We start from the raw sequence: 72,089 nt of genomic DNA, 5'->3' as shown, positions 1-72,089 counted from the left end.
TTAGTGTGGACGTATACAAATTCAACATTTGTAAAAGGAGGGTTTTATCCCATTAATTTTATTATATTGTCAACCTAACTTTTTGAAAAATAAAATTAATAGTTGGTATCTTTTGGTCACACAAATAATAGCAGTGACTCCGATGGGGAGGATACTATTAGATGTGTTTAAGTGTATACCATTACTTGACACTAAGTTCATTAATAAGATTATGCCCCTTCCGTTGGGGAAGATCACACGCTCTTAATTAACTTCCTATAGTCATCCAAAAATGGAAGTCTGTTCTAGTGATCCACAAACAAGCTCATCCGTTATGGAGGAAGGCACTCAAAGTCAACGCGCAAGCTTGTTTGCATCACTTACAAACCAGTAATGGAGACCATGGGATTTATTTAAAAATCCCTCTCCCACTTAGTTATTTATAAATGAGGAATTTTAACTATGCTAGCCTACTAAAACTTGTAAACTAACATGCACACACAGTATTATATAAAAGCAATAAATAGAAAATTTAATTTTCAACTATTATGGCTTTTATCTCTAATTGTCCTCCGTGTGTTGTCATCCCAAGCTGCTGCCATATTTGGCCACCGCCACCGGGTCTAGCTGTCGCATCTCTGCTGCGCCTCTGGTCCTTAGAAGGTTCCACGCTTTGCAAGAATCGATCCGCGACATAAATAGAATTTTACATTTTGATCCTATATTCCATAAAAGGAATGTACATGTATCTAGATCAAAAAATAAAATCCTAATAAAACTAAATATAGCTCCTGCTGTATTTTAATACAATCATGCACACAAATAAATGCCCTTGACATGTCCAAGGGTCCAATCACACACATAATAACTAAAAGCCATAATAGTTGGATCCTGCATCCACAAAGTTAGCACATCCTACTATTATCCTGCCTAAATTATGTATGACATGTGCATAATTAAACTAAATACCAAATACACAGAGGCAAAACCCTAGCTCTGATACTAATTGTTGGTTGCTACTCGGAAAACCTAGAGGTTCCACTGTACAAAAATTTTGTACAAAGGTCTGAACCTTTTCCTAGCTACCATGTGTTCTTTTAAATTAAATTTCGGATCGCCTGCGGAACTTAACACTTTTGATCCAAAACTTAATCTATATGTTCTTTTAGGTTTAGACTTGGATCTCCTGTGAAACTTAACACGTTCGACCCAAATCACCTTAAGTTATTAATTCCATTAAATATTAATTTTCATAATTGGTTCCCAGTACTGACGTGGCGAGGCACACGGCCTTCTTGGATATGGGAGCAACCACCACCGACTAGACAAAACCTTTTATAGAAATATAATATTTAATTTCCTAAAATAACTTTAGGTTAACCGAAAAGAACAATCAAATCACAAGGAAAAGAAAAATCAAAAGAACACAACATCGAAAAACATATTCGAAATTCTAGAACGTAAGCCTCTTGTATTTGGTATTATTTCCATAAATAACTAGTATGATGCGGAAAGGAAAAAATTACTAGTTATACCTTGTAGAAAAACCTCTTGATCTTCTACCGTATTCCTCTTCTAACCTCGGACGTTGTGTGGGCAACGATCTACCGAGATGAGAAACCACCAACCACCTTCTTCTCCTCCAAGCAAGGTTTGGCCACAAAGGAAAACTTCACCAAGGAGAAAAACCAAAATACTAACCAAGCTCCAAGAGATGCTAGCTTTCTCTCCTTCTTCTTCTTCTTCTCCGAGTAGTATCCGGCCACCACAAGAGCTCCAATGGAAAGAGAGGGGTTCGGCCACCACAAGAAGAAGAGAGGGAAAGGATGGCCGGCCACACCAAGGAACAAAAGAGGGAGAGAAAATAATAGAGGTTGTATCTCATGAAGGCACCCCTACCCCTTCTTTTATATTCCTTGGCCTAGGCAAATTAGGAAATTTATTTACAATAAAACTTCCTTAATTTCCTTGACATGATTTATTTGAGAAAAATAAAATAAAATTTCCCAAATAAACTCTAATGGCCGGCCAAATCAATGAAGGAAAAAATTAGACAAGTTTTAATCAACAATTAAAACTTCCTAATTTATTTCCGGAAATTTTAAAAATAAAATTTCTCTTTAAAAATCTCTTCATGGTTGATAAAAGGAAATTTCTATAATTTTAATTTTATCAACATGTGGATAATTTTTAAAGAGAAAATAAAATAACTCACCAATCTACAAATAAGGAAAGAGATCTAATCTCTTTCTTTAATCTTTTGTAGATCTTTTACAAGAGAGATATTTTAATTTTAATTCTCTTTAATAAATTATTTATTCCACATAATAAAAACTAAAATTAAAATCCCTTTTTAATTTAATTTGGCCGGCCCTACTAGCTTGGGTTCAAGCTAGGGCCGACCACCCAATCTTATACCTAGGCCGGCCCCTATTGGGTGGGTATAGAAGGTGGGTATAGGTGGGTATAGAACTCTATAAATAAGAGGCTACGATAGGGACCGAGAGGAGGAATTGGTTTTGGTCTCCCGATAAAATTAAGCATCCCGTGTTCGCCCTGAACACACAACTTATTTTTATCAATGATAATTCATTCCACTAGAGAACTATCATTGAACTACCGCACCAATCCCAAATTACATTTTTGGGCTCCTTCTTATTATGAGTGTGTTAGTCTCCCTGTGTTTAAGATATCGAATGTCCACTAATTAAGTGAGTTACTAACAACTCATTTAATTAATATCTTAGTCCAAGAGTAGTACCACTCAACCTTATCGTCATGTCGGACTAAGTCCACCTGCAGGGTTTAACATGACAATCCTTATGAGCTCCTCTTGAGGACATTATCAACCTAGTATCTCTAGGACACAGTTTCCTTCTATAATCAACAACACACACTATAAGTGATATCATTTCCTAATTTATCGGGCTTATTGATTTATCGAACTAAATCTCACCCATTGATAAATTAAAGAAATAAATATCAAATATATGTGCTTGTTATTATATTAGGATTAAGAGCGCACACTTCCATAATAACCGAGGTCTTTGTTTCTTTATAAAGTCAGTATAAAAGAAACGACCTCAAATGGTCCTACTCAATATACTCTGAGTGTACTAGTGTAATTATACAGTCTAGATAAACTGATACCTAATTACACTACGACCTTCTAATGGTTTGTTCCTTTCCATTTTGATCGCGAGCTACTGTTTATAATTTATAAGGTACTGATAACATTATCTTCTGCATGTGACACCACATACTATGTTATCTACAATATAAATTAATTGAACAACTACAACTAAATGTAGACAATTTAACCAAATGTGATTCTTTATTCATAATGAATGTTTACAAAGCTTAGGCTTTCAGTATACACTCCAACAGTCTGGGTGATCAATAATGATAGTCCGAGGAATCTTTTTTCTATCCACAGATGTACCTCTTTTGTTTCTTATGTCTTAGGCCTTTGATGAGGTTGTTGAGATATACTGTTGTAATGGGTCAATTAGTGAGGAAATTCCCAAGGAATATTCTCCGACAACTTTGACAACCTATCACAATGTTGTCTGCTGCTTGTCTGCTAAATGTATCTAGGTCGGTCCTTAAGTCGACCACTTAACTGGAATGTCTTTCATTAAATCTATTTTAGGCTGATCTTTCATTTAGTCGGCCCTATGAAATGAAGCACCTTTAACCTGTATTGGTATCAATCCACTCTATCGTGTGCTAAATATTGCAAAGTTCTGTTCAGAGACTAGTATGATGCTTATAGTATGCCAAAGATCTATTCAAGGAACCATATGATAAATTATATATGTTAGAGTCTTTATTTTGGGGACAATATAACATCAAGTAACTTAAACCCGATCGACCTTTGCCCGGTTGACCGTATATGTAGAGTTTCTTAAAGATAAGTGTCTTTAAACTCACTCGGTCTTTGCCTGGTCGGGCGTACACATAGAGCCTTCTGTTCGACCAACCTTTATCCAGCCGATCAAGTATACAGAGATTTATGAGGCTAAGTGTCTTTAAGCCCGCCCGATCTTTACCAAGCCGGGCATACACATAGAGCCTTTTGTTCACCAGCCTTTATCAGGCCGATTGTATATTAAGGTCTTTGTGAAGCTGTGTCTTTGGACCCGGCTAGACTTTACCCGGTCAGGCGTACACACAAAGTGCCTTATGTTCGATCGGCATTTATCCAACTGATCGTATATTAAGATCTTTGTGAGGCTAAGTGTCTTTGAGCCCAGTTAGACTTTGCCCGGCCGAGCATACACAGAAAGCCTTATGTTCGACCGACCCTTATCCGGCTAATCGTATTTTAGGATCTTTGTGAGGCTTACTCGGTCGGGTATATACAAAGAGTCTTATGTTCAACTGACCCTTATCCGGCTGATCGTATATTAAGATCTTTGTGAGGCTAAGTGTCTTTGAGCCCGGTTGGACTTTGCTCAATCGGGCGTACACAGAGAGCCTTATGTTCGATCAACCCTTATCTGACTGATCGTACATTAAGATCTTTATGAGGCAAAGTATCTTTGAGCCCCGCCGAACGTTGCCCGACCGGGTGTACACAGAGAGCCTTATATTCGACTAGCCTTTATCCTGCCGATCGTATATTAAGATCTTTGTAAGACTAAGTGTCTTTGAGCCCGACCTAACTTTACCCGGTCGGGCGTACACAGAGAGCCTTATGTTCGACCAGCCTTTATCTAACCGATTGTATATTAAGAACTTCATAAGACTCAAGTACCCAGAGTCCGGACGACCTTTCATCCGGCTGGGCTCCTTTGAACCTGGCCAGCTATTTACTGACCGAGCGTATTATTTGTTTAGTTTAAGAGTAAAATCCTAGAGTCCTTATACTTGACTGGATGTGTACCCGACCAGCCTTATCTGAACACCATGCTTTAGAGTCACGCGGGCAGGAGCCGAGAATTTTGAGGCTAGGTGATCAACAGGACCAAGTGTGAAATGTTCCTCTATCATAACTTTGACCATCACATCACCTTGACTTTGACTATTATGTCATCTTCTGAATTCGCTCGCTATAACCCGTATCACACACACTGTAGACTTAAAACCCACTGTTGGACCTAGCCTACTGGAATTTCTATACTATTTCATAATTCGTAGCAAGTTTATAGTTTATAAAAGGTAGAGATGGTCTCAAGTTTTAGATATGGGGATCAAAAACCTAGAAGTGATCGGTTAAATGTATTTTGATCAAAATCCACTGATGACCCTAGGGTACTTGGATTTCTTTAAATTCACATCCCCTATGAAGGGTTGAGAAAGGAGAATCTATATATGGTGTCAAATCTTATTTATAACCACTGCAAATGAATTTCTTACTCCGTGCCAGCTGACACGGGACATGTGAACCTTATGGATCTTAATGAACAACTTTAAATTTACAACAACAACAACCACCTCCAAGTTATTTTTAAGTCACAACTTAGTTAGAGATTAAAGCTATATTACAATACTATTAGAAATTTCCAATCACACGTTGTAGGCTTAAAACCCATAGTTTAAGCCATCAAGGAAAGACATCAAATCTTTTCTTAATCTTTTGTAAAAATTATAAAAGGAAAGATTTAATTTTAAAACTCTCTTTTAAAATCATGAGGATGGTTTCATAAAAGGAAAGTTTTATCAAAAATTAAAATCTTCCTTTTAACTACAAATAAGGAAAGATATCAAACCTTTCACTTAATCTTTTGTAGAAAGTTATAAAAGGAAAGATTTATAATTTTTAAAACTCTCTTTTAAAACCATGAGAATGGTTACAAAAAAGTAAAGTTTTCTCAAAAATTAAAATCTTCTTTTTATCTACAAATAAGGAAAGATATCAAACCTTTCACTTAATCTCTTGTAGAAAACTATAAAAGGAAAGATTTAATTTTAAACTCTCTTTTAAAATCATGGCTTCCACATATGGAAAGATTTTAATAAAATCCCTTTTATTCTTTACATGGCCGGCCACACCAAGCTTGGACTCCAAGCTAAGGCCGACCACCTTGACTTGGCTCAACCTTTGGCTTGGCTGGCCAAAGCTTGGACTCCAAGCTTGCTTGGCCGACCACCTAAGGTTGGGTAGGAAAGTGGGTATAGGTGGGTATCACATTTTATAAATAAGCGGCTACGATAGGGACCGAGAGGAGGAATTAGTTTTGGTCTCCCGATGAAATTAAACTTCCTGTGTTCGCCCCAAACACCCAACTTAATTTCATCAATAATAATTCATTCCACTAAAGAATTATTATTGAACTACCGCACCAATCTCAAATTACATTTTAAGCTCCTTCTTATCATGAGTGTGTTAATCTCCCTGTGTTTAAGATATCGAATGTCCACTAATTAATTGAATTACTGACAACTCATTTTAATTAATATCTTAGTCCAAGAATAGTACCACTCAACCTTATTGTCGTGTCGGACTAAGTTCACCTGCAAGATTTAACATGACAATCCTTATAAGCTCCTCTTGGGGATATTATCAACCTACATTACTAGGACACAGTTTCCTTCTATAATCAACAACACACACTATAAGTAATATCATTTCCCAACTTATCGGGCCTATTGATTTATCGAGCTAAATCTCACCCTTTGATAAGTCAAAGAAATAAATACTAAATATATGTGCTTGTTATTATATTAGGATTAAGAGCACACACTTCCATAATAACTAAGGGCTTGTTCTTTTATTAAGTCAGTATAAAAAGAACTTACCTTAAATGGTCCTGTTCAATACACTCAGAGTGTACTAGTGTAATTTATCAGTCAAGATAAACTAATACCTAATTACACTATGACTATTCCAATGGTTTGTTCCTTTCCATCTCAATCGCGAGCCACTGTTTATAATTTATAAGGAATTGATAACATTATCTTCTGTGTGCGACGCCATACACTATGTTATCTACAATATAAATTAATTGAACAACTACATTTAGCTTATAAATGTAGATATTTGACCAATATGATTCTTATTTCTAAGTAAATATTTATACAAAAAGCTAGGCTTTTAGTATACATTCCAACATCACCCGGGCCCATTTTTCAGCCTTCCCCTCAGAACATCGTGCACGTCATTCTCGTCCACCGGTGTACTCTTCTACAGCACCTCGTCTCTCGGATGCATCGAGCCCATCGGCTCCCTTCCTGTGTCATCTTTCTCGCTAGCAGCGTTTTCCGCTCAACTTCTTGTGTTCCTAAGCTCCTGAACATTTAGACACAAGGGTCAAACACAACAGGACCTAACTTAACCTAGTTCATCACATCAAAACTACCACGTGGTTCCAATACCAACCTATTAGGTCAACGTTGGATCTGATATATTATCATATTAGGCCTGATAGTGTTCCATATCAGGCCTACAATAAGGCTGAGATTTTTCGTAACGTTCGATCACCTCTAGAGAGATTTAAATGAGTAATGAATAATATCGTTGGAGTCCTTGGAATACTTTAAACTCACAAAACTTGAAATGACCACATTCAGAGATGTCTAGGTTCATCAATGGATTTTAACCAAAATTCACTGATGGCCCTATGGTACTTGGATTTCTTTAAATTCACGTTCCCTATAAAGTGTTGAGAGAGGAGAAGCTATATATGATGTCAAAACTTAGTTATAACCACTATAAATAAATTTCTTGCTCTGTGTCAGTTGACACAGGACATGTGAACCTTATGGATTTTAATGAACAATATTAAATTTACAACAACAAAAACCACCACCAATTTATTTGTAAGTCACAACTTAGTTAGAAATTAAAGTTATATTACAATACTATTAGAAATTTCAATCACACACTATAGGCTTAAAACCTACTATTGGACCTTGCTTATTAGAATTTCTATACTATTTCATAATCTATAGCAAGTTTATAATTTATAGAAGGGAGAGATTGTCTCAAGTTTTCTATATGGGGATCAAAAACTTGGAAGTGATCGGTTGAATAAAGCGGCCAATGTCCCAACCTATCAGACCAACGTTGGGCCTGATATGTTACCATATCAGATCCACGTTGGGTCTAATAGTGTTCTATATCAAGCCCACAATAAGGCTGAGATTTTTTGTAATGTTTGATCACCTCTAGAGAGCTTTAAATGAGTAATGGATAGTACCGTTGGAGTCTTTGGAATACTAGAAACTCATAAGACTTGAAATGTATGCAATCAGATATGTCTAGGTTTATCAGTGGATTTTGATCAAAACCTATGATAGCCCTACGGTACTTGGATTTCTTTAAATTTACGTTCCCTATGAAGGGTTACGTTGAGAGAGGAGAAGCTATATATGGTGTCAAAAGTTAGTTATAACTACTACAAATGAATTTCTTACTCCATGTTAGTTGGCATGGGACATGTGCACTTGATTTGTATTCAATAACCAACAACCGCTATCCTATTTTATTTTTCAAGCACAACAACACTCATTTTGTTTAATTCATAACTTAGTTAGAGTTGAAAATAAATTTACAAGACTTTGAAATTTCCAACCCTAACCTTTGAGTTGAAATACACAGTTGGATTGAGCCTATTATATTTCTGAATATTCACAACTGCTAGCAAGTTTTTATCTTACAAAATGGAGATATAGTGTGAAGTATTAGTTCTACCTTGCTGGATTGGTTTATAATTCTCATATCATAGATAACACTATATTGAAAAACAAATACTACATACAAAGATATAATAGTAACATCACTTTGCACAACTATTTTTCTTACAACACTATGGATGTTCTACATACAAAATATAAGGATCCATTTCACCTACTTACAAACTATATAAATCAAGCATAATATTGTTGTATACATATACAAATAAGTCAAGAATCAGGGGCTAGCGGCATTCTACAAGTCCTTCATTTATGGCCCAGTTGTTTGCACTGGCTACATTTGATTTTTACCTTCCCATTATATTTCAACTCGATTTGTGCCTTCTTTCGCCTACCTAGTTGCACAAGGCTATGGGAATATAGAACTATAATATTGTTTACGCCCCTAGGCCAAAATTCCTTACTTCGACAAGGGTAAATACAATCCATGCATGTTACATTCCAATTCTATGAATGAAAATAATTCTCACAATATGGGAGTGTATCCATATTCTGGTGAATGATGACGGCAATAGCATGTGAGTAAGGCAGTCCTGAAAATTGAAACTCCCCACAATTACAAAAAAAAAAATTCATATCAACAATAAATGAAGCACCCCATGACTCACTTCTATTTCAGATTGAGAGTGGGGGTGGACTTTATATTGTCTATCTTTCTCTAGATCTCCTTAAATCCATTTCTTTGGTAGCATGAGATGTCAAAGAAACATACCATTTTGAGACTTCCTCCCTACAATTAAAGAACCATTGAGCTACCTTTTTCTGGTATTATCAATTAACCTATTTATAGGAAGTTCATGTGTATGCTTGAACAATGCATTTGAACTCTCTACACAATTGGTAGTTAGCATTGCGTACCTTCTCCCACTAAAGTATGCATTACTATATTATGAGATCATATTGGAGTGTTGTGTTTGCTCGTGCTGCTGCCCAAAACAAGCCTAAAGATGACCTACTGTAGTATCTGTTACCATATTGCAAGACATGTGATGGCAATAAAAAGCATGATAGGCGGTTGAGTAGACTTTTCTAACTGCTGATATAATGTTGTGATGTATATCTGATACTATGCTCATTGATTGTGCATCAACAGCAAAGAATCTCTTCGTATGATCTAAAAATCACTCCCAGGTAGACCCACATTCAACTTTAGCGATCTCAAAGGCTACTAGGAGGGCATTGTCATTAACATCAATTGTTGTAGGCATCAACAACACACCCGAATACTTCCCTCTTAGATGTATGACATCAATTCTGATCAATTTATGAAGATAAGACTTGAATACTCTTCGACAAGCTCCAAAATCCCAAACATACCGCTGGAACTTATTATCACCATTCCTTTATAGTGTCACATAGGTTTCAGGATCCCTGACTTTTAATTCATGCAGATATAGTGGAGATCTCTATAAGCTTGGTCATAATCTCCAACTACCTTTTTTTATCACTTTCTCTCAAGCTATGTATGTTTTTTTGTATGATATGGTCATTCCAAACCTTGCTTTTATATCTGATATAATCATACTTGGTTTATACAGTTTATTAGCAACAAATTGCTCTTCAACAAAAGACGTTATGAAGGAGAAAGAGCATGTTTGATGATCAACACTTTCCCTAATGGTGCCACATTGGTGTTCCTTTACATATTTCATAATAGTGAACTCTACATCCCCCAAGCAACTACTCTCCATATACATGGTTGATTGAAGCAGATAGCTTTTACTTTATTTTTCCAAGTGTCAACTAGGTTATATCTCATATGTTTAATCATGGCATGTTTCACAAGTGCATTCTTGAACTCTTATTAAGACGGAAAAATCTATCCAACACAAAATTCATGCTCATCTGTCGCCTCTTCAATTAGTCTTTAGAGCAATCGAGGGTTTAGAATATATGGATCATCAGCTATTGGGAACTCCTCCTCTAAGTCACTATACTGTTCTGGGGAAATTTCATATTGTTCAATCTACATATCATCAGTTAAAAATTCTTATACATCTGTATTGCATTGTAATTCCTCTCCAATTCGGATATAATGCCCACCTCCTCACTCCAAGTAGGCTCAAAGTAATCACCAAGTGTTGTATAAGGATTCAGAACCTCATCTTCTAGAATACTTGCTTCTTCATTTAGATCAAATGTCAAATTGCTGCTTATATTTCTATTTGTGTTCTGCACCCCACTATACTGAGAAGATAATGGAATATTTGTTCTGGATAATTCTCCTACATTAGCTCCATGTCCCATGCAAGAATTTGTATCAAGCGTATTCCATATCTTAAAGAGAATGTCTTCAGTAATATGATTGTCCCTGATAAATAAATTATAAACTAATTTAGTAAACTTATAACTATATAGTCAAGTGTTGTTGTACATACTAATTTAGCAAAGACCAAGTAATGAAATATATGGTGTGTATATTAGATTTTTATAATTTATCAGCGGTTGTGACACAATCCGACAGATATGGACCTAGGGTTTTTATAATTTCTATAATTTCAACTACTAGGAAGGGTTAAGCGAGAAAAAGGTATATATAGTGTAAAAGCAAAGTTTTAACCAAAGATCACGTTGGACCTGATATGATCCCCTATCAGACCTGCATTGAAGCAGAAACTTCTCATAACGTTAGACCACCACTGAGAGCCCTAAATAAGCAATGGATAGCACAATTTACCTCTTTACAATATTAGAAATTAACAACACATTAATTGGGTGTAATCAAACAAGCTTAGGTCCATAAGTGAGTTTTGTTCAAAACATATTGATGGACCTAGGATAATTAGATTTATGCAAACTCCCACTTATGGACCACCTTGCAAACCGATTGAGCAATATGTTTGAGCAAGGTCTAGCTGAAACATAGCATCACAATGGAACACCTTACAAATCGATTAAGTATTAGAGTACATCATATTGCAAGTATTGTTGAATATTTATTCCCCACACATCCAATGAAACTATAAACACGATTTTTGTCATCACCCTTTGCTACCAAACTGTAATTTTTTTTACATGAAAATCTTATTTTACAGTAGTAAATTTATACCTACATCATTAAATCTTTAACCATCTTCTTCTACTAATTTCACTCTTGCTAGAAATTTATCCTTCAAAGCTGAGGTTCTTAACCACTGTTATCCTTTGAACTCTTCTCTTGAAACTCTTACATCAATATCAGGAAACCCTAAATCATCTTTTACAATCTCGCCAACAGCACGAGAAGGTATGACAAACGAAGGAGGTTCATGATCATTTCCTGTTTATAAAACCAAGAAGAGAGATGGAGGGAGAGAGAGGGTGGAAGGGCATACATCCAAATCATAAATTAATTTTCAATTAAAAATATGATTTGGATGTTTGAAAAATGATAATTGAAAAAAGAAGATTGACAAATTAGCATGAGAAGTAAAAAAAAATTTTTCCTTTTACGCCATTTAATATAAACTAAACTACCATACTGTCTTTTAATAAATACCATATTTGGAATACACCTTCTGATAAAAAGCCGTAATTTTTTAAACCCTGCCTAACATAGTTTTTTCAACCCTTATCTCTGAAAGATTCTTTAAAAAAATCTAATAAACTTTATATATCTAAATAAATTTATTTTCTTAATAATTATGAATTATATTATTACTATTTTAAAATAAAATATTAAATTAAATTATACACTAAAATCTCCAAACAAATAACATTACCTAAAATTAATCAAACATTAAATTTTATTTTATTTTCCACAACCTTCAACCAAGGTTATGCATAATAACCTTAAACCAAACACATTAATTCTATAAAATTCTCACAGAAGCAGTAAACATGTCAGTAGACGAACATTTGTTACAATGCGACACAATTAAACAACAAATCTCAAGCTAAACAACAACCTACCGAATCCATACACTGATCAAACTGAGTTCACTAGATTTGTTTGGGGATTAAAGCCAATCGTGAAGTAACAATACAATAAGTTTCAGAGCTGAAAATGCCGAAGGTGAGGGCAGAGGGTGCTTTATCGATGTGGATGGATCTAAATACTCAATACTGATTAGGAAAATTAGTCATATTAATATATAGTCCTCTTTAATGAGTTGAATTAGAAAGCCCAAATCCAACCCATTATACCTTAACCAAAAATTAGCCCATTAACCCTTTGGTTTGATTTACAACTAAATTAAGTTGGTTCATGGCTAAACCAAATTGGTTCATGACTAAACTAAATAGGGACCAACTCTTTCATAAGAGATGTGATACATCCACACTTCCGTTCTGACAAATATTTCTATATTTTTCTTATGTATGGTCTAACCAAACATTTATCTCTTGATCTAAGAATCCTATTCTCTAACTTATTTTACGTCTTTTAGAGACTCATAGTACATATAACCCAATAGGTTCCCAGTTTATCTTGACCTTCCATAAATAACTACTTAATTATGGAATGATCATGAGTGGTACCTAGTAGTACATTATAATCCCCAATTAACCAAAAAATCACAGTTGATTTCAGAACTAATTCTGAACCTTTCAGCAGCTACAGTAAGTCATGTATTATTCCTTTCACTCATCTTATACCCACTTGGTTCAGAACATGATTTATGTATTTGCCCCCACTAGGCTGACTACGTCACACCTAGTCTAAGTAATATTTTCTCATTCTGCGGCACTACAACAAAATCCCTCATAGACATCAGTGGAACAACAACGGTTTTAGGCTAAAACCGATGTCTTTGAGTATTTTACACCTATTTTTCTAAAAATCGGTGTCTATGAGCGCAGATTTTAGCTCATAGACATCGATTTTTTATGCGATGTCTATGAGCGCTCTTTTTTCGTTAATAAACACCGATTTTAACATCGATTTTTAAAATCCGATGTTAATGAACCAAAATAAAATATTTTAATTTCCCCACAAGCCAAAATCTGCACACTGTGAAGTTCCCTCCAAACCTAAATCTTTATCCCGCCCCTTCCTCCGCGCGACCATCTCTCTCGCGTAAACCTAAACCGAGACATCTCTGTCTTCCTAAACCTAAACCTCCGACCATCCGACCATCTCTCTCAGCCTAAACCTAAACCTCCGACCATCTCTCTCAACCTCATCTCCCTCTTCCCCCTTCCTAGATCCTCTCCTGATCAGGATCAAGACACGACGAACTTGCTTCTCCGTCCAACCACACCGCATCTCCTCCAACTCCTCCATTTGATTGAGAAGAGGAGGCCTTCTTCGCATTCCGGTAGTCCATACTTAATCTTTTCCTTTCTACTTCCTCCTGTTTTTGTGTTCGGTTCTGCTCCCTTCCCATGAGGCTGCTTTCCTCTCGGAGTTGCCCAACCTCGCCACCATCTCCTTTGAGGAAGGCTACACCCAACTGTTCGGAGACTCCAACCTCATGCTTCACAGCGACGGCCGGACTGTCCACCTCTCCCTCGACCAGCGAATAGGTTCTGTTAAAAGATTTTTTTTAAAAAAAAAGAAAGGGACATCTTTGAACCTACCTTGTTTTGTGATCAGGTGCTGCATTTGCGTCGCAAGATCTCTTCCTCCATGGATTCTTTAGTGCCTCCATTAAACTGCCCTCCGATTACGTGGCTGGAGTGGTGGTTGCTTTCTATGTATGCTTCTTTACTCTTTTGCAGCACTTTTCTTTACCTGTTTGAAAGAATAAGAAGAAGAAGAAGAAGGAGGAGGAGGAAAAAACAAAAACAGTCTCTCCTCCGCCGCGATGGGCTCTGCAACGGTCCTCGCATCACTCTGCAATGGGGGTGCCGCAAGCGCCTCCGCCGCATCAAGGTCAGGGACAAAGGATCCGCCGCAAAATCTGGCGTCCGGAGGGGAATCACGTCTCGGAATGTCCGCCGCATCGCAGATCAAGAGTCCCCCCTGCACCCGCCTCTTTATCCCCTCAGGTAATAGATCGGAGGTTGATCCGGAAAAGTTAGGGTTTGATCTAGTTTGAGGTGTCGCAGGTGAGATATGGAAGTAACCACTGCTCGAATTTATCCACAGGAGGTCGGAATCGACCGGGAGCGAGAACCATAACTCCCGATTTGTCTCGTCGTCGCCGGATAAGGATGACCGTCGCTACACGACCAGGGGATCGGCGGCGTTGGTATGCGAGGGTGAGAACGCCGACGAAAGAGCCTCGGCAGCCTCTCTACCTCGATTCTTCATTTCGCTGTCGAACAAGGAGAAGGAGGAGGACTTCATGGTGATGAAGGGGTGCAAGCTGCCGTAGCGACCCAAGAAGAGATCCAAATTCGTCCAAAAATGCATACTCGTACGCTTCCATTCCCTCCAAAAATCTGATTTTTAAGATCAAACAGTCAAAAAAACTGATTTTTTCCACTAATTTCTTTGACAAACTCGATCTAGTTGGTGAGTCCTGGAGCATGGCTGTCAGATCTCTCACAGGAGAGGTATGTAGTCAGGGAGAAGAAGGGATCAAGAAAGGTAGAAATTCTCTCTACCTTCGACCAATTTGCTCATCTCGTTCCTGCATGCCATTCACATCTCATGTTCTTTTGTTTCCTGTTCCATAATTCGCAGAGGAGAAGAGGATTAAAGGCCTTGTCCATGGAGAGTGATTCAGAATGAAGCAAAAGGGAGAGGTAATACTAATTGCTATCATTGATTATGATCGAATTGGAATTTTTCAGACTGAAATTTAATGGTTTGACTTCCTGTTCTTACTTCAATCTCATGTAGATGCCCGAGTTGGGAAGCTTTTAGAACAAGTGAAATGAGTTCAGGCTTGTATCAATCAGACTTTGAATAATATTTTGTGGATAACTTTCTTGTTGTTGCAAGGATTGCACTCAATCTATATCTAGCATTGAGATAGATAAGGTATTCTAGAGCACCTCAAAATTAATTTTCTTGAAGATAACAATTCTTGATTTATTCATTAATTTTCTAACTAAAAGAGTTTAGTCAATCTTATCCCGATTTAATCCGTCAATTAATAACTAACTGTTGCTGGATGTTTTTTAATTTGATTAAATCAAGATGATAAATAATATCACGGGCCCCATACTTGAGTCGCCAGTATTCTTCAGTGAACAGGCAGGTATCTGTGTGGGTTTTCTGGAGCGTGTGTGAATAATGTGATTTCGGCGGAAATCAACGTTGATTCATCTGGAAAATCAACGAGCTTCCACGGATGTCTAATCTACTTGGAAAATATGTATGATGTTCTTTTACTTGTTTGGCAAAGAAAAACGTGAAATGCTTTTCCCCTAGTGCTTGCTATGATTTTTTTGATACAAACCGGATGCTATGCTTTTGTTACAATGATTTTTTTGATACAAACCGGATGCTATGCTTTTGTTACAAACCAGATACTAGTTGGAGACTAAATGATTGCCTAAGAAGAAAGGAATTAGAGATTAGGAGTTGCAGTGAGTAGAGTGGCTGGATAAGCTATCTTAAATGGTAACCTTAGGATTAAAGGATTGATTACATTTTTTGAACCTGCTCAACTTCCTCTAAATCTAACACATTGATACTCGAATTTAACTTAACCTATTAAGATAAATGGGTAATCAAACCTAAAGGGTACCCATTACCATATTTAACTATACCAATGAATTTCAAGTTCAACTAGAAGTAAGAGTGAGTGTCAATATGCCTGTGGGAATTTACTAGAATCTACTCCTACATGAAGCAAATGAATAAAAACCACAAGTAAAGTTTACCTACCCTGTTACTACAAGTAAAGATTGCATAGTATGGCTTTGGGTTACTTCTATGATCAGGTTCGGCTCTATATATTTATCATGTATGGCTTTGGGTTCCTTCCTCCTCATGTTATAACATTTGAGCAATAACATCAACATTTTAGTGAGTCATGATCCTGTGTATCTTGGGCATGTTCAATTATGTAGCGATTTTATTATTACATGTATTTCTGCACATAACTATTTTTTTGCTTTACGTTTCATCTCACTTATTTTAACAACTAAATTGTGTACAACTTTGTTGGACCAGCATGTACCTTCTGCGTTAGAAGTTTCATGATTTAAATCTATTCCTCATATGCTAGTCTTCCTAATCATTTGTGTTTTGGTGAACTTCTTGATGCTAATTATGAAGCCATTTCTGTTGGACTAACTACAATTTAACAACTTTCATTATGCACTTAGTATGTGTATGATATGAGTTACTTATGAAGTATACAATAATCTTTTGTAGAGTATTTTGTTCTTCTTGAAAAATTTTAAGATACTGTAAAGTGCAATTGAATGTCTTTTCTGCATAATGTAGCAAGTTTTCTATAGTAAATCCAACATATATGAAAAGCTAATTAACTTATTTTAACCTTCCCGATCAACTTGTTTCAATTAGACATAATAGGGTTTAGTCTATAATGTTTCTAAACTATTGAAAAGTTATAACTGTTTTCAAAATTTTTATGCCTTGTGACTTTCTAGGATACTCTCTAGCTACCATTCCTTTGATGTTGAATTCTGAATGCTATATTCTCAACACACTTCATTTTGGCGAAGTTGAATTTGTAGACAAGCCTAGTACCTGGACTGATTTTGTTTCTTCTACTTAATACAATGTTAAATCCGATTGGATGATTATCTGCCCCATGAGCTTAAGTTGTCAGTAAATCACTTGATTTATGCTATTTTATGCAGTATAATAAGTCATTCCCCCCCCCCCCTAATTTATATCGTTTAACTTGTGTGCCTGCAAACAATTGTGAATTTTCCTCCTTTATAGAGAATTATATATCTGCTTGCAGGAAAAGAATGATGTTAAGCTTGAGAAAGTTCTAAAGGAAGCAGCTATGGAAAATAAAACAGTAATATTAACAACTTTGAATGCTGCCTGGGCTTCTCCTGGTTCTATTATATATTTGTTTTTTCAAAGTTTTCGGACAAGAGATGGAACACGCAGACTCCTGGACCATTTGGTAATCATTGCCTTGGACAAGAAAGCGTACATAAGGTGCATATCCTTGCATACTCACTGTTTTGCTCTTTATACTGAGGGAATGGATTTCTCAGATGAGAAGATTTACATGACTGCTGGATATTTGTCAATGATGTGGAGAAGGATAGAATTTCTGTGTGTTATTCTCGAAATGGGATACAACTTTATTTTCTCGGTAAAATTCTCCTTCCTATGATTGGCCTTTGTAATATTCTGTTTGTTAAAGTACTGATGTGTGAAAGTGACCATACCTTCTGGATCTTCTTGTTCTCTAAGTATCTATTTCTATGTAGACTATCTTGCCTTTTTTTTGTTCATAGCCAAGTTTGCAGGCAATGCTCTATTGTTAAACTTTGTTCCTTGTTTCTTGTTTGTGCAACATATTTTGTTACCCCTTCTTTCATCTGCTGCAAACGCATATAAGATAGAATCATATATATCTACAAATTTATGCATGGAATGCATGCCTAGGATAATAGTTTGCTCGAGTGTATGAAAGTTTATCCAATGGGATAGGCATTAAGTTGTCCATATAAGCATCAGTATGTGACAGACTCATTGTTATCCATGCTCTTACTGCCTAATATTCTTTATATAGCTTTGCATATAATTCTGTTAGCAGGAACTGCTAACATCTTGTACTACTGATACTCTGCATGCTGTATCCTTTTTAGTCTTGGTTTACTAATATATTATTTATGTGTTTTTACAGTTTACAAATCTCAAGAACTCCAGAGTTGAAATTGATGAAGTGCAGTTCGAGTGGGCTGAATGCATGCTAGATTACATTTGAAGTGCGGTTCTACCTTGATGTGTTAAAAGAATGTTCTACCTTGATTTTGATATTTATTAGCTAGCTTTTGATGTAAAAAGAATGTTTGGTAATTTTATGGATATTGTTGTAAGAAGATTATTTATATAATTTGTGAATATTTGTGTATTTTATGGATATTATTGAATGAAGAATATTTGTATAATTTATGAATATTTGTGTATTTTTTTTATTGTTGGTTTTTCATTGTTTCGGAAATCAAATTTGTGCTGTTAAAAAATATACATATTACATCGGTTTTCCACCGCTGCAAAACCGGTGTTATTAACTAATATTACATCGGTTATTTACCGCTGCCAAAACTGGTGTTATTAACATACAATATTACATCGGTTTTACACCGTTGATGAAACGGTGTCGTTAAGTGATACTACACCGGTTAATAACCGATTCGAAAATCGGTGTCGTTAAGTGATACTACACCGGTTTTAACCCGATGTCTAAAATGACAGACTTTTAACATCGGCTTCATAGACATCGGTCGAAAATGAAATAGACACCGGTGGAAAACCGATGTCTATGAAGGTTTTTGTTGTAGTGCGGATTCAAATTACTCGTACATGTGTACATGAGTCCTATATTCTTAATATGTGATGCTTTGGCCAAAGACTTTGAGTAATAATCCTAACGAGTGGCCATAGGGTATATGTCTCCTCCCAAAAAGTGATGAATCCTTATAGGCTATCCTAACGCATTCAGGCACTCCGACTTATACCCAATCATCTCGAGTCCACACCTCCAAGAGATGTTTGCTTAAGATGTCAAAGTATAAGTCTCCATGATCAAGATGATTTGTATACCTCAAGTCAAAGGAAACTTGCACTCGAACTGCAATAAAAACTTCACAGATATATCCATATATGTAGAAAACCATATGAAGTCTTACAGCAAGTCACTCCAATGAACTAGTTATCATAACTAGCATCCATGTTTAACTCTCAACACCCCAATGTCTCCAGCTAGTGAGAAATAGCTGCTTGGCTGAATCAAGGAGTATAACCCATGCTAGTTTTACAGAATTGATGATGTCCAAATGCACCAATTCGACGACTAAAAAAATTTCAATACATTCATAATTGTACATGTAGAGATAATCACAAGTTGTGATATAATCAAAAATTCTCTCATGCTATGAATTATATTGTGGACATTTAGTATATGAGTTTAAGACTATTCAAACATATAATATGCACTCAATTAGTGAATCTATATTTATCAAATAAATAGTAAAACTAATCGCCTTAAGACATCCTTCAAAATCTAACATGAGATGCATAGGGTCTTGTCTGGACTTTAGATCCTTATATCTGTGCATGCATCAATATAAGTTTATGCAAAAAAATATCATAACACATTGATCAACTTAAGTAATCTTTCTTAATAAATAATTAGGTCGATAATTTTACTTAACTTGACTAACCTAGTGGACATTACTATATCTTTTAGTAGTTAGTTAGTAGCTAAAGAGTAGATATTTAAGGACGAATTCTTAGATATTTATTTTTAAAGTAATATAAGGTTAAGGGTGAGAATATGTTTTAAAAATTAAAAAAAAATCGTTAATATATTTTAAAAAATCTTTTGAACAATACTTTGTAAAAATTTTTAAAGATACTTTGAAAATACTCTTTGAAAATCCTTTCAAGAATTAGTTTTTGCAATATTTGAAACTATGAAAACTCGTTTGAAAAATCTTATAAAACTCTTTGAAAACTTACTTGGAAAATTACTTTGATTTTTTTAAGATATTACTTTGCAAATTTTTGAAAAATGTTTAAAATCTTTATTTGAGAATCTTTGAAACAACTACTTTGAAAATTTTTGAAACATTACTTTGAAATTTTTTGAAAATGTTTCCAAATCTACTGCAATATTTTTTGAAAAATATTTCACAAATAACTTTGAAAATATCTTGAAAAAATATTTTCTTTGAAAATTTTCAAGAAAATACTTTTGAAAATAGGCACAATTTTTTTTATGCCTTAAAAATTACTTGTGAAATATTATTTAGATAGTGTCTTTGAAAATGCATTATTTAAAAGCATCTTGAAAAAAGTCTTAGGAAAAATTTCTTGAAAATCTTTGAAAAATAATTGAACTATCTTGCAAAATTTTCATGGAAAATTCTTTTCAAATATGATAATTTTATTCATTGACAACTCTCTTTTGACAAAATTTTGTGCATAATGCATTAAAATACTTTAAATACTACTATTTTGAAATATTGAGTCAAGTATTTTAAAATTCTCCCAAAAATAGACTTGGCACCCTAAACCTGTTCACTATTTCGGTGCTATAAATGCCTATTATTTGCTTGTATATTTTTGATGAATGACAAAGTGAAAAGATAGTAAGGGTAAAACTTTGAAATTATTAAAATCCAAATATTAAGAGAATGAACATCATTACTATTAATCTTTCTGTTAATTATACTATTATTGTTTTGTTATGCCGGGTAGCTTCTGGAGTATGCAAACTGATCGTCGAGGCTAGTGTTCGACACTATCTCCGTAAACGATATTGTTCCGCTACGGTGCTTAACGGATTGTTGCAATTCGTTCCCAAGATACAACGACGACGAACGTCTCGGAATCGTAGCACTCCGACTTCCGAGACCAGCGAACCTTCTAGTAGACTTCTTGGACTCTTTGAATGCACAAGATGAGATGAATGCTTGAGGAAGAGAAGAGAGGATTGAGTGAATATTCCATCATCTGGAGGGTTCTATTTATACTGAAAGAAGAGGTTGAGTGTCCTTTGGGTGAGTGGATGTGTTCCTTGAGCTGGATCGATCTAGATCATCCATTCTGAAGGGTTGTAACCCTTCACCAAGCCCACTTCAATCTCATCCATCAGATCTGAGGAGTTGTGACCCTCGGATCCCGCCTATTGTCATCGGCCATCGGATCTGGATCCATTGATTCGATGCTTCAGATCAAGTCTCATCCAAAGCCGTCAGATCGTTACTCTTTGTGATCCAACGCTCTAGATCGCATCACAAGCGATCCATCATACCTACTTGATCAACGTTGATCAACGGTAGTCATCCATTCCCTAAGTCAACTGTCCAGTCATCTCCCTTTGCCCACGAGGATGCCGCATAGGTGCTGCCACGTCAGGTACGAGCCTGACACGTCACCCGAGTGCCACGTAGGCACTGCAATGTTACCTGGAGCATAAATTTAAGCTCCTCAATGCTCCTCGTGATGATGCGTAAGTGCAAAGTGCGCCTACAAAGCGCCCATTGCGCACGTGCGCACGTGCGCACGTGGCGGGTGGCGGGCTCACAGGTGCGAGCACCTGCTCGCCCTGGGCTAAGGGAGCACCTGTCCTTTTATTTTTGTGTTAACTCCATTAACACATCTTCATTAATAAGTAGATAATACACATCGAGAATTTCCGATGTGGGACTATTCTCCCATGCACTTTATTAATGAATAATAAATGTTATTTTGGGCCAACTTTAAACATTAATTTCTCATTCACCCTTAATCGATTTTGAGCAAATTAATAGTCTAAATCTATCTACGCGAATCGTAGATTTCAATTTTGAAGTCAATTACGACTTTCAACAATTGATGGCTTCCTTCCTCAAAATCATTTTTGGTCCATTTAAGGCCCCAATATCCAACAATCCCCCACATGAATGGAAATTAATGCAATGCGTGTATGCATGCTGACACATTACAAGAGTCCAATCGATAAGTCACTGCATCGGGAGAGGTAGCTTGTGGCTTTGAACCTTCCGTAGTGAAATGCTATCGAGTATACTAAGCTACGCAGTGAACATGATGTCTTTGAACAGCTCAGCTGTTGGTGTATACTTAGACAATAACACCCACACAGAGATATATCTCACCTACTTTAGGTTCTCATGGTTGGTTCCGTTTCGGCCATGGATACCATCTTGGATTCATGAGTGTTTCATTGAAGCGGCATGTCTTCACACTCACATAGGTGACACTTCTATCAAGAGTATCCTACCATACTCCACCTTATCAGGTATAGAAGTCACTAAAAGCATAAGCTTAACCTCACTACATGAGGTAGGACAGCACAAATTCATCCTAGGATTGGGATAGAGATAAACTATCTAATGTGCTGGACCACAACTTCTGTAACTTCGTTGTCCCATTGAACCAAGATCTTGGGATCTCCAGTCAACAAGGTTGAGTTACCGCTACAGTCGTTTTCAGTTGTAGATTTTTAATCTCATTCCTCTTGATGAGCAGTATACTTGATCTCGACTCAACCCCTTCGTTAGAGGATCTGCCAAATTATCTTTGGACTTAACATAGTCGATTGCAATCACTCCATTCGAGATCAACTGCCTAATGGTATTATGTCTACGACGTATATGTCGTGACTTCCCATTATACATATTACTCTGTGCCCTTCCAATCGCCGATTGACTATCACAGTGGATTAGTATGGCAGGCACAGGTTTCATCCAGCTCGGAATATATTCCAAGAAATTTCGCAGCCATTCAACTTCCTCAGCTGCTTTGTCTAGTGCTATAAACTCGGATTCCATAGTTGATCGAGCAATGCAAGTCTGCTTAGTAGATTTCCAAGATACTGCTCCCCCACCGATCGTGAATACATATCCACTAGTGGATTTGGAGTATTTTGTATCTGATATCCAATTAGCATCACAATATCCTTCCAACACAGCGGGATATTTTCGATAATGTAATCCATAGTTCATAGTATATTTCAAATATCTGAGAACTCGCATCAATGCTTTCCAATGGGTGTCGTTTGGATTACTCGTAAAACGACTCAGTTTGTTGACCGTACAGGCAATATCTGGACGTGTGCAGTTTGTGAGATACATCAAACTGCCTATTATCCGAGAATATTCCAACTGCGATATGGTCTCACCATGGTTTTTCGCTAAGTGTTGACTTAGATCCATAGGTGTTTTCACTGTAGAGAGATCGTACGCATTGAATTTTTTCAATACAGATTCTACATAATGGGATTGTGTTAAAACTATCCCTTCTGATGTCCTGAGAATTTTAATTCCCAATATAACATCTGCTTGACCCATATCTTTCATATCAAAATTTCTGGTCAACATTTTCTTTGTAGTCATGATTACATCATGATTACTGCCCATTATTAGCATGTCGTCTACGTATAGACAGACAATTACATAGCCTTCAGGTGTGTTTTTGACATAAATGCATTTGTCACATTCATTTATTCTGAATTCGTTTGACAGCATTACTTTGTCAAATTTTTCGTGCCATTGTTTAGGCGCTTGCTTAAGTCCGTACAACGACTTAACAAGTCGACACACCTTTTTCTTATTTCCAGGAGCCATGAACCCTTCGGGTTGCTCCATATAAATTTCTTCTTCCAACTCACCATTTAAGAACGCAGTCTTAACATCCATTTGATGTATTTCGAGGTCGTACAGTGCTGCAATGGCTATTAGCACTCGTATGGACGTAATCCTTGTCACCGGTGAGTATGTATCGAAGTAATTAAGGTCTTCCTCTTGCTTGTACCCCTTGGCTACAAGTCTGGCCTTATACTTGTCAATTGATCCATCAGCTTTATACTTACGTTTTAGTATCCACTTACAACCTAATGGTTTATTACCAGAAGGAAGGTCTACTAATTCCCAGGTATGATTATTCATGATAGACTCAATTTCACTATTGACAGCTTCTTTCCACACTGGAGGATCGGGTCTAGAGAGAGCTTCACTTAATGTTCTTGGTTCCATTTCTGACATGAAAGTCATGAAATCTTGCCCGAATGATTTCTCAACTCTAGCCCGTTTGCTACGACGTGGCTCTTCACTTTGATCGTCAATAGTCCTTTTATAACAGCTAAGTTCGGTAATGTCATTTTTGTTTGAACTTCCGTTGTTATAACTTTCAACGTTTCCCTTTTTATTTGGGAATACGTTTTCAAAGAATATCGCATTCCGAGATTCTATGGTTGTTCCCACATGTATATCAGGAATGTCTGATTTGTGAACTAGGAAACGATATGCACTACTATTATGGGCATATCCGACAAATACCGCATCGAACGTTTTAGGTCCGATCTTTACTTGCTTTGGTTTAGGTACTTCGACCTTTGCCAAGCACCCCCACACTTTCAGGTATTTGTACGATGGCTCGCGGCCTTTCCATAGTTCATATGGAGTTTTATCATTTTTCTTATGAGGGATTCTGTTGAGAATGTGATTTGCCGATAATATTGCTTCCCCCCACAAGTTTTGAGGTAAGCCTGAATTTATCAACAAGGCATTCATCATTTCTTTTAGTGCCCGATTTTTACGTTCGGCAACACCGTTTGATTGAGGTGAGTAAGGCACCGTTGTTTGATGGATAATGCCAGATTCTATACAAAATTCATCAAACGGTGCACCATATTCTCCACCTCTATCACTTCGAATTATTTTAATTCGTTTGTCAAGTTGGTTTTCAACTTCTGTTTTATAGGTTCTGAACGCCTCTAGGGCTTCGTCTTTACTTCTTAAAAGAAAGACATAACAGAACTTTGTGCAGTCATCGATAAAAGTAATAAAATATTTTTTACCTCCTCTAGTTTGCACAAATTTCAAGTCACATAGATCACTATGTATCAACTCTAGAGGAGTTGTTGCCCTTTCCACCGAATGAAAAAGTAGTTTCGTCATTTTCGCTTCCACGCACACTTCACATTTGTGTGTTCCGTCAACATTGACGTTTTGTAATAAATTTAATTTGACGAGACGTTTGAGAGTATTATTATGCACATGTCCGAGTCGATCATGCCATAAATTAAAACACTCAACAACATAGCTGGAAGCATTTATTTTATTACCATCAAAATTTCGGAGTACAGGCATTACAACCATTTTGAATAGACCCTTTTCTAGGTACCCCTTTCCTACGAAGACACCATTCTTCGTAAGTACAAAGTTGTCTGACTGGAACACTAGCCTAAATCCGGCCTTGACCAATGCCGCTCCAGAAACTAGGTTCTTACTGATGTCGGGAACATGGAGTACATCAATGAGTGTTAGCTCCTTTCCAGACGTCATCTTCAGAACAACCTTTCCGAGTCCAACAATTGGCGACGTTGTGGAATTACCCATATAGAGCTTCCTGCCATTTATCGGAGTATACTTGGAGAACATCGCCTTATCGGAACAGATATGACGAGTTGCTCCAGTATCAATGAACCACTGCTTCGGGTTGGTATCCACCAAGTTGGCTTCAAATACAACCGCAGTGAGATCCAAGTCCTCAAGAGAGGTTGCGACATGATTCGCAGCATCCTTTGGCCCCTTGGTTGGCTTCTTTGGGCGTCTGCAGTCCTTGGATAGGTGTCCTTCCTTTCCACAGTTGTAGCAGGAGCCTTTGAACTTCTTTGCTTGAGCCTTCTTTTTGAACTGCTTCGGCTTTTTAGCGTTCGGCTCGACCAGGTTGGACATTTCGTCTATAGTCCGCTTGGTTCCTCTGGAGTCGGATAACTTTCGATCATCCTCCTCTATTCGTAGCCTCAGGATCAGGTCTTGCAGCCCTATCTCCTTTTGTTTGTGCTTTAGGTAATTCCTGAAATCCTTCCATGACGGAGGGAGCTTCTCAATTACCGCAACAACTGCGAATGTCTCGTTCAGCTTCATGCCTTCGGTGTCCAGATCATGCAGTATTAATTGCATATCTTGGACTTGAGATGAGATGCTTTTTGAGTCCACCATCTTGAAATCCAGAAACCGACCGACGATGAATTTCTTCAATCCAGCATTTTCGGTCTTGTATTTCTTCTCAAGGGATTCCCACAAAGATTTCGCCGTCTCCAGAGAACAATATACGTTATATAACGTGTTGTCCAAGGCGTTGAGTATATAATTGCGGCACAGAAAATCTCCGTGAAACCATGCATCGCTAGCAGCCTTACTACCTTCCGTAGCGGCTGGCGTGTCTTCGTGCAAAAACCGTACAAGGTTTAGCGTTGTTAGATAAAACAGCATCTTCTGCTGCCATCTTTTGAAGTCGGTTCCGGTGAATTTCTCCGGCTTTTCTCCGTGCGGAATGGTTGTCGGAATGGCGGTCGGAATGGCGGTCGGAATGGCGGTCGGAACGACCGTCGGAATGTCATTGGTATTCATATCAGTTTGCACGAAATATCATTTACGACTGTTATGCTGGGTAGCTTCTAGAGTATGCAAACTGATCATCGAGGCTAGTGTTCGACACTATCTCCGTAAACGATATTGCTCCGCTACGGTGCTTAACGGATTGTTGCAATTCGTTCCCAAGATACAACGACGACGAACGTCTCGGAATCGTAGCACTCCGACTTCCGAGACCAGCGAACCTTCTAGTAGACTTCTTGGACTCTTTGAATGCACAAGATGAGATGAATGCTTGAGGAAGAGAAGAGAGGATTGAGTGAATATTCCATCATCTGGAGGGTTCTATTTATACTGAAAGAAGAGGTTGAGTGTCCTTTGGGTGAGTGGATGTGTTCCTTAGGCTGGATCGATCTAGATCATCCATTCTGAAGGGTTGTAACCCTTCACCAAGCCCACTTCAATCTCATCCATCAGATCTGAGGAGTTGTAACCCTCGGACCCCGCCTATTGTCATCGGCCATCGGATCTGGATCCATTGATTCGATGCTTCAGATCAAGTCTCATCCCAAGCCGTCAGATCGTTACTCTTTGCGATCCAACGCTCTAGATCGCATCACAAGCGATCCATCATACCTATTTGATCAACGTTGATCAACGGTAGCCATCCATTCCCTAAGTCAACTGTCCAGTCATCTCCCTTTGCCCACGAGGATGCCGCATAGGTGCTGTCACGTTAGGTACGAGCCTGACACGTCACCCGAGTATCACGTAGGCACTGCAATGTCACCTGGAGCATAAATTTAAGCTCCTCGCGACGATGCGTACGTGCGAAGTGCAAAGTGCACCTACAAAGAGCACGTGCGCACGTGGCGGGTGGCGGGCTCACAGGTGCAAGCACCTGCTCGCCCTGGGCTAAGGGAGCACCTGTCCTTTTATTTTTGTGTTAACTCCATTAACACATCTTCATTAATAAGTAGAGAATACACATCGAGAATTTCCGATGTGGGACTATTCTCCCATGCACTTTATTAATGAATAATAAATGTTATTTTGGGCCGACTTTAAACATTAATTTCTCATTCACCCTTAATCGGTTTTGAGCAAATTAATAGTCTAAATCTATCTACGCGAATCGTAGATTTCAATTTTGAAGTCAATTACGACTTTCAACAATTGATGGCTTCCTTCCTCAAAATCATTTTTGGTCCATTTAAGGCTCCAATATCCAACATGTTTTGCATATTTTTTCTAACTTTAACATAAGCTGTCATTATATCAAAAAGTGGAAGATTATTAGTGTAGTTGACAAAAATAATTGAACTTTAGTTTTGATGAATTGGCAAATAGTTAAAATTAGATTATGTATAATCTGGTACTTTTACCGAGTATGCAGGAATTGATGGATCTAGAGGACATGACACCAAGCTGAAGCCCAATTAAGTCTAAGGACCTGATAACTGCATGAAGTCCAAATAGGTCAAAGTGTGACATAATATCTGATAGAAAGTTTAGCTAGTTTTGCATGACCTGACAGCTGACTAAAGTCTAGATGAATCTGTGAACTTAACAACTATAGGTCCGATGAGGCCGGTTAGAGAGGGAGGTGAATAGCCCTGCAAGTAAGTTAGGATTTTCTCTTGCTTTTCGAACTTAGCAAGAAAAGACAATTAATTAAAGCAAGTAATTAACACAAAAGAAATGTTCAATGACTTTGTAGCATACATTGCAGTACTTACATTTTATATGTAATTCTCCCGACAGAAGAGTGACTTTCTCAAAATATTTAGTGAAAATAGAAGATTTTAGAAAATGAATTTCCGGAACCTTAGAAGTAATTGCATCAATATGTCATTGTGTTTCGAGTGTCAGAAGGTGCTTGATTTCATCATCGGTGTGGATTGAATGTTGGACGGATTCACTATTTCCTTTCCCTTCTAAGATCGAGATGATAAACCTCCACGACCTCCTTCCATTGTAGTTGAAAGTTAAAGACAAAAGTTTATAGAAATGGAGACTTAGAGTCGCAAACGTGTAGAGAATGCATAATTGAGAATGAGAGTAGAGAACATAGGTATGAAAATGATGAAATTAACTTTCTATTTATAGAATTTGGATAGTAATGTATATTAAATCTTAGTCATTGATAAAAACAAAGATCAAATGATCTTAATCATTAAAAAAAATCATCCCCCCAATAGCCAGGAACTGCATGTTCCAATAGAGACATATAAAAAGAATCTTGGAACCGACAGTCCATCAATTTTTGGAGGCATGAAACCGTAACCAACCCGGCATCCTACCGGGCTGGTTACGATTCTGCTCGGCGACCTAGGTCAACGGGCAATCGACCTGGCGACCCGGGTCAACGGCAATCGGCCCGGCGACCCAGGTCAACGAGCAACCAGCCCGACGACCCTGGTCAACGAGCAACCGGCCCGATGACCCAGGTCAACGGGCAACCAGCTAGGCAACCCGGGTCAACAAGCAACCAACCCATTGACACGGTTATATGTCTGGGTCAGGTCTGGGTTGGACCCATCCTGGGGTCAGGTATAGTCTAAGATTTTCTTTGATTTCGAGATTAATAAGAATCCAGCCGCAATCTATTGTCAAGCGTGCATAGTTGTCGATCATCGAACACGATCAGTGAGTAGGGGCAAAGCACCGTGGCAATTTAATTTAGAGGTGGCCAATGAAAGGCACATGTGGGTAGTGCTTCGTCTTCCCGAATTGGTGAAGCATTGCAGGAACTCCAATATAGGCGCTAGCATCCAGCATGTCTTAGGAAGGAGGAGGATGGAGCACAGGCATCTCACGTGGACGGAGGCGACGTCGACAAACATGCACTCGGTCACCAACTGCTCCTGCAACAGTGCTACAAACGCTTGCGAGGAACTCCAATATAGACATTGATGTCTCATGTTGCTCGAGAAGGAGATGGAGGACGCGCCAACATCTGAAGCAAGCGACATCGACGAACGTGCACTCAATCACCAATTACTCTGGTGACACACTACAAGCGCTCACGACGAACGAGAAGAGTAACGACGACAAGAAAAAGTTTAATTAAAACTTAGATTTTAATTTTCTAAATTTAAATTAAATTTTAAAAGACTCTCAATTTAAATAAGGTAGTCAAACATACTTTTTAAATCCTAACCGATTTATAAAAGGTTCATTAAAAAATCTAATAAATACTATATATTCATATACATTTATTTTCTTAATAATTATGAATTATATTATTACTATTTTTTAAATAAAATATTAAATTAAATTATACACTAAAATCTCCAAACAAATAACATTACCTAAGATTAAATTAAACATTAAATTTTATTTTCTGTAACCTTGAACTAAAGTTATGCATGATAATATTAAATCAAACGCATCTTAACTCTATAAATTCTCACAGAAGCAGTAAACATGTCAATAGACGAACATTTGTTACAATGCTAAGCATCAATCCGACACAATTAAACAACAAATCTCAAGTTAAAACAACAACCTATCGAATCCATACACTGATCAAACTGAGTTCACTAGATTTGTTTGGGGATTAAAGCCAATCGTGAAGTAACAATACAAGTTTCAGAGCTGAAAATGCCGAAGGTGAGGGCAGAGGGTGCTTTATCGATGTGGATGGATCTAAACACTGATCAGGAAAAGCGAACAAGAGGAGTGATTAAGGTGAAGATCATGTATTAGCATCAACCTCCGGGCAAACTTGTGTTAGCATCCGACACGGAGTTCTGAGGGACCGGTGCAGTCTGTAAGGAAGCAGACCAACTTTCTCCAGCAGGGTTTCCCTTCGGAGTTTCTGAGATATGCGGCCCTTGCGTGCCGCCATATGCTTCTTCAGTGTTGGGGTTTGAAAGAGGAATTGCAGATGGTGCCGTAGAAGCTGAGCCGGCTTCGATTCTTGTCTTCTTTGTTTTTTGCTCCATCTGGTAACTCGGTAAGAAGCTTCCGACGACCACCTACGAAAGGATATGTCAAGGAATATAGTAAGCATAGAATTCAAACAAGTAGCATTGATAACCATGATTCGCTAGCAAGAAGTCCTGTGTTCGACAATTTTCCAAAATACAGCAAAAGCAACAAACATATTACGTTGCAAAATTATCAAAAATCATCAAGGTTATTACAATTCAGATCCAATTGAGTTGAGGGATATAAAAACAGGCATTAATGAAAGAAAACCTAAGGATATGAGCTTGCTAACGTGAAAGAGAAATACCTGGACAGGACCAGCAGCCACCAGTAGGCCAGCAACTCCTCCACCGACTACTCGACCGTCAGGACTTGCCAATGAAACACTTAGGCCACCTGATCGGCTTCTTGTTCCTTCATTTTCAGTCGGCATAAATGAGCCAGATAAAGAGAGTAATTCAAACCGGCCCTGGAATTCAGCAGGTGATATATGGTCAGTAATCATGCAGAGCCACAACCAGCATACCATCCGCACCCATGAACAAACCACTAATTTAACTTGACCGCCCCTGCTCGGCTACTTGCAAGGTCATGTCAAGGATGAACATTCATACATGAAGAACCAATAGCTGAACGCGATCGGACATGGAACAAAGATAGTCAGCTGTGGTGGTTATGATTCTTTAGATACAGTGGAAAAATATTAACCACAAATTATGGAATTATTATTCCGTTAGGAAAAGTCTAACTCGTGCAATGGGAAATTATTTGATCATACAAAGACAACACAAATTAAAATAGTTAATAATAGGGAGTTCCATTACCTAATATGGCAGCAAACAAGCTAAAAAAAGATCGACATAATCTCCATCATGGACAAAAATAAAATTTCTCAATAGGACAAATATCTTATGTCATTTGTGCTATGAAAAGCAAAGTGACACCTCACACCAGATTAAATATGAAATTCCACAGACAATGAGAAACCAACCTTCTGACAATAGAAAAATATATATTGCATGGAGAAGAGTTCACTAAAATCATCAAGCACGTATAAGAAGTCAGAACTACCCAAAATTGTATGATAATGATCCATACTCATTAGTTTAGACACATTAATCTGTATTTCTAAGCTCTAGAATGACGGTTAAAATCTGATACCATGTTGAGTATATTAGACACAGAAGTATTACCTGTTAGAGTTTGTAAAAGCTAAGAAACTCTAATATAAAAGAAGATATTCAGACCTCGTAAGTTAATGTGCCGCCACTTGAATCAGGTTGACGAAGTGTAACATTTGAGATGATACCGTTGGCAGATAAAATACAAATAGCTCGAGGCCCTTGTTGTGAGAATGATATGATTTTCATAGTAACATCCTGCAAAGTTGCAAAACTCAGGTAAATTTATAAAGTACAAAAAAAATCACATCTTTGAATGAGCGAGCAAATAGAGAAACACACAGAGAAGATAAGATTAAATTCCAAAGGTGAACTTTGCATTTAGCTCTCTGATTTATTTTTGTGACAGAATTATGACCACCTTCAATTTACTTCTTAGATTCAATATTATGGCATAATAATCTGAAAGCTTATATTTAGAGGAACTAACTAATTTAATAGGTCTAAATTCTCCATAGAAGCAGCTCTAATCTATAGATTCGTAATCATCAATAGACAATATAGGTTTAATGGCAGGCTACAGGAGGAATCTTTTATTTCAAATAAGATGACCATGGTTACTGGTGTTCAAATGTAATTAATGACCAAATACAATATCACATATGAGAAATGGGTGTATTTCCAATTTTATAAAAACTAGTGTGTAGTAGACAAAAGAGAAAAAATGACTTCCACATTTAACTTTTATTCAACTTGACAGAAAAATTAATCAAGAAACCTGTTCATACTGATGCAAGTACAAAACATGTAAAATCCAGCGAGATGATTATTCTTGTAACATGTCGTTTATAGTTCAAACAAGTATAGGAATTAATACTAGAAAGTTATTGGATTGGTTAAGTGAACATATGAAGAAAATCTAAGTTTAACTTCTACCAAGTTATGATAGCTGTGGGTGGAATTAATGCTATCTAGTATGTTTACAAGTGCTTTGTCAAAATAATTGTGAGAAGCACATTACATATTAGTCTTGGACAACTCCCATAGAAAAGTTTGCCTTCTAATTTACAGCAAAAGTATGCCAATGGTCGAAGACAAGCAGCAATGCAAAATTTTCCCAAACAACAATTACCTCGCCGGCAGCAATATTGATAACATGAGGCGTGAAATTTGCACCGGCAGCGCAGGCTACCATCTCTCCTGCAATAGTACAATTCAGATACTAAGATGTTCTGCGGTGCACTTGAGGACAATAAAAGGTTTCACAAGAATCAAACTCAAGTGGTCCCAAGGCATAGTTACAGAAAAGTTGGTGAAGCATTTATTCCAAGATTTGCAGATAGCTCACTCCCTGAGTTACAACATAAATTGAAGCCAACACAGTGACCAAGTTTCCCATGAGGATAGACAACAAGGTTCTGATACTATCAGAACTGATGCCAAATTGCAATGACAATTTTACAGTGTCATCCGTACAGCAGAATGATCCAAACCCCCACATGATATTTGGTTCTTAGTCCTCAGAACCAACTGGGGGTTCGTAGTCCTCAGAACCAACTGGGACAGAGACCACACAACTACAACCCTACACAAAAGGAACTTGCTAAGATTCAAGTACCAAACCAATTCCCATGCAAACCCCACAGATCCCGCTTTCTCTTGCTCTAACAAATGCCAAAACCCTAGGAAAGGGTGGTCCCCGAGCAGATCAGGACGAAGTGCCAGTTGACAGCTAACACCAAAGAATAAACTCAGAAAAGGAACAGAGACTGTGTCTGAGAAAGAGAGAGACAGAGACGCTATAGAACACTCTGGGTTCCAGTTCCACAAAGCACACAAACACAGGCAGAACAATCCGAGAGAGAAATGAAAGATTGGGGAAAAAACGGAAATGGTTAAAAAAAAAAAAAATGGAACTTCGAAGTTTTTCAACCCTAATCTTCTACTTGGAATAGCATTATTGGTCCAAGAAAAAGGCAAGGCGACAAGGTAGTTAGGTGAGGAAAGGCAGTACCTTGAGGCTCCAACTCGAGTCCGAACTGCGGTGACTTGCTCACCAATCCCACTGCCCGCCCTCTACCTCGCTTCATCGCCGCCCCCACCTTGGCCGCCGGCGTATACTCCACCCCGGCAGGTACGGACGCCGAGATCGGGATCGGGTTCAGCGGCCGCAGCAAGCTCCCGTCTGGGCCGTACTTCCTCGGGCGTCCCCTCTTCTTCGGCATCGTCCCCGCCGCAGTCACGGTCAGCCCAATCGCCACTCCAGGTGGCGCAGCCGCTGCCGCCGCTGCCACGGCGGCGGCTACCAACCCGCCCATCCCGCTAGGCTTCTCTTCACTCACGGCCGCCGCTGTAGGCGGCGGCGGCGGCGGCGGCGGCTGGTAACTCCCAGACCCCTCCGCCGCCGCATGAGAAGTCACCGCTCTGTCCCTCGCCTCCATGCATAAATCAGCACCAGAAACCTCAAACACAACCTCCACTCCGGCGACTCGACTCGACCCGCCGTTCCGGCCAAGCTCCGATCACTAGGGTTTCCAGCAGCTCTCACACTCTCCACCACCACCAACAAGCTCCGCAAAAATCGAAAAAAAAAAATATATCAATTAAAAACGAGAAAAGAAATTAATCCTCAAAAAATTTCTTCGCTACTTCTTGCCCAAGATTTCAAACAAGAACAGCGAAGAGGAAAGAGAGAAAAATATAAAGCAAGAAAAAAAATTAAAAAATGCGAAATAAAATAATTTATTAGGATAAAAAACGAATTAAAAAGTTGGAAATGGAGACAGAAATTGGATTAATTTAATCGGCGGCGCCACAAAAATCGAAATATGCGGGTGGAGAAAGATACTTATTGTGTTAATTAATTAAACAAGGAGGGACCATTAGGGGAAAATGTTTGTATTAAGGGAAATATAGTGGGCAAAATTGAAGATAATATAACTTTTATTTTATATTTTAGTTTTTCTTGTTCATGTTGCATAGTTTTTTATGTTATAATAAATAAATTTAATTCACTCAGTTGTTTACCTTTTTTTAATATTCCTTTAAAAATACTTAGCAAAAATAAAATTGGGGATGCCTAATTTTGCAAAAAAAATATCAAAAAGAAATGTCTATTATTCTAATTTATTAAAAAGTATAATATATAAAATTATATTAAATAAATTCAACTAAAATTGCTCTTGTATCAAAATTATTTTTGCACTGTCGTAACAATAGTCCAATATAAAATAATTTAATAAAAAGTTAATTATTATATATTATAATAATTATGATTATAGTTACTATAATAATATTAAAATAAAATTATATTAAATTCTCATTTAATATTTTTTAAAAAAAATGAGGTAGAAATATTTGTGACAAATTTTATTTTTTTATCTAGATATAATTTGTGAACATTTTCATTTACCACCTGAATTTTATCTCGTATTTTGAATGCTTCAAAATTTTTAAAACAACAAGATAATTTTTTAATTATAAAGGACAAAAATGAAACTTTTTCATATTATAATTTATAATTTATAATTTATAATTGGCCTGCTTTTTTTTTCTGGCCCTTTTCGCTTCAAAAGCCGTGCTGCGGAAACACCCTTGGTCATGGCTATATTAACGAGAATACCATTGCTAGCTGTTGAGTCAAAAAGATATACTCAAAACTATTTGTTTATTTTAAACTTTAAAATTTTAAATTATTTAAACAATTTTTTTAATCTAAAATATTAAATATTTTTTATTTTATAGTTCTTGTTCCAGCTCAATTAGATTGGATCCACCAGCCTCGTTAATGATATAAAAATATTAAAAAGGAAAAAAGGTTCAATTTTTTTATTAAATTTAGCATGAGTTCTAATGTTTATCATTATCTTTTCGATATTATTAAATTTATAATATATATTTCTATTAATTGTATCTTCATAGCAAGAAAGTTTAATTATTATATTTTTGACTTGTCAGCTACTTAATTCCTTTAAAATTATTACTTCTTTTATTTAAAAAATTCTCAAACTCTTCTTAATTCTTAAAATTATTTTAAATATTATATATGTGTGTGATTTTTATCATCTCCTCTTAAATTTCCCCTTAATTCAAAAGAATATTTTGAAAAATTCTCACAATAATAAAAGAAAGATCTAAACCAAATTATTATTTTTAAATGCGTTTTATCAATATATAATAATTCAAAAAGAGACATGAAGAGCATCTTTAGGGCACTCCATCTTTTCTTTGGGAGGCATCTGATTCAAAGGTAGGCAAAAATAAATACAAATACAAATATAAATCTCATGTGATCATATGATGATTCCATAGGATGCCAAAGTTTTGGAGAAGTTATTAAATCTTCCATTAAATTAAATAAAAAATGTTTGGGGTATAATGACAATGCAACTATTTCTCAAGTGTAAATACGGTTATGGGTTTTGTTTTATAAAAAAATAATTTGCCTTTGTGACTTTGGTTTGAGCAATTTTTTCAGAAAAAATTAAAATGGCATCCTTAATTAAGAGAAACATTATATAAGTATTATTTTTTCACCTAAAAAAATTAAATAAACAGATGATTTTATTCTTAAAATATCTCTAGATTTAGTATTATTATAGGAGCTATCAAATAGCCTCTACAATGTGTTTAAAGTAGGTTTACATCGTCCCCTCGAATACGTCTAGTGGCTAGCACATGAGGTGTTGCCACAATGAGGTCTGAAGTTCGAATCTCGGCAAAGCCGAGGTAAATACCTCCCTTGTGCTACACTATTCCAAAGGCTAATAGCCGTCCGTGATTTACCTCCTCCGTGTTGACCTTGGGACGGATTGGCAAGGGCACTGGGGGCGAGCGTATTCGCCTTTTTGCCATAATTAAAGTGGGTTTACACCATGTAAAAGCTACCAAGTAACTTTTATAACGTGCAAAAGTTATCTAGTAATTACTATAATGTGTTTAAAGTTATTTTAAAATTTTAAAATTTTAAAATTATGGTAACTACATAAAATTATGGTAATTTATACAACTGTTTTAAAGTGATTTTGATGAATTTTAAATAATTTTAACAAAGTTAGTAAATAATATTTTGATATGTATTCAGAGATCTTAAATCCTAAATCTTAAACCATAAACCCTAAACTCACACTAAATACGTTATAACAGCTAGCCAGTAGTTTCTGTTAGTATCTCGGGATATTTTTGATGTGATCAATCGAGTTAAGTTAAGTCATGTGTTATTTGATGTCTTGTTTATGATTGTGCAGAGACTTAGGACTACAAAAAATCGAGCGGAAGACATAGTGAATGAGAATGATTGCACGGGAAGTAAGCCGATGGGTTTGGTGCATTTGAAGGGCAAGGAGCTATAGAAGAGTACACTAATGGAGCAATAAGGACGCGCACAGGGCATCCGAGGGACAAGAAAGTTGAGGAGGGAGTATGCTCGAGGAGAAGGACGGAGTTGATTTCAGCTAAGCTTAACTCCGATTGACCGGAGCATCACCCAAGTGAGTGGGAGCCTGAAAATGGCCAACTCGAAGGTTGACTTGAAGACCCGAGGCACCTCAGCTGATTAGAGGCATCTCGGATGCTTATATGTTGAAGCTGCCGAAAAATGGACTTGAGGTTCCTCAGTTGGATTGAGATGCCTCGAATGAACAGTACCCGAGGCACCTATTCATCCGAGGCACCTCGGCTAGAGGGGGATGAATAGCTCGGCGCGATCTCGTGCTCGTCGTTGCTTGTTTCTTCGATGATGTGCAGCGGAAATACAAGAAAACAAACACACAACGCTAACACAAGAGATTTACTTGGTATCCACCTCAAGAAGAGGTGACTAATCCAAGGGTCCACACACTCACGCACCCTCTACTATGAAATCACTCCTTTTCGGTAACTACCGAAGGCGGAGAAGCCTTACAAGCTCTCAGTACAAGAAGAAAGGAAAGGGAAACAAAATACAATAAGATGTTATAAGTTTGCACAAGAAACCCTAACCCTAACTTCTTCCTCGCCTCTTGACTTGGACGTGCACCAACACAAGCCTCCAAGAATCCTTCAAGAACTGGCGTGAGAGTAGAGAAGAAAACTGTGGAGAAATCGCCTGTGTCGCTCGTGGAGTGGAATCGAAGAAGTGCTGAGAAAAATGCTCGCCAACGTCTTTATCTGTGCCAACGGTTGAATCCCAATCGATTGAATTACTCCCAATTGATTGGGGAGACTTTGGATCGATTGACTGATCGATTCAGAACACCTCTGTGCTCTCAGAAATTACCTAGATCGATCGGTCAATCGATCCAGGGCTTATCGCGCGAAATCACAGCTCCCAATCGATCGGCTGATCGATTGGAGGCTCTGAATCGATCGGTTGATAAATCCAGAGCTATTCTGTGCGATCGTGAGTTTTTCCCAATCAATCCACTGATCGATTGGGAGGAGGCTTGTCGTAGGGATTCACCCAATCTGATCGATTGGGCATGAGCCAATCGATCGGTTGATCGATCCAGCTCATGGTTTTGCCCAAAACCAAGTCCAAAGTCCCCTAAATCAATATCCAATCAACCATGACCTGTTGGTATATCATGCCTAGCATCCGATCACCCTTGACCTGCTAGGACTCGCTCACCAAATGTCCGGTCAATCCCTTTGACCCACTTGGACTTTTCTCCTCGTACTAAGTATTCGGTCAATCCCTTTGACCTACTTGGACTTATCTCCACCAAGTGTTCGATCAACCTTGATCCGCCTGGATTTCCCTTGCCTGCCTTCACTCACCAGGACTTCCCTTCTGCCTAGCTTCACTCACTAGGACTTCACATCTGTCTAGCTTCACTCACCAGGACTTTCCTTCTGCCTAGCTTTACTCACTAGGACTTATCATCTGCTTGGCTTCACTCACCAATACTTTCCTTCTGCCTAGCTTCACTTACTAGGACTTTCCTTCTACCTAGCTTCACTCACTAGGACTTCACATCTGCTTGGCTTCACTCACCAGGACTTTCCTTCTGCCTAACTTCACTCACTAGGTCTTTCACCTGGCTTCACTCACCAGGATTTTCCGATTGCCCGGCTTCACTCACCGGGACTTTCCATACTGCCTAGCTTCACTCACTAGGTCTTTCACCTGGCTTCACTCACCAAGACTTTCAACTCTGCCTAACCTCCCAGTTAGGACTTTCACCTGACTTCACTTACCGGGATTTTCCAATCAAATATCCAGTCAACCTTGACCTACTTGATTCTCCTTCACAATCTCCCCACATGAACAATTACACCTGCAATTTGCATGTGTCGTCTCCATGTATTGTCAAACATCGAAACCCAAACATCGAGACTCAAGCTTGAACCAATTCAAGCTCAGTCAACTAGGTCAACCTTGACCTAGGGAATATTGTACCAACACTATTCATCTGAGGCACATCAACTGTCTGAAGGCACCTCCGATGAATAGTAGCAGAGGTACCTCAAGCTGATCTAAGGCACTTTCAGTGAATAGTATTATTAGGATGTCGTTGAGTATTGGATAAAGTTTTATTCATTTGGAGGCCCCCTTGGATGACTTTGGAGGTGCCTCTAAGCCACGTCAGCAAACGGTAACTTTTTTCCAGAACGCTATAAATAGCACCCTTGATTTAGGAGTTCAATCATACATTTTAAGGGGCTTCTCCGCCTCTAACTTAATCAAAGAAGGAGCTTTTGTTTAGTGTGTTATTGCTACCTTAGATTAACAACCAATAGGTTGTAATCAAATAAAAATTTTGAGCCTCTTATTTTTTATGTTATTATTTTTTATTATCTAATTGTGTGTCCTTGCTAAAGATAAAAGCAAGAGAATTGTAATTTTGCTTTACAAGCTATTCACCTCATATAGCAGACCCACGATGGTCCATCAACTTCTACAAGTTGAACTAGCTACTGAATAACTTCTACATATTTTAGTAACTATTGGACAACTTCTACACAATATAAATCCTAACTTTATTGTAAACAAGTTGTAGTAGCTACGGGCAGGGACATAGCCAAGTGGAGATGGGAGGGTACTGCCATCCCCCTAATTTTTTTTAAAAAAAAAATTAATACTTTACCTCAATGTCACTTTGACCTATCAATTCATCACCGTTCGTTATCGAAAAATTAAAATTGATAACATATTTAGAAAGTTTTTGATCTAAACTATCCATTGGTATCACTTTTACGAGGAATATACGACTTAGAATGTTAAGTATTAAATTTTAAAAATAATATATATAATAATAAATAGATGAACTAAATCATATAACAAAAAGTGAGGGCGCTAAATTAAAATTGAATCATATTCGAACTAAATCAAACAGGTAAGCACAAAGATAAAGATTATGTTGATTCAAATCAAGATTGATTTAGAGTTGATTTGGGCAAGTTATGAGTGAATCAAATTTAAAGTTTAAATCAATTTGATCGATTTAAAATAAATTAGAGTATTTTTGAAAAACTTTCTCTTTCCTGTTGGTTCTCCCTTTTCTCCAACCACCACACCGTGCTTTCTCCCCTCTCTATTTTATTTTTCTCTTTCTCCTCTTTCTCATTGTCTTCTTCTCCTTCTCTTCTCTAATGACGATAAACCTATAGTTTTTTCTTCCCCTCTTTTCAAGCACAAGAGCTCATTTTTCTTTTCCTTTCTCTTTTCCAACAAGTAAGAACATCCGCTATTGTCCTCTTCCAGAAAAAATAACAGCCTTCAGCATTCGCATCTTCTTGTGTTTTCTAGGTTTTGTTGACATCACAAAAATAACCTTATTTTGTCTTGCTTTGCTCTCTTTTTTATCGTTGCTGAGCTTACCAAAACTAGTCAAGGCTATTAATGAATAAGATAAAGCTCTCCTCTTTTGCTTCTTCCTCCCTATCTTCTCTTTTCTATTTTTCTCAAAAGCAATAGTCTTCCTTTTATTTTTCCAATGAGCATCCCTTAACAAGAAAAATACTTTTTCCCCATTGTCCAACCACAACAACAATAAGATAAGTAAGTTATTCTTTTCTTATTTCATGTTTCATTAATTAAAAGTAGAGTTGTAAAATATAAATTTTATTTTATTTGGTTGCTAGTTAGGATGATTATTTAGATTAAAATGAAAATCTCATATATAATGATCCGGCGGTTAGAACGGGGGACCCCCATTCTGAGAGGTCCCTGCCACGCTGGAGGCAAAATGCCAAGTGGCCGACCGGATAGGCAGACCAACCGGTGAACAGAATAGGCGCCCCGACTAAAGTTGGGGTTCCGACGCTCAATGAAACAATGTCTAAGAGCCGAGCGGAAGGCACTCGCCCGGATGTCTCCCCAGCATTTCAACGCAAGCGACAGGCGAGACGTGAGGGGCGTGCCGGCCGGACGGCGCAGGGGATGAAGGCCGTCCGGGCGATGGTCTCCGTCCAGCCAGCCGGACGTACGTCCCGGCCGGCGGTGGGTAAAGGAGAACAAGAACCTCTTCTGACAGCCGTCAAGTCATATGGCTAAGCCATACTCCTAGTCTGACAACAGAGTGTCTTGTTGTCCCATCGAAGGCGCGAGGGGACTGTTGCAGTATGGCGTCAGGTAAGCTTTCTGACAAGTACATACCGAGGCATGGGCTGCAGACACGTACGTGCCTCGGTAGGCGTGTAGAGGCTCTTTCACCGCTCTATATAAAGAGTCACAGATTTCTCCGGAGGTACGCATTCTATAAGCTTCGGAGCCACTTTTTCCACCACTCGTTTACCTGACTTGAGCGTCGGAGGGTCGCCGCCGGGAACCCCTTCCCGGCCCAACTTTTGTGCAGGTTCGCCGGAGATTCGTGCGACCAGACGGAGGCCTACACCCTCGACTAGGAGTGCGCCACGTGCCCAACGTCCTTTGGTTCGACGATTCGAACAGGATCAATTTGGCGCCGTCTGTGGGAACGCTCCTGCATCCGAACGGGAACAATGGACGAGGCTGGATGACAACACATGGTGACGCTTTCGAACGAGGAACTCGACGCTCTGATCGAGATGAGAGCCGCCAAGCTCGTGGAGCAAAAACAGAAAGCCACAGCCGAGCGGCCGGAGCAACAAGCAACATCAGTGTCTGGTGGCCGAGCGGAAGCACCACCTGCGACAGTACCATTCCATCGGGCTCTCTTCCGCACTCCTGAAGTCGCAGCAACTAATCGAGAACAGGGATCATCTTCGGATGAAATACCGAGACGAGACAACAGAAAAGGGAAAGCCCCCCGAGCGGACGCCTCTCCCGAGCGGATCAATCGCCAATTTTCGGAGGCTATTCTACAAGACCCTCTGCCCAAGCACTACGTGCCTCCGACGATCGGCAAGTACAATGGGACAACCGACCCGGATGATCATCTGGGTAAGTTCGATAACACAGCCACTCTCCATCAATACACAGATGGAGTAAAGTGCCGAGTTTTTCTTACCACTCTCTCGGGATCGGCTCAACGGTGGTTCCGGAGGCTGCCGGACGGATCCATTACAAGCTTCAAGGACTTCCGAATGGCCTTCCTCCATCATTTTGCAAGCAGTCGGCGCTATCAAAAAACGAGCGTGAGCCTGTTCGCCATCAAGCAAGAAGCCCGTGAATCGCTTCGAGCTTACATTCAGCGGTTCAACCAAGTGGCGATGGACATTCCGACGGCCACCTCGGAAACCATGATGAATGCCTTCACACAAGGCCTAGTGGATGGGGATTTCTTCCGATCGCTCATCCGAAAGCCGCCCCGAGACTATGATCACATGCTACACCGTGCGAACGAATACATCAACGTGGAAGAAGCGCAAGCGGCAAGGAAAAAGGAAACGCCAGCCGAGCAGGCTCCTCCGGCCGAGCGGAAACCACACGCCACACATCAGCCGCCCAGAGGACCAAGAGCCGAAGCAATCCGATCCCCCCATACCAGGCCCCACGTACAAGAGGTAGCCGCCACCTGGCCCAAGCCAAAAAAGAAATGGACCCCGATGTTCTGCTCCTTCCACCGGACGGATACGCACAACACAAGGGATTGCCGAAGTCTTCCCTTCGTGGCTCATCCTCTGCCTCGAAATGCCGGACGACGGTCTCCCTCAGTCGACAGGCGACAGAGAACTAATGAAGCCGATCGGACGCGAGCTGGTAGGCCACAGCAACAAACTCCCGATCGGTGTCGTTCTCCAAGGCAGGAGAATCACCGAGCGTCCAGAGAACGGTCCCGACCGTCCGCTCGGGAGGAGGAAAATAGAAGCAATACTTCCCGAGGCGAGATCAACGTTATTGTTGGTGGGCCGACCGGAGGAGACTCCAACCGAACCAGAAAGGCGAGAGTCTGGCAGCTCCAGATTCATGCGGTCGGCTGTAGCGGAGAACGAGCAGAAGGGCCTGAAATTAGTTTCGGGCCCAAGGACCTGGAAGGAGTTGAAGTACCCCACGACGATGCTCTGCTCATCAAAGCGGTAATAGCCAATTACACCATTCACCGCGTATTTGTTGACACAGGAAGCTCAGTCAACATCATATTCAAGAAGGCGTTCGATCAGCTGCAAATTGATCGAGCCGAGCTGTTGCCCATGACAACCCCGCTCTACGGGTTTACGGGTAATGAAGTTCAGCCGGTCGGACAGATTCGACTGGCTACCTCGCTGGGAGAAGAGCCGCTCAGGAGGACAAGAACAACAAACTTCGTGGTGGTCGACTCTCCCTCTTCCTACAATGTCATTTTGGGATGACCGGCGCTCAGCGAATTCCGAGCGGTCGTCTCAACCTTCCATCAGAAGATCAAGTTCCCCGTGGAGGACAAAGTGGGAGAAGTGCGGGGAGATCAACTAGCAGCTCGGCGATGCTACATCGAGATGGTCCGAGCAGAGGCCAATTCCACTCGGAAGGCGCCCCGGATCGAGGTAAATGTCATCACCGAAAAGCCACCCTCTTTAATTTATGAAGAAAAAGAGGAAATGCAGATTCACCCAACCTGATCGGATGCCACAACCTTTATAGCATCCGATCTGGAAGAGAAGCAGAAAGAAGAATTGATCCAATGCCTCCGAAGAAATCATGATGTCTTCGTCTGGTCGACACATGAGCTGCCCGGAATTCTGCCGAGCATAGCGCAGCACGAGTTGCATGTCTGACCGGACGCTCGGTCGGTAAAGCAGAGAAAAAGAGATTTCAGCGCCGAGCAGAATGTCATCATCCGGGCGGAGGTGGAAAAGCTTCTGGAAGCCGGCCATATACGCAAGGTGCAGTTCCCGAGCTGGTGGCTAACGTAGTATTAGTCTCCAAGCCAGGCAACAAGTGGAGAGTGTGCATAGATTTTCGGGATCTCAACAAAGCTTGCCCGAAAGATTTTTATCCTCTACCCTGGATTGATCAGCTAGTGGACTCTACGGCCGGCTGCGAATTAATCTGTATGCTCGACGCCTACCAGGGCTATCACCAAGTGCCGCTCGCCCGTGAAGATCAAGAAAAGGTCAGCTTCGTGACGGCCGACGGCACTTATTGCTATAATGTAATGCCGTTCGGATTGAAGAATGCGGGGGCCACATATCAGCGCTTGATGAATAAAGTGTTCAGAGAGCAGATCGGACGGAATCTAGAAGTTTATGTGAACGACATTCTCATTAAGTCCGTCCGAGCGGCCGATCTCTTCAAGGACATGGAGGAAACCTTCCGAACGCTGCGCAAATATGGAGTCAAGCTAAATCCCCAAAAGTACCTGTTCGGAGCAAAAGGAGGGCGCTTTCTGGGGTACATAGTGACCGAGCGGGGAATTGAAGCAAATCCCAGCAAGGTGAAAGCTCTACAAGATATGCCGCCTCCAAGAAATACAAGGGAAGTGCAGCGTTTGACCGGTCGGATAACCGCTCTGTCCAGGTTCATCTCCAAAACCGCCGACCGAAGCCTTCCTTTTTTCAAGATCTTACGCAAAGCTACAAAATTTCGCTGGGACGAAGAATGCGACCGGGCGTTCGAAGATTTAAAGGCATATCTGAATTCGCTCCCGGTATTAGCCAAGCCGACTATTGGTGAGCCGCTCTGTATTTATCTATCCTCGACCGAGCAGGCAATTGGCTCGGCACTGGTGAGGGCGAGCGGAGAAAAGCCTGTGTATTTCCTTAGTCACATTTTAAAAGATGCTGAATCTCGCTACACTGGGCTCGAAAAACTGGCTTTCGCTCTGGTCCTTGCCGCTCGGCGCCTTCGTCCATATTTTCTAGCTCGGCACTGGTGAGGGCGAGCGGAGAAGAGCCTGTGTATTTCCTTAGTCACATTTTAAAAGATGCTGAATCTCGCTACACCGGGCTCGAAAAGCTGGCTTTCGCTCTGGTCCTTGCCGCTCGGCGCCTTCGTCCATATTTTCTGGCGCATACCATCATTGTCAAAACCAATAGTCCGCTCGGGCGTGTATTGCTAAACCCAGAGGCATCCGGATGGCTCATCAAATGGACGACGGAGTTAAGTGAGTTTGATATCCAATACCAGCCTCGCTCGGCGATCAAAGCGCAATCCTTGGCCGATTTTGTGACTGAGGTGCAAAGGCCAGAGCCGAAAGCTATGTGGAGAATATATGTGGATGGGTCGTCCACTCGGCTCGGAAACGGGATTGGAATATTGTTACTCTCCCCTCAAGAAGAGAAGATGCACTTATCCGTCCGGCTGGATTATAAAGCCACCAACAATGAAGCAGAGTATGAGGCCCTCATAGCCGGCTTGCAGGCAGCTCGGCATGTGGGAGCCGGTCGGGTAACTCTTCACTCGGATTTGCAGTTGGCCGCTCAGCAGCTCTCTGGTACCTTCGAAATCAATAGTGCTCGGCTCAAGCTCTACGCTGAAGCCTTCGAGAAGCTCAAAGCTAACTTTAGAGAAGTTATTGTCCAGAAGATACCCAGAGCAGAAAATCAAGCAGCCGATGAGTTAGCCAAGCTCGCGAGCTCAATAACGCCGGTCGCCATTCAGCAATCAATTGAAAAAGTACTGTTGGTGGCGCACGTCGACTGGATGGAAGGTCTCACATTTCCAAGCGACTGGCGGACACCCATCATAGAGTTCCTCCGCTCGGGAGCCACACCGTCCGACCGGAACGAAACCCAGCTGTTAAGAAGGAGGGCCGGTCGGTTCACACTCATCGGCGATCAGCTTTATAAGAAGGCTTTCTCTCGCCCGCTGTTGAAATGCGTGAGCTCGGAAGACTCGGCTTACATCCTCCAAGAGGTACATCAAGGATCGTGCGGAGGACATCCGGGCGGACGATCACTAGCTAAGAAGATCCTGCTAGCCGGATACTTTTGGCCAACCTTACAAGAGGACGCCGCTCGTACAGTATCTACGTGCCTTTCGTGCCAGAAGTACCATAACTTCTCCCACCGACCTGCCGAGGAAATGAGGACATCAACCGTTTCATGTCCGTTCGACCAATGGGGAATGGATATTGTCGGTCCATTTCCGATGGCGACCGGGCAGAGGAAATTTTTGCTAGTGGCGGTGGATTATTTTTCCAAGTGGGTGGAGGCCGAGCCGCTGGCAAAGATCACCGAGCAGATGGTCAAAAAATTCATCTGGCAACACATCATCTGTCGGTTCGGCATCCCTAGCCGATTGGTTTCCGATAATGGGCGGCAATTCACAGGGAAGATGCTAGAGGATTGGTGCAAAAGCTACGACATCGAGCAACACTTCACGTCCGTGGCTAATCCCCAAAGCAACGGTCAAGCCGAAGTAGCCAATCGGGAAATTCTTCGTATTCTGCGCGCTCGGCTCGACCATTTGGGAGGAAATTGGCCGGATGAAGTGCCGGGCGTCTTATGGGCCATCCGAACGACTCCGAAGGAAGGGACGGGCGTCACACCGTTCCATTTGGTGTATGGCGGCGAGGCGGTTATTCCGGTTGAAGTCGGCGTCGAGTCCGCCCGAATACAGAGCTATGATGATGACAACGCCGAACGGAGGAACATGGAGCTGGATTTGGTCGACGAGGAGCGGGCCAAGGCGTCCGTCCGGCTAAAGGCGTACCGGCAGCGGATGAAGCAAAATTACAACCGCCGTGTAATCCCCAGATCATTCTAGGTCAGCGATCTTGTCTGGAAGAAGGTCAAGCCGGTCGGCGACGTCGGCAAACTTGAAGCTTCTTGGGCAGGCCCCTTCAAGGTTATTGAAAAGCTCCGCTCGGGAGCTTATTATTTGGAGGATGAAGACGGGCGGCAGCTGGATCGACCGTGGAGTGCGAATCATCTCCAACCTTATCGAGCGGGGTGAAAGGTGCACGAATGTAAATCATTTTTGTATATATTAGTCGCCCGTGTCCTTGTAATGCAGGAAGCAAAATTAATTCAAAGGATTGCCAAGGGTTCTGCCGATCGGCAGTGTCGAAGATAGCCGGGAAGGTCGTCGAGCTCCGACGTTAAAAATCGAGAGACGAGCCAGCGTCTATAAACGTCCGAGCGGAAGACCGTCGAGCTCCGACGTTAAATATCGAGAGACGAGCCGGCGTCTATAAACGTCCGAGCGGAAGACCGTCGAGCTCCGACGTTAAAAATCGAGAGACGAGCCGGCGTCTATAAACGTCCGAGCGGAAGACCGTCGAGCTCCGACGTTAAAAATCGAGAGACAAGCCGGCGTCTATAAACGTCCGCGTCTATAAACGTTCGAGCGGAAGACCGTCGAGCTCCGACGTTAAAAATCGAGAGACGAGCCGGCGTCTATAAACGTCCGAGTGGAAGACCGTCGAGTTCCGACGTTAAAAATCGAGAGACAAGCCAGCGTCTATAAACGTCCGAGCGGAAGATCGTCGAGCTCCGACGTTAAATATCGAGAGACGAGCCGGTGTCTATAAACGTCCGAGCGGAAGACCGTCGAGCTCCGACGTTAAATATCGAGAGACGAGCCGGCGTCTATAAACGTCCGAGCGGAAGACCGTCGAGCTTCGACGTTAAAAATCGAGAGACGAGCCGGCGTCTATAAACATCCGAGCGGAAGACCGTCGAGCTCCGACGTTAAAAATCGAGAGACGAGCCGGCGTCTATAAACGTCTAAGCGGAAGACCGTCGAGCTCCGACGTTAAAAATCGAGAGACGAGCCGGTGTATATAAACATCCGAGCGGATAGTCATTTACATGATACGATCAGCGATAGCCTGGTCGTTAAGACCAACATACGGCTGAGCGGCTCGCTTATCCAATGGGTACGGAAAACCCCTTTGGGGGTAAGGCACAGAGCAAAAGTTGGTCAGTAGAAGTTAAAAGATATTAGCGTGTAAACGTCGAGCGGCTTCGTTAGAACGCCGAGCTCAGTCGCATGATAAAAGACATTAAAAACAATCGACTTGTCTGGTAGAGCGTGGTGCCGAGCGGAAGAATTTTAAAGAACACTTCAGTCGTGCGAGAGAAAAATTTCTTGTCAAAACAGAAGTTAAAGGAACAGAAAAGATTATCTATTATACACTGGGTGAACCAAATAAGTTGGGCCGAACGGCTGGAACACAAAAAAGTTCATACACAGAAAAAACGCTTATCACGCATCAAAGTCAAAAAGAGTGTCGAGGATGGCGCCCATCACGGTCGCGAGGTCCTCGGGGGGGATGGCCAGCTCGGTGGGCAGGAGGCCCTTGGTCTTCAGGTAATCCACCGCCGCCTTGATCGCTTCTTCGAAAGTGAGGGATATCTTGTCGGTAAATTTCTCTCCGAAATCTTCCGATCGGAGATACGCCTTCCTCACTTCGTCAGAACGGGCCGACTCCCCCTCTTGATATTCTTTGAGAGCGGCGTGGGCAGCGTCGCTGGCGGCTTGGAGATCCTTCAAGTCTCCATCAAATCTTTGGAGATCGGCTGAGCGGCTCTTCTTCTCGGTAGCCAGCAGAGCATCCAGATCCTTGATGCGTTGCTCCAGCCCTCGGATCTCCACCTTCATCCGGTCCATATCATCGATGGCCTGGAGCTTCCGGGTGGTCGCCGTCTTGATCTCCTTATCTCGTTGCTTGATCATCGCCTCAAGCCGAACGACCTTACTCGCCAGATCGGAAGCCCTTTTCCGTTTGGCTTCCAGTGACTTTTTGGCCTTCTCCAGAGCGGCCGTCGATTGTTGGTTGTCCCCAGCGGCTTTAAGTTTTCTCAGTTCATCCTCCAGCTCGGCCAACCGATTGCTAATGGCAATCTGCTCCACCCAGTTCTACGAGCAAAGGTGAATAGGTTAACAACTTAACTCAATTACACGAATACAGAGGCAGAGCATACCCCGGTGGCCTGTTGGAGGTTGCTGTCGCCAAGTTGCCCGGGAGTCATCGCTTTTATGCGGCGCCGAGCGTCCTCCCAAGCTTTTGCAAGAGGGCCCGTCAAGGTGATCTGCTGCTCGGGAACCACTGGCCGATCAGCAACAGCCATGTATGCCTCTGAGGGGAGGCGCAGAACGGTCTTAATTAAATTCGAGCCGCTCGGCTCGCTCTGAGAGGCATCGGCCTTACCGGTGGACGAGGAGGGAAGCTCGCCCAAACGCCTGATACGGCGCAGAGTTCTAGAAGGGCTGGATGGCGGCACCTCAGAGCTGGCCCTCGGAGAGCCATGTGGGGTCGGAGTACTCTCGAGGGAAACAGTCCCGGACAACATCGGAGCATCCGCGCCCCGCTCGGGCGGTGGCTCATCAAGTGGAGTGGAGGCAAACGCAGATTCCGGTCGGCGGCGCTTCCGAGTGACTAGCGGAACATCGTCGGCCGAACGACCCTCCACCTCGGCTTGGGTATGAGGTTCTGTGTCGCCCGCTGCCTCCTCGTGGGAGGTAGTAGCTGCTACGGCTTCAGGGGCGTTATGAGTCCCCTCACTTGCTTCGCCGGTCGGATCAGCTAGACCAAGGCCCCGCTCGGTAACCTCTTCGTCCGTCACCGCCTCAATCTGAGCGGCTTTCAATTTGAGCTTCTCAGTCGCCTTGGCGCGCCACATGACTTCAGCTGCAGAAGCAAGAAATAAATCAGTTAGAACAAAACAAACGGGAAGATAAGGGAACTTACTCATACTGCAGGGCAGATCGGCTGTGGTAGAGGACAAACCGAATATGCGCATTACTCCCGGGAGGAGTAGCTTGTCAATATGATAGCGCTGGCCAACTAGCCGTTCGGCTGCATGAAGGTAGGCTGCGTCGCCTCTAAATTTGCCGAGCTCCGGTTGCGCTGGCATTGCCGTCTGCCACTTGGTGCGAAAAGTTGGTCGCTCGGGAAAACGTATATAGAAGAAATGCTCCTTCCAATGTTTGTTGGAGCTCGGCATGCTATCGAAGAGGACGAAACCTATCCTAGATTGAAAAACAAAAGTACCCCACTCGGCCTGCTTGGGATAGTAGAAGTAGTGGAAAATTTTTGGGTCTAAGGGGATGTCGTTCAGTTTGAACAAAACTATCACTCCGCTCAGCAGCCTAATAGAGTTGGGAACTACCTGGCCGAGCGGAATGCGAAAATAATTGCAAACTTGTAAGAAAAACTGGTGGGGTGGAAAACGCAGTCCGGCCAGAAATTGGTCTCGGAAGAAAAGGACGGTGCCGGGCGGCGGTTCATGAGGTCGATCGGCTGGTGTGGTTAACACTATTTGGTGGTCGGTTGGCAGGTCATAGGTTCGAGTGAGGCGCAAGGCGTCCTCCTCGTCGAACCGGCTTTCCATGGTCGAATACCAAAGACCCGGAGCACCGCCGGTTGACTGCGAAGTACTAGTCATGATCGAAAGACAGGAATGCGGGACAAAAGGGGAAGGTTCAAGCAAAGAATGGAGGAAAACCGACTGAAGGAAACGATTAACAACAAGAAGAAAACGTTGGGAACGAGAAAGAGGGTCTTACGAGCAAGAAAGATGATCGACGGGGGCCTGGGGTTGCCGAAGAGTTGAGGGGCGAGGTCGCCGGGAAAAAAAAAACGGGCAGAGGAGCGCCGGAGGAGGATGAAGCAACAATGCGGCGGAAACGAAGTCGTGGGCTTTATATCGCCGCCCGGGCGCAACCTCCACCGTCCGATCCAGGTCGTTGATAACGAGGTCATCATCCAGCCATTCATTTCAAACGGCGGTTGTCCTATCGGAAGTGACGCCATCGTCATACGCTGACAAACGCATGATCGCCACGTGTCAGCAGGATATTGGCCGCAGTTAATGAGCTCCCCTTACCGTGCGCAGCGCACGTGATGGGTAGTAGGGGAGAACATCGGGCATGGATTCCAAGAAAACACAAGGCATGAACAAGATACTGCCGAACGGATGAATATCCCCATGCCTGGCCGAGCGGCCTAATGCAGTGATCATTGCTCGATCAGATCGGCAGTCCAGTCAGTCGGACTTCGCCTCCTTCGACTAGACTCGAGGGGGAGGCAAGTGATCCGGCGGTTAGAACGGGGGACCCCCATTCTGAGAGGTCCCTGCCACGCTGGAAGCAAAATGCCAAGTGGCCGACCGGATAGGCAGACCAACCGGTGAACAGAATAGGCGCCCCGACTAAAGTTGGGGTTCCGACGCTCAATGAAACAATGTCTAAGAGCCGAGCGGAAGGCACTCGCCCGGACGTCTCCCCAGCATTTCAACGCAAGCGACAGGCGAGACGTGAGGGGTGTGCCGGCCGGACGGCGCAGGGGATGAAGGTCGTCCGGGCGATGGTCTCCGTCCAGCCAGCCGGACGTACGTCCCGGCCGGCGGTGGGTAAAGGAGAACAAGAACCTCTTCTGACAGCCGTCAAGTCATATGGCTAAGTCATACTCCTAGTCTGACAACAGAGTGTCTTGTTGTCTCATCGAAGGCGCGAGGGGACTGTTGCAGTATGGCGTCAGGTAAACTTTCTGACAAGTACATACCGAGGTATGGGCTGCAGACACGTACGTGCCTCGGTAGGCGTGTAGAGGCTCTTTCACCGCTCTATATAAAGAGTCGCAGATTTCTCCGGAGGTACGCATTCTACAAGCTTCGGAGCCACTTTTTCCACCACTCGTTTACCTGACTTGAGCGTCGAAGGGTCGCCGCCGGGAACCCCTTCCCGGTCCGACTTCTGTGCAGGTTCGCCGGAGATTCATGCGACCAGACGGAGGCCTACACCCTCGACTAGGAGTGCGCCACGTGCCCAGTGTCCTTTGGTTCGGCGATTCGGATAGGATCATATAATAATACTAAATATTATAAGTAAGTGAGAATTTGAGATCACAAATGATTCTGACTTTGAGTCATAGATAAATTATGAGGATCAACGAATCATTATTTTAACTAGAATCATGGCTAAATATTTTATTTTATATTAGTTTTTTTTATTTATTGAATTCACCCCCTTAGTTGTAAATCTTGACTACGTCATTAGCTATGGATAGCTTTATACGATATAAAAAATACTCAATAATTGCTATATAGAAACAATAACGTTGGGTCGAGAGGTGTTTTGAAATAAAATAATGGAACGAATATCCATTTGATTTTTTTTAAATGCATCCTTTCATGATTTGTAAAATTTGATATGCCCTTTTAATTTTTACCCAATTTTTTTTTAATGAGATGAATAATTAACTATTTTCTTTCCGTGATTTCTCATTAGAAGTTAAATTAAAAATTATTTTTTTAAAAAAAATTATAAAACAAAACCATGCGACGAAAATTCTATTTGATTTAAGTAATTGATGATTCTCGAGTAATATTACATGTCTAACATGTTAGCAAAAGAGGATGTAATCTAGAATTGGAAAATCTCATAAAACTGAGATTTTTTTTTATTTCGAAGTCAACGAATTTTTTTTACCAAAAATATCCTCCGGTAAGAGAAAAAGAAAAAAAACTTTAAAAAAAAAAAACATAAAAAAAATATAAAAAATGTTTAAAACATAAAAAAAACATTGAAAAAAATTAAAAAACAGAAAAAATAAAATACGTAAAAAAAATAAAATAAAATAACATAAAATTTTTTTAAAAAATAATTTTTTAAAAAAAAAAGTAAAAAAACATAAAAAAGTAAAAAAAAAATGTAAAAAAAATTTAAAAACCATTTAAAAAATGAAAAAAAAGTAATATGTATAGTTGATTTTGTAAGGATAATACAGTAAAATATTAAATTATGTTATTCATTAAAACTTTCAAATAAATTTTTTTTTTATATTACCTAAGTTGAATCAAACAATATTTGATTATATTTTATTTCCATGATTATGTGATTACCTGATAATCATATAACTAATATTATACATGATAACTTAAACGCATCCTAGGAGTTAATTAGAGAGTTAAAGTGTCACTTTTCTAATAGCAAAATTAAGGATAAATACTTCCTAAATTAAAATAGGGTGTCCATAGACTCAAGTTTGTCTTGTTTAGCTCGAGTTGAGACACATGAGCACGTGCCTATATGCTGACTTCGGTCAGGCCCGTGAGCCCAAAAAAGTATTAATAATATAAAATTCAATAAAAAATATTAACAATAATTAATATAAAAATATATAACTTTATAAATTAAGTCGGACCTAATCCATAATGGTTTACAACCAAAATCACAATGATGGTTCCCATGTGTTTTTCTTGTTCATGGTGTTGATACCTAAAAGAACAAGACAAGGCTTAATTACCATAAGTAAACACATACATATTATATATGACCAAAATTTCTCATCTCAAAATGTTATTAAGGATACAATAACACTTAAACAAATTTTTTTTTGAGCAATTTGGATATTGAAGATCTAACATTAAGTTGATGAGATCACAACTTAAAATCTGAAGTTATAATAAAGATTCCCTCAGAAGAGGAAGCATAGATATAATTTCTGTATTGCTTTTCCTTCTCCTCTCCTTCCCCCTCCTAACTATCCATCCAAGTAAACTAAAACTTGTAAGATCTATATCTTCCTTGACGAAAGTATCCATCTGAACCAGATCCTCCAAAGCTTATATGAATCACAATGCTAATATTAAATCATTTTCTAGTTTCAGACAAAACATAAAACAACCATAACTTGGAGTTCAAAGTCTGAATTTTTCATATATGCGAGACTACTACCTCGATTGATTGGTTATTGGCAACAATTTATTCATCTGATTTGGCCTCTCTCCAATTGAATCTGCTGCAGCTATTTAAGACCAGTTCAAACTTGAATCTGGCATAATTCATATCGAGAATTTTTGCTAATATTGGCACAAAACTAAAGAAGAAGAATTCATGCTTCTTTATTCAAGTTGGAATAAGTTATTACAGGTAAACGATTTTTGTCACTAGGCTTTTCCAATTGAATATGCAGCCTGATATTTCTCTGAAAAGAAGAAAGAAAGAACACTATTTTAACCAATGGTTGCCACTTAAATGTCAGAAAGGATTTACCTTACCCATAAGAGACTGATTGCTTGAGTGTTGGCGCGAAATTTGCAGGAATCGTTTAAAAGAATTGGTCACCACCACAAAACTAGATCATAAAAAACTTGTATGCTACCATTCTTCGTGCCTGCGAAAGATTTTGGGTCAGTTATCTATGTAAACAACACTGTCATAACAACCCGAGATGCACGCTCTGTTCGCAATTCCTCCATGGAATGCAAAAGTAAATCATTATTTGCTCTCAAAAGCAATCCTTTGCAGAGAACTGCTAATGTTAGCAATAAGGAACTTCACAAACTATGCATTTTATGACTAAAGAATGTTTAAACGAGATCACGGTAATTTGTAGCTGTCACATGAGCCCCCTGAATCAGTTGTTCCTGGTTTGCAGTTCATTCTACCCAGCTACATCCTGGTGTCTTAGATAATCCTTTTTCTTCTACCATCTTCCTCACTTTCTCAGCCTTGCTGATTTTCCCAACTTCAGTATAGAGACGGGCTAAAAGAATATAGTATCCAATCTCTTTAGGCTCCATCTTAAAGCAATTCCTTGCAGCAATCTCTCCAAGTTCTATGTTGCCATGAAGCCTAGAAGCCATAAGCAAGGCTCCCCAAATGCCGACATGAGGTTGCATCGGCATTTTTCTGATCAATCGGTATGCTTCATCCAACCTACCCTTACGACCAAGAAGGTCCACTATGATTGCATAGTGATCTACCATTGGTGCAATTTTATATTTTTTGGACATGGAGGCGAAACACCTGTAGCCTTCCTCAACCAAACCAGCATGGTTATATGCCGAAAGAAGCCCAATAAAAGTCACTGAATTAGGCAGAATTTTTTCACCTAACATCCTCTGAAACAATTCAACCGCATCATTAGATCTCCCGTTGATGCCACAGCCCATAATCATTGCACTATAAGACACTATATCCCTCTTCCTCAATTCTGCAAACAGCTCAAAGGATTTCTCCAAGCGGCCACATTTTGAGTATAAATCAATAAAAGCAGTTCTCAAGTGATCGTCCAATTCAATTCCTAGCAGGTGCATATACTGCTCAATCCACAATCCAAACCTCAAGTTCCCCAACTGTGAACAGGATGATATAACGCTCGAAAAAGTCATCTCATCCAGTTCGACACCTGAATCGAGCTTCCTCATCCTGTTGAATGACTGAATGGCCTCTGTGGGGCATCCGTTCTGTGCATAGCAAGCAATCATCGCATTCCATATGTAAAGATCCTTCTTTTCGATCTGATTAAATATATTCCTGGCAGATACAACGTCACCACACTTTGTGTATCCGGATATCATTGCAATCCATGAAACATTGTTCCTAATAGGCATTTCATCGAAGAACTCCCGTGCCATCCCCATATCTCCTCGGTTAATGTATCCACTGATCATCCCATTCCAAGATGCAGAATTCCTCTCAGGCATTCGGTCGAACAATTCTGCAGCAGTGTCCATGTCCCCAGCTTTGGCGTATCCTGATATGATCGAGTTCCATGACACAACATCTCTAACAGGCATTTCGTGGAACGTTCTCCGAGCGAGCTCTAGTTCCCCTGCTCTCAAGTACATCGAAAGGATCGAGTTCCACGAGACGACATTTTTCACCGGAATTTCATCGAACAGCTTCCGCGCGGCTTCCATTCCTTCGAACTTAGAGTAGAAGTCGGCGAGAGCGGTCTGAGGGTAGACGTGGGAGTGGAAGCCGAGCTTGTGTAGTTGGCAGTGGATGGAGGCGGCAATGAGTTTGGAGGCGATTCGCGCGCAAGCCTTGAGGGCGACGGCGGCGGCGAAGGGGTCGGGGCAGTAGCCGGAGCGCGGCATGTCGGCGTACAAAGCCAGGGCCCGGCGGGGGCGGCCCAGGGCGGCGGCGGACCGTATCGCCTGAGTCCATGACGATGAGGGAGAGGGAGAGGGAGAGGAGGAAAAAGAAAGGCAGCGGCAGCGGCGGCCGGGAAGCTGTCGATTCGCCTTCCACCGCATCAGCTTCGCCTCACCGCGGCGAAACAAATGAACGATTTAAGTCACGAAATTACCTCCATTTTGGGGCGGATCCATATCCACATCCAGATCCGAATCCGAATTCTTCTATTTTTATTTTCATTTTCTCTCTGTGCGTTTCAACGGAGAGGAAGGGGAAGAAGGACGATGACTGCTTCGTTCTTGTTCTGCGCTTGTATTGACCAGGCGAGCGTCGGGATCGTGGAGCAGTGGGGGAAATTCCTCCGAATCTCCGGCCCCGGCCTCCACTTCTTCAACCCCTTCGCTGGAGAGTTCCTCGCCGGCACCCTATCCACCCGCGTCTCCTCCCTGGATGTGCGCGTCGAGACCAAGACCAAGGTCCGACATCCTAAATCCCTTAATTTTTCCCTTTCAATTGCAATCTATCCCTTTGTTAATTAAGGATCCCCATCTCCGCTGTTTAAATTTGTACGGAATAAAGGTTCGGTCTAAATGCTAATCAATCACGAGTTATTTATAGCGTGATTGGATCGAAATAAGAGTTATTGATGATCAGAAAAATCTTCATGTCTCTCCATCACCTAATTCCGTTTAATCTGTCAATTCTCGGTAGTGATTTTATCTTTAATGCGCGAAATCTTGTTCTGAGGGAAGAACAGAGGCAGATGTTGTATTGGCATGTTCATACGAAGCGATCGATGTCATATTGAGGTTGTTTCAATTGCCACCAGAAGTTGAATCATTTTCTTTGCTAGGGCCAAGATACAGGGATGGTATTGTTTTCTCGTCATTTGATGCTATATGACTACGCATCTGATGAAGAAGCCAATTTCATGCTATACCAAACTGAGTAACATGCAAATAAAGAGGGATCATTTTTCATCGAGAAGTATAGTCCTCTTAATTTTTTTTTCATAACTTTCGCATGAATACTTTGATTTCTTCAGCTCCAAGGACAACAATTTATTTAAAGAGAATGAAAGGGAGCATTGATGTAGATTTTAATCAATTTTTAGAAAGGATACAATTAGTATGGTCTTAATTTAATGTTACACTTCATAAATCCTCTAATTAGATGTGAGAATTGATCTATTAACTTGTTAGGTCTAACTAATGATCTCAGTTGCTTAAACTTATAAAACCTCTTTATTAGTTCACAACTCACCATGTGAGTGAGATTAAACTAAGGTATCACATTCTCTCTTGCTTTTTATTAGTTCACAACTCACTACGATTAAACCGAGGGTTACAATATCCACCCCCGGATTGACATCTCGTTCAAGAACGAAAGTCCAACTAATAGCCCCAAATCATTGTTAGTAGCAGCATGGAAGGCCAAACGATGACTACACTAGATAGCCCTTTCTGACATCTCATCCTAGGCCCGCCCGCTGCTTTAATACCAATTGTCACGATGTGCCTAGATGAATAATTCATTAACTTGTGAGGCTCAACCCAAAATTCTTAAACTCAACATAATAGTAACTTAACACATCTAAGCTCATAAACCTTTTTTTATTGGTCCACAACTGAACAAGTGGACTCAAATAGGGCGTCACTTGTCCAACATTCTTAGAGCAAGTCTTTTGACTACACTTGATAGCTCATATAAATTGTTTCCTCTTGCCTCCCCATTAATTCTCTAACCTTCCTGTGCTTGTTTTCCTTATGCTGGTAGTCTTGCACAATATCTGGAGCATATAATGATTTTCTTCTTGAGTATGTTGGCCTTTTCATAAGAAACTGGCTATGCTGAATATAAATTCAAAGTGAGCCTATTCTCTCATCTTAAAATTTTATTTTCTCATTGTTATTTTTATATGATTTATTCATAAGGTTCTTGAGTTAGATTTCTTGAATCGCTAACTCGCTGTATTTTTCAACAGGATAATGTGTTTGTACAATTAGTTTGTTCAATTCAGTATCGCATTGTTAAAGAAAATGCTGATGATGCTTTCTACGAGTTACAAAATCCAGAAGAGCAGATCCAAGCTTATGTTTTTGATGGTGATTCAAGTCTCTTAATTATATAGATTTAAGGTTGCGTACTTTCTTGTTTTTTACATGTCATGTCTTTTCTGTTTAATACCATAGTGGTCCGAGCACATGTTCCTAGAATGACTCTTGATGAACTCTTTGAGCAAAAAGGTGATGTGGCAAAAGCAGTCCTTGAGGAGCTAGAAAAGGTAAGACTTCTACTTGTATTGACATATGTGATCATGTGGTTTGCCCTTAGTACGTTAGCATATATTTGGTAATTGGTAGATCTTTAACATGATGTTCTATGTTCATTCTCGTCTTGCATAACAATTTTCCTTTAGGAGCTCTGATTTCGTCATGAGGTGTTTGTTTTTTCTTTTATCCATTTTATGCTTTTATTGGTGTTTATTGGACTATGTAAACTTCTATCTATCTGCCTTATGTATTAGTGATTACAATACAAGTTGTTTTTTATCTTACATTTCCTTTCTTCTATTCTCATTCCAAGTGATAAACAACTTGCTGGTACTTACTTCAGTAACTTCATTTCTGAAACTAGTGAAAAAAAATTTCCTCTTCTTTTATTTGTTTTTGCATTTTGACCAAATATCTGCATAAAAAATTATTCGATATGCTTGCACTATCAACATGAAACCTTTTTAGAACTTGATTTGAAGATACCACTTTACATTGGATACTTCATTTTCATGAGAATTGTCTTCCACTCTTCTAGGGATGTAAATGAGCCGAACCGAGCCGAACAGTATTAAGCTCGAGCTCGGCTCGTTTAAGTTATATTTGTTAGGACCAAAAGTAGCTAGAGGGGGGGGTGAATAGCTCGTCGCGTTCGCTCGGTGCTTGGCGTTGCTCGGCGTTGCTTGGCGTTGATTGTTTCTTCAAGAATATGCAGCGGAAAATACAGAAACAAATACACCCACGCTAACACTAGGATTTTACTTGGTATCCACCTCCAAAGGAGGTGACTAATCCAAGGATCCACACCACGCACGCACCCTCCACTATGAAACACTCCTTTTCGGTAACTACCGAGGGCGGAGAAGCCCTACAAGACTCTCGGTACAAGAAGAAGGAAAGGGAAACAAAATACAAGCACAAAGCTTACAATGAATGCAGAAAACCCTAACCCTAGCTTCTCTTCTTGCCTTTGATCCGCCTCTTGACTCGGAGAGCTTCCAAGAACCTTCAAGAACTGGCGATCACGAGCTTTGAAAGTGCTGTGGAGGAGCTGGCGAAGATCTGAGATGAAACCGTGAAGATATGCCGAAGGAAATGAACGCCTGCGGCCTTTATCGACGCCAACGGTCGGATCCCGATCGATTCGAATGTTCCCAATCGATCGGGGAGGCTTTGGATCGATCCACGGATCGATCCGGGCGCTCCACGATAAGCGCTGGATCGATCCACGGATCGATCCGGCGCTTATCGCGCGGCGTCCCAATCGATCCACCGATCGATTGGAACATCTGAATCGATCCACGGATCGATCCGGAGGCTCTCTGTTGGAGAAGTCGGATCGATCCACCGATCGATCCAGCTCTGGATCGATCCATCGATCGATCCAACACTTGGTTTTGCCCAAACCAAGTTCCAAGCCTCTCAAACCAACATCCGGTCAACCTTCGACTGTTGGTACATCATGCCTAGCATCTGGTCACTCCTTTGACTGCTAGGACTTCCCACCAAGTGTCCGGTCAATCCCTTTGACCCACTTAGACTTTTCTATTCATGCCAAGTATCTGGTCACTCCCTCGACCTACTTGGACTTCCCAACACCGGATGTCCGATCATCCTCGATCCATCTGGATTTTCCCTGCACGGCTTCACTCACGGGACTTTCACCTAGCTTCACTCACTAGGGTTTTCCATCTCAGCTTCACTCACTAGGGCTTTCACCGGCTTCACTCACGGGACTTTCACCTAGCTTCACTCACTAGGATTTTCCTTCTGCCTGGCTTCACTCAACAGGACTTTCACCTAGCTTCACTCACTAGGATTTTCACCTGGTTTCACTCACCAGGACTTTCACCTAGCTTCACTCACTAGGATTTTCACCTGGTTTCACTCACCAGGACTTTCACCTAGCTTCACTCACTAGGGTTTTCACCTGGTTTCACTCACCAGGACTTTCACCTAGCTTCACTCACTAGGACTTTCACCTAGCTTCACTCACTAGGGTTTTCCTTCTGCCTGGCTTCACTCACCAGGACTTCCCTGTCAAGTATCCGGTCAACCTTGACCTACTTGACTCTTCTTCAATCAATTTCTTATTGTCAAACATCTAAACTCAAACCAAGACTCAGCTTGGTCACCCAGGTCAACCTTGACCTGAGGGATATTGCACCAACAATATTCGGGCTCGAGCTCGGCTCGAGCTCGAATCGAGCTTTTATCACAAAGCTCGAGCTCGGCTCGTTTTAGAATTATCAAGCTTGCGAACAGTTCGAGCTCGGCCCGTTATTAGTTTTATTATCAAAGTTAACGAGCCTAACTCGTTAAGCGAGCTCGGGCTCATTTTCGGGCTCGTTTAGAGCTCGTTTTTTGGCTCATTTTAAAGCTCATTTTAAAGCTCATTTTAAGGCTTGTTTTAGAGTTCGTTTTTTTGGCTCGTTTTAGAACTCGTTTTTTGGCTCGGTTAAAGGCTCGTTTTAAGGCTCGTTTTTTTAGCTCGCGAGCCTATAAACGAACATGTTTGCGAGCTCATGAGCCGAATATCCTTAAGCTCGAGTTCAGCTCGATAAAACTGTCGAGCTCGAAATCGAGCTCGAGCTCGGTTCGATAAAATAAACGAACTAACTCGAACGAGCTTTTTACCGATTCGAGCTCCGAATAGCTCGCGAACCGTTTGGTTCATTTACATCCCTACACTCTTCTAGGCTGGTCCTTAAGTTTTAAAACTATTTGGTTGGTAATTTTGTCTTCTGGAACAGCGTACTACCAGTGATCTTACTACTTATAATGTTATACTCTCAAATTAACAATTATGTCCTCTGGTCAGGTAATGGGAAGCTATGGATTTAACATTGAGCAGATTCTTATGGTTGATATTATACCAGATTCTTCTGTGCGAAGAGCTATGAATGAAATAAATGCAGGTAGTACTAATCCATTAGAATTTTCTTATGCATTCGTGGAAATAAATATGGGAGGATATGCAATTCTAGCTTGCGAATTGTTCTAAATATTTTTGATACTTTTGGTGAAACCATCTTGAAGTACTCTTTAGATAATCTCTTTCTACAGTCTACATAGAATTTTCAGAATTGCTTCTTACTTCCAATTAACTAGAGATCTCCCCAATTCTGCAAACTCCCATAAACATTTTACTACTTTTCAGAAACTATCACAGATTGCTCTCTATCTGAAAATGCCAAACTACCCTACATGCAAGAAATTACACTCCAAGTATATTGCTATTCGAGAGTGGCAGTTACAATTACACTGCTTGCACTTGAAGGCAAACTTGGTAATTATTGAAAAAGAAAGTAGTCTAGGTCAATTTTGGAAAATAGTGCACCCAGATAAAAAACTATAAATCACCTTTAGAAAATTTGACTTGCATACTTTTATTTGACTTAAAAGATCATTTGTTCTCTTGTGGTTACACAGGCAACGTCAACATGTTTGTTAAATTCTCAAACTTTCCTGAGTTTATATTTGCCTCAGCATATGGTGAATGAATATCTGATCTAACCTCAATTTTTTGTTTTCGTGTATATAATAAATTTGTTGTTGCACTGTTAACAAGAATCGTTAGTATCGCCTTTTATATGCACACGATTTGATTAATAATAAGTTGAGCAGAAGATTGTCCAAAACCGAGTAAGTAAACATAGAATTTTGCTTAAGTTGTAGAGTGAGCTTTGATGCCCTCGAGAAGTTTAGGATTACTCGAAGGAATTTGGGCATTTGCTCATTATCATTACTCTGTTGTTGTTAAGGTGACAGGAGTTGTTTACATTCTCGTTTTCCTTCTTTATCTAACTCAGCCGTTGCAAACTGCAGCACAGAGGATGCAACTTGCTAGTGTCTACAAAGGCGAAGCTGAAAAGGTCCTCATGGTGAAGAAAGCCGAAGCTGAGGCAGAGGCCAAATACCTCGCAGGCGTTGGGGTGGCAAAGCAGCGCCAGGCGATAACTGATGGCCTGAGAGAGAACATCCTGAATTTCTCCCATACGGTATCCGGCACCACTGCTAAAGAGGTGATGGATCTGATAATGGTCACACAGTACTTTGACACCATCAAAGAGCTCGGAAACTCATCGAACAATACGACCATCTTCATACCCCATGGGCCCGGTCATGTGAAAGATATCTCAGATCAGATCCGCAACGGAGTGTTGGAGGCAGCAGCAGGCAGTTCGCAGACGAACAATCTCTGATGTGTCTTTGGTATTCAACGAAGTATCTCCTGTAATAACTACTAACTCGAAACCAAAATGTTACTCTTTTCTTTTGCTCTGAGTTCGACTGTTGAACATAGTTGAAAGGGTCTATTTGGGGTTTGAAACTTGAGGTTTAATAAGCATGGCAGTTGTCATCATGTAAAATTGTGCACGATCTATTTTGTTTTGAGTGAGTTGTAGCAAGTGGGCAAACATTAAAAGACATATTTAGAATAATTTTTAAAATTTTCTTTAAATGTTTAATGGCTTTTCTAAATTGTCCATTAAATTTAAAATGGCCCGTATGTTTGGATGGAGTGAGAGAAGATTCATTAACAGAAGGAATATAACATGTGTTATTTTTTTTAAGAGGCTTGCATAAGTATATTAATTTTAGTTTTAAAATAATTTAAAATTTTTTAGATCCATCAATATTTTAGACAAAAGTAGTTAATAAATCTAGATAATTCTAAATTAATTTATACCTAAAACAATGTATTCCTGCAAATCTATTTAATATATCTATATCCTTATATCTGAATAATAATATAAACTGATAACAATTAATTTTTATATATGCAAAGATTTAATAAAATTTATTATAAATTAATTATAATACCTAAGGTAATAATAGTTACTAATCAACATCATCAATAAATTTTGATTTGAAAACTTTTAGCTAATATATTTAGAGAACTCTAAATCATTTAAATCAATATCAATATATTTTTAAAAATCTCTTTAATGAACTTATGTCCTCAATGTGACTTCAGCTATGCAAATTGAAAACAGTAAAATTTTAAATAAGTTGAGAAACATTTAAATATTAAAGAAAAAATTTGCACGTGAAACAAATTCACAAAGGAGAGATATAATAAAAACATACTATTTGTTTTTGAAATTTTAAAAATTAGGTAGATGAAATGGGTAATATTAAGTAAAATGCTATTTTTGATACTTCGAGAAAAACAAATTCGAGAAAGGTGGTGTCTTCTCAGGTTTCCATGGTCTTCATAAAATAAATCCCGGTTTACTAGAAAGATTTGGTTCGGTTCAAGCCTCATGAGCAGCGTTATGAGAAAAAAAAAGCCTAATTGGACCGGACGGTCCGCTTAAAACGTAATAAGAAATCGACCGGGCTGAAAATGTCATATCAATCAATTCACGACATATATAATAATCCCCTTGCCAACGCGGGATAGGGTTTCAGCCATTCCTGTCGAAGCTGTCGTCACCTGCGCTTAGAATTTTCAAACGGACCGACCCCTGGTCGGACAGATCAACCTATCAAAAACTTAACATTTAGTAGGATGGAATGGACCATCATCCCAACGGATTACAAAATTTTCAACGTAACCTAATTCAAGGCAAGCTAGGAAATAGGTGGATCAACCCACGGACATATAAAAAAAATAAAAAAATTTATAAATCATAAATTGATCAATATAAAAAATCATCACTAATAAATGATAATTATTCTCATCAATTACTGTTTACTTCATTATAAAACTGTAGTGGTTAACATTATTTTTCAAATACTACTGAAATTGAAGACTGTAAAATCCAAATTCAGAATATTATAATCCAGAATTCTATATTCAACGGTCTAGTCTATAAATTCTAAATTCTAACGAAGACTTCAAATTCCAATCCAAAATTCTAGATTCTAATTTTTAATCTACGATTTACAACTTACAAAACTACAAATCTACAACATAAAATAATTAACTAATTAAGACATAAGACTTAAAGAGATTACACAACAATAACTAAAATACCAAACACACAACACCACTGCACCATAACAAGTCAGCACTACTGCCACTACACGTCTACACCAGTAGTCATTATATAGTAATTAAAAACATAAAATAAAATTAAAACAGAAAGTTCAATAACTCTAATACTTTATGAAAGGATGTACCTAAACAAATAATACAATATTTTAAAATTTCATCAATAACATCATCCACATCAATTTCTTCTAATCCTCCACCTCCTTTCTCTTCATTGATATCCTCTTCTAGAGTATTTGATTCTTGCTTAGATAATGTTGTTTTGATACTTGCATTATCTTCATTATCTTTATCTGCATATAAAATATACAAGGATGAAGATAGTTAAAAAATAAAATAATATATCAGCTAAGTTAAAAACATAACTAAAATAAATAAAATTATCAATAACATAACCATGTAACCAATTACGAGTGCAAATAAGAGCTTGCACTTTTTCATAAAGGGTGTAACTTCTATACTTGGTAAGCACACAAGCACCAATGGAAAAAGTTGTTTCTGATGCAACAGTAATTATAGGAATAACTAAAACATCACATGTCATTAGTGCAAGGGTTGGATACCGATGTTTTTGATTCTTCCAATGCTCCAAAAATATTCAAATCTTGATAATAAGCAAATTCAAGTTTTGGCGCCTCCAAATAGAGATTCAATTGAGATTTTCCAGCACTTGTAATTGTTTGGCTCTGATATGCCATCATTTCCTGCATTAATTAAAATAGTAGTGATAAAAAAAATTATAAATCAATCAGAGAATACAAGGAAAAAAATATTAGAGTACTTACATCAAAGATTCTTTTGTTCTTTCCTTTAACTCCTCCAACACTTTGTGAAAGTGTATGTGTGGTAAAAGATTGTGGTTGTGAAGAACTTATATTGTTCGTATTAGAACACTAGTAAAAAAAGCTTATATAATTTTTTCTTCACAAGATCCATCTTCTTTTAGCATTTAAGAGAATCATTTTCAACCTTTGAATAAAAAAATTCCAACATCGAAAGCTTTATTCGTGGGTCAAGAATAGCTCCAAATGCAAGCACCACGCTATATTGAGTCCAATACTTGTCAAACTTCTCCATCATTTTTTTACACATACAACTTATCACCTCATCTTCATTCGATAAGTTTTCCTTTAGCAAAACTTCAATTTTCCAGACTTGCATAAAATATAAATTTGATGTAGGATAAGAAGAACCAGAGATCAAATTAGTAGTGTCATAAAATGGCTCAAGGAACTCACATATTTTCTCTTCTCTTTTCCACTCTTCACTTGAAGGACAATATTTATAATTCTTGTCATTGAATTAAAGAGAAGCAAAAGCTTTTTTATATTTGATAGCACTATCCAGCATTAAATATGTTGAGTTCCAACGAGTAGACACATCCAATCGCAAGTCAATACTAGTATCAATGTTACCAACTGCTTGTGCACACTCTCCAAATTTCTTCATCCTAGTCTCTGAACCTTTAACATACTTGACTGACTCTCTAATTTTATTCAAAGCTGCAGGAGCCACTTTCAAGCCTTCTTGGGCAATGAGATTTAATATATGAGCAGAACAACGAACATGAAAAAATTCACCATCACATAATAAACTATCATGCAAAGAAAGTTGCTCTTTCTAATAAACTTGCATCTTATCGTTACTAGATGCATTATCCAATGTCAAAGAGAAAACTTTTTTCTCAATTCCCCATTCCTTCAAATATTCAAACAATTTTGCAGCTAATTTAACTCCTGAGTGTGGAGGGGGCATATGAGAAAAACTAAGTATTTTTCTATTCAATTTCCAGTCATTATCAACAAAATGGGTAGTCAAACAAATATAACCCTCACTAGTGCACGCCGTCCACAAATCTAAAGTTAAACAAACTCTATTATGAATAGTAGTCAAAACATACTTGAGTTTCTCTTTCTCCTTCAAGTAGATTCGGTTAATATCATAAACAAGAGTATTTCTAGAAATATAAACAACATCAGGATTTATGAACTTCATCCAAGTTCTAATACCATCATACTCAACAAATGAAAATGGTAAACCATGTCTGATGATTGCACAAGCCAGTAACTCACGTGAAAGCTTTTGATTTATTTTCTTAGACCTCATCTTCCCATCTTGATCAAGAATCATTTGTCCTACATCATGAAACTTTAATTTGTCACAAATTTTAAGATCGCACCACAACGTAGAAGCTCCATATTGTTTATCCCCACACTTATACTGTTTTTTACATCCAATACATTTAGCTTTATCTATACTATCAACTCCATTGATTTTCTTAAAATACATCCAAATATCATAAGTTTCTTTGAACCTTTTAATTAACCCCTTGTCATGCTTAGTACTTTCCAATTCATCATCTAAAATAACAGTTTGCTTTTAAGAAGCAGAGTCCATTTCAAAATCAATCTGAAATACAATAAATAAATTTAGTTTCCAATAAAATCAATCAAACAAAAACTCAAAATGCCAATAGCATAATAACATAACTTTATTTTTGTGTTAGCCCTCTGGACTGCAAAACAAATCAATCAAAATTCAAAACACACCAGATATGTTGAGCATCAAAAGAGAGAACTAGTATTGTAGAACAATCAACAAATGCTAAAACATTAGAGAGTAGGGACTGCAAATTACTAGCAAATAGAAAGAAATTAGGAAAGGAAGCCAAAAATCTTACCTCAAAGTCTCATACAAGAGCTTGGAGAGTTGGAGACTGCCGAACTTGGATTCAAGCTTATTGTCTATTGAAATCAGACTGCCTTCTTTAAGCTCTCTACACTCTACAGGTTCACGCGGCTACGGGGAGATGTTGAGGCAGGCGCGCACGAGGCGGAATGTCATTTTACTCCACGGACCACGGCCATAGGGAGGCGCTAGGCGCTGATGAGTGAATAGTGATGCGTGCGAGCCTGCGACTCTGCTAGCATGAGGTAGGCGGCGATTCGATGGAAGGTGCTTGCAGTGTGTGTGCCTGCAGCTATGACTTTGCAAGTGCGAGTGTGTGATAGACGATAGTGGAGGTAGGCAGCGGCGATTCGATGAAGTCTGTCGAAGCGATCTCAAGCAATGGGAAATAGGGTTTAGCTTTTATGTTTACTGTAGCTACAATAATAGTTGAAATCTCAACCGTTGGATATCTAGTTTTAAATATTGATTGATTTTTTTGTCAAGCCCGCGGGCCAACACGACCCCGCTACGGGTTGGCCCGCCTGGACCCGCGACCCGCGCGGGCTGACCCATTTAGGCCCGCTAGATGATGGGTTGATAAATTTTCAACCCAACTCACTTAAATTATTTGGCGGGGCGGGCCAACCCGATGGACCCAACCTAAATTGACGGCTCTACCTGTGCTTGTGGACGTTGTCATTTCCGCTGCCTCCACCACTGATACGGGTTATATGGGTTATATCGAGTGGACTATGAAAATGATATGAAAATCTAGGTCAGGAGGATATAGAAGTCAAAATCAAAATAAGAGAGTACTCCCCACCTGATTTCGTTAATCACTCGGCATCAAATTTTCTTGGGCCTTGCTCGTGAGACCCCAAGGTAAGACACTCGGAAAGTACCGATAGGTTATAAACCCGGTCAGATATAAGAACTCCAGTATTTTACTCTAAAACTAGAAAAATAACACGTTTGGTTGGTTAATAGTGTTAGTTCCCCAAGTTAGTTTTGATGTAATCAACCAAATTATGTTAGGTTTTGTTGGTATTTAACCCCTGTGTCTAAGTGTGCAGGAACTTAGGAGCACAGGAAGTCGAGCAAAAGACGCAATTAGTGAGAAGGACAGCACAGGAGAGAGCCAATGGGCTCGGTGCGTGCGAGGGATGAGGTGCTACGGAAGAGTACACTGGTGGACGAGAAGGAGGCGCGTGGCTTTTTCGAGGGACGAGAAGCTGGAGCGGAAGACTACTTGAAGGCCGAAAAAGGGGTTCGGGTGAGCCCTATTTCGGATGGTCGAAATCACCCAAGCGAGCGGAGCAAGAGCGGAAGACCCGGACCAATGTGAGCGGAAACGGAGTAGAATACCAAGATCAAAAGTCAACAAAATGTTGACTTTCTTGGTCCGAGTGCTCGGACTAGGAATTTTATCCAAATTCGACGTGGTATGTCCCGATATGATGGGGATAAAAGTTTATCCCCCTCCAAGTGACTGGAACTCTTCCAGGCGCCCCGACCAATCCTAGAAGGTCAGAACAACACTTGTAAATGCTTATCTTTTGTTCTATTATTTGTTTGTGAGCCATCAACGTTATACGTGGCTTCTTCACCTAAAGGATTTCATAGTGAACTTCAATTGCCTTGGATTAGCAATCATCTGATTGCAAACCAAGAAAAATAGTTGTGCCTCTTTATCTTTAATTAGTCTCTTATTTCTTTTATGCAAGTGTATGATTTAATTAAGTTGTAAAGTTCGAGAAAGGTTTGTTTTTTCTTTTGCAGGGTTATTCACCTCCCTCTAGTCGGCCGCCAAGGGTCCAACAAGAGGTATCAGAGCTAGGATGTTTCAGGAGGACTAACCATCGATTGAAGCAAAAGAAATGGTCAGACGCAACATTTGAGGGGGAGTTCTCATTCTGGAATGAAAAATGGAGATATTTTTTTGAACTGATTTTGATATAATGCATTCTATGAAATTTGATTTTGATATCCCCAAAAGAAAAGATGGAAAAGAACTCGAGGAGCATCTTTGGACTCAGACGCAACGCGACAAAATCATAGCAAATGGTAAGGCCGAGTTCCACCTACTGAGTGTTCTTCCCACTCAAGAACTCGACAAAATCGACAACTACCAATGTGCAAAAAAATTTTAGGAAAAGTTCTTGGAGCTCTACAATCAATCAATGAAAGAAGAATCTGATTATGCTACGGATACCAACTCGGCTTCAAAAGCATCCGGATTCAAGGAGATCACCGGAACAACGCTAATTGCCGAATACCTACTCTAAAACGACGAAAACACCTCGAAAATGAGCATCAAGAGTATCAATGAAGGGGAGAAGACATTGTAGAAGAAAGCAGCAAGAAGAGGAAGCGTCTACCGACGAATATATGGTAAGTCAGGTAAGTAAGCTTCCTCCAAAGTAATTATTTAAAATTGTGCAAATGCTTGGTAAATTATTATATAGAAAGAGAACAAAGTATGAAAAATCAAAGAAAGAATATGCATGCTTAAAAGATAAATTTCAGAAATTAATAGATGAAAATGTAAAATTAAAAGATAAAATAGAAATATTAGAAAAGGAAAATTCTTGTTTAAATTTTTCGCATGCTCCAAAAAGAAATTACAAACATCATCGAAGGCTTAACTAGTATTTTAAATACCATAAAGGTCAGATTACAAAAGTTGATAGCAAATATATCCCTAAGAATCTTTTGATTAATCCAGTATGTAGGAATTTATATTGGATTCCAAAATCAATTTTAAAGTGAAAAATCATCATTCATGCTTAAATTTCTTGCATTGATTTAATTTTCTTGCTTAGAATTTTTATTTTTTTTAAAAAAATTATTTCATATAATTTCTATTTGAAATTGATTCGATCCAAACTCTTTTGAAAAAAAGGAGCTCAACATCTATCAATAAGAAAAACTTAGAAATATTTTTTCTTTTACCTTTGAATCATTTTTTTATATCTTGTAGTACAATTTTTTTTTTACAAATCTTATTTTTCTGTGAATTATTATCATTTCATCAATCAATAAAATTTGTTTTCCGTTGATAAATTTTTTATAAATTAACTATCTAACTGTAAATTTTTTTTTATCAAAAATCCTTGAACAATAATTTCTTTTGATTTTTTTTTTTTTGCTAATTGTCATAATACATACTCAGAAAATTTCTCAAATATTTTTGTTCAAAAACTATTTTAGGATTTTTTTTATAAAAATGATTCATTTCTGCTTAAATTAACTTGATAATTTAGTAAAAAAATTTTGGCTTTGATTATGTTTGCCTTATTATTATCATAATTTAGTATTTTCTGTTTTTTTTTCTTTTGCAGGGCTATTCACCCCCTCTAGCCGGCTGCCAAGGGTCCAACAAATAGCCGACCGGATTCATATGAGCCTGGTCAGATATAAGGACATCCAAGTAAAGTCCGGACGGGTGCAGAGATATTTAATCTTATATGTAACTCCTGATATATGGTCGGTCGGGTAAAGGTCGAACGAATGTAGGGCTCTCTATATACACCCAACCGAAAAAGACCGAGCAGGCGTAAAGGCACTTAACCTCATCAAGCTCTTGGTATATGGTCAGCTGAATAAAGGTCGAGTGAACATAAGATTCTCAGTGTATGTCCAACCGAACAAAAACTGGGCGGGCGTGAAGGCACTTAGCCTTATCAAGCTCTTAGTATACGGTCGGTCGAATGAAGGCCGAGTAAATATAAGGCTCTCTGTGTACGCTCGGCTGAATGAAGACCGAGCGAGCGTAAAGACACTTAGCCTGATCAAGCTCTTGGCATACGGTCAATCGAATAAAGGTCAAGCGAACATAAGGCTCTCTGTGTACGCTCGGCCGAACAAAGACTAGGTGGGCGTAAAGGCTCTTAGCCTTATCAGGCTCTTGGTATACGGTCAGTCGAATGAAGGCTGAGCTAACATAAGACTCTCTATGTACGTCTGACTGAACAAAAATCGAGCGGGCGTAAAGGCACTTAGCCTTATCAAGCTCTTAGTATATGGTCGGCCGAATGAAAGTCGAGCGAATATAGGACTCTCTGTGTACGCTCGGCCGAACAAAGACTGTGTGGGCTTAAATGCACATAGCCTCACTAAACTCTTGGTATACGGTCGGACAAATAAAGGCCGAGCGAACATAAGACTCTTTGTGTACACCCAGCCGAACGAAAATCGAGCGGGCATAAAGGCACTTAGCCTTATCAAGCTCTTAGTATACGGTCGACCGAATGAAGGACGAGTGAATATATGGCTCTCTGTGTATGCTCGACCTAACGAAGACTGGGCGAGCGTAAAGACACTTAGCCTTATGAAGCTCTTAATATAAGGTCGACTAAATGAAGGTCGAGCGAATATAGGGCTAGCTGTATACGTCCAGCCGAACAAAGACCAGGCAGAGGTAAAGGCCTTAAGCCTCATCAAGATCTTGGTATATAGTCGGCCAAATAAAGGTCGAGCGAACATAAGGCTCCCTGTATATGCCTAGTCGAGCCAAGGACGCCCGATCGAGCCAAGGCCAGGCGGGTTTAAATTACTTGATGATATATTACTCCTGAAATAGCTCTAACATACATGATTTATCACATGACTTCTTAAATGAATCTTTGGCTTACTTTGGGTACTATATTAGTCTCTGAACAGATCTTGGCAGCATTTAACATATGACAAAGCAGATTGATACAATGACATAACAATACAACCGACCTTATGGATCCGGCCGAGATATACTCAACAGATAACTTCTGACAATATTTTAAAAGATTATCAGAACCTGTCAGGGGATATTCCTTTGAAGCCTTCTCCAAAGGTTATTACATTTCTCATAAACCAGCGGATCATGACAGCATATTCCTTTAGCCGCTTCAATAATGACGTGAGATATAAATGACAAAAGAGGTATATCAATGGGTAGATAAAAGATTCCTCAAACCGGCATCTCATCATGCCCAAATTGTACTTTTTCCATCACCTAATAAACTCTGACACTGAGGACCACCTCACAATCGCGAAGGTTATGTGAGGTGATATAAAAAGGGGATCCTCTCCCCAGGTAAGGTATGCAAACATATGCATCTGAAACCCTATCTTCTCAGAAGCACTTTCTCTACTGTTCTTCATCCATGTCACGCCCCAGAGGAGTCCCTGTCCGAAGAAATTTCGGCAGCACCTCCCCTGTACGACGGACAATATGAAACATTACTACATACAAAATATACATCAGCCACTCGGCTGGAAAAAAAATATAAACAACAGAACACGCAGTTTAATATACTCAGCCTACCCGGCTGGACAAAATGAAATAACACATAACCACCATCTATAACCATCAGCCTAAACGGCTGGAACAAAATAGAAACACACACAGCGGAAGACAGAACGATAAATACTCAGCCTACACGGCTGGATGTAAACGCAGCGGAAATCACAAAAAGAAAACAAATGTATGACCGACA

The 72,089-nt window shown here is 39.9% G+C and overlaps 3 protein-coding genes and 1 long non-coding RNA gene across 4 annotated transcripts; 2 read left to right on the top strand and 2 right to left on the bottom strand.

Annotated features, from left to right (window-relative positions):
• Positions 1–14,833: 14,833 nt before the first annotated feature.
• On the top strand, positions 14,834–15,389 carry LOC121993730. The gene is made up of 4 exons (XR_006115378.1): positions 14,834–14,900; positions 14,996–15,073; positions 15,170–15,231; positions 15,329–15,389. It is a non-coding gene; the product is annotated as an uncharacterized LOC121993730 (long non-coding RNA).
• A 14,469-nt stretch (positions 15,390–29,858) lies between these two features.
• Positions 29,859–34,357, bottom strand: LOC121995844 (AT-hook motif nuclear-localized protein 1-like). The gene is made up of 5 exons (XM_042549619.1): positions 33,550–34,357; positions 32,668–32,735; positions 31,662–31,793; positions 30,722–30,883; positions 29,859–30,461 (listed from the first exon to the last, which is right to left on the bottom strand). The coding sequence occupies exons 1-5, from the start codon at positions 33,974–33,976 to the stop codon at positions 30,192–30,194; spliced, it is 1,059 nt and encodes a 352-aa protein (XP_042405553.1). The 5' UTR covers positions 33,977–34,357; the 3' UTR covers positions 29,859–30,191.
• Positions 34,358–53,621: 19,264 nt separating this feature from the next.
• Positions 53,622–55,801, bottom strand: LOC121995843 (pentatricopeptide repeat-containing protein At4g22760-like). Its single transcript, XM_042549618.1, has 2 exons — positions 53,802–55,801; positions 53,622–53,728 (listed from the first exon to the last, which is right to left on the bottom strand). Exon 1 carries the CDS (start codon positions 55,785–55,787, stop codon positions 54,183–54,185), a length of 1,605 nt encoding a protein of 534 aa, XP_042405552.1. The 5' UTR covers positions 55,788–55,801; the 3' UTR covers positions 53,622–53,728; positions 53,802–54,182.
• Positions 55,802–55,902: 101 nt separating this feature from the next.
• LOC121995842 (hypersensitive-induced response protein 4-like) lies at positions 55,903–62,406 on the top strand. The gene is made up of 5 exons (XM_042549617.1): positions 55,903–56,144; positions 57,653–57,773; positions 57,861–57,952; positions 60,763–60,859; positions 61,770–62,406. The coding sequence occupies exons 1-5, from the start codon at positions 55,953–55,955 to the stop codon at positions 62,144–62,146; spliced, it is 879 nt and encodes a 292-aa protein (XP_042405551.1). The 5' UTR covers positions 55,903–55,952; the 3' UTR covers positions 62,147–62,406.
• Positions 62,407–72,089: the final 9,683 nt, after the last annotated feature.

The sequence above is a fragment of the Zingiber officinale genome, chromosome 6A (assembly GCF_018446385.1).
Source record: "Zingiber officinale cultivar Zhangliang chromosome 6A, Zo_v1.1, whole genome shotgun sequence".
Lineage (NCBI taxonomy): Eukaryota > Viridiplantae > Streptophyta > Magnoliopsida > Zingiberales > Zingiberaceae > Zingiber > Zingiber officinale.
Note: the sequence above shows the minus strand (reverse complement) of the source record. Positions and strands in the feature narration are given on the sequence as shown.

Excerpts from the sequence above, each read along its gene's own strand:
- LOC121995842 (XM_042549617.1), top strand. The coding sequence starts at position 55,953 with ATGACTGCTTCGTTCTTGTTCTGCGCTTGTATTGACCAGGCGAGCGTC. Across the intron at positions 57,774-57,860 it reads CCAAGCTTATGTTTTTGATG|TGGTCCGAGCACATGTTCCT; the intron begins GTGATTCAAGTC and ends TTAATACCATAG. Across the intron at positions 57,953-60,762 it reads TCCTTGAGGAGCTAGAAAAG|GTAATGGGAAGCTATGGATT; the intron begins GTAAGACTTCTA and ends TCCTCTGGTCAG.
- LOC121995843 (XM_042549618.1), bottom strand. The coding sequence starts at position 55,787 with ATGCGGTGGAAGGCGAATCGACAGCTTCCCGGCCGCCGCTGCCGCTGC.
- LOC121995844 (XM_042549619.1), bottom strand. The coding sequence starts at position 33,976 with ATGGAGGCGAGGGACAGAGCGGTGACTTCTCATGCGGCGGCGGAGGGG. Across the intron at positions 32,736-33,549 it reads ACTCGAGTTGGAGCCTCAAG|GAGAGATGGTAGCCTGCGCT; the intron begins GTACTGCCTTTC and ends GTACTATTGCAG. Across the intron at positions 30,884-31,661 it reads GCGGCACATTAACTTACGAG|GGCCGGTTTGAATTACTCTC; the intron begins GTCTGAATATCT and ends GCTGAATTCCAG.